Here is a 72,089-nt window from a genome sequence, read left to right on the forward strand (position 1 = left end):
ATGCACTTGCACTTGATTGTATCCAAAGAAGCCATCCAAAAAACTATAGGCCTCTTTGCCAGTCACTCTCTCAAGCATGTGCTCGGTGTATGGCACTGGGTAATTATCTCTCTTTGTAGCTACGTTTACCTTATTGTAATTGACACACACACTCTAATCTTTTCATTCTTCTTTAATACGATGACTATGGGGGAAATTTAGTCTAGTGTGTTCAATTTTGTAGATGAATCCTACTCTCATTAGCTTGTCAAATTTTTCCTTGAAGGTGTGGGTGTGCTTTGGATTCATGGGATATGGTCGATGCTTGATCGGTGTTGCGTCATGTCTCATGGATGAAAGGTAAGAAGGATCGAAGCTTGCTTGGAAGAGCTGTGGCAGGAGAGCAAGAGCAAGAAAGAGAGAGAGCGAGAGAGAGAGAGAGAGAGAGAGAGAGAGAGAGAGTAAATGGGAACTCCAATAGTCACAATGTGTGACCAGGCCTTCCTTTATTCAAATTGTTACTAAAAGAATAAAGAATAAAGTGACAGTGACAAGTGCCAGCCACTTGCAGTGTGCAGTGGTAGGTACTGTCAGTGTAGTAATACACAGGCGCCTAAGCAAAGGCGCCTTTACCCCCAACAACCTCCCACTTAAAGGCGAATCTGCCCTAGTGAGGAGTGAAAAGAAAAAGAAAAAGATAGTACAATGTATACATGTACAACAGGATATGAGAAAAAACGTCATCTCATCCAATGTCCTTCAATATGCTGAGGAAGGCAAAGCGCTCAGTAGTGAGGTTTTTTGTGAGTAGATCTGTAGGATTTTCATTAGTGGAGATCTTGACAAGGTCAACAGACTTGTCCTCCACCACCCCACGCATGAAGTGATACCTCACCTCAATGTGTTCGATCGCATGCAAGACTAGATTCTTGGCTACTTGAATAGCACTCATAGAATCCGAATGCAGCGTAGGTATAAAATCAATCCCAAGGTCATGAACCAAATAGCCCAACATATGCCCTCTTGCAAGCCTTAGTGGCTGCAACATACTTAGCCTCAGTGGTAGAGAGAGCCATACACTTCTGAACCCTAGACATCCAAGAGACAGCACCTCTAGAAAATGTGAATACATAGCCAGAAGTGGACTTCCTACTATCTGCATGTCCTGCATAATGGGAGTCTGTGTACCCCATAGCTCTTGTATCCTGACTGCCATAGCAAATACACATATCTACTCTGCCCTTTAGGTATCTTGTGATACCCTTCACAGCATCCCCAATGTTTCTTGCTAGGTGTAGCCATATAGCATGCCACAACACCAACTGCAAAAGCAATATCTGGACGAGTGGCTATCATGGTGTACATCAAACTGCCCACAGTTGATGCATAAGGGATCTTGGCCATCTTGGCCTTCTGCTCATTTGTTTGTGGACAAGTCTGTGAATAATCGGCTTGTGAAACCTTCACATAAGATGTTAATGGATAGCCAATAGGATTCATGTCCTATATGCAGAAATGCTCAAGGACTTTATGAATATACTCCCTCTATGAGAGGTAGAGTAATCCCTGATGCATGTCACACTTAATGTGCATACCAAGAATGTGAGAGGCATGTCCCAAATCCTTCATCTCAAAGCTCTTCTTCAACTAAGATTTAAGAGCATCTAGCTCATCATGAGCTCTCCCTGCTATGAGCATATCATCCACATAAAGTACCAAAATAAGCAATAAGCCAGCACTGGATGTCTTCATGTAAAGACACAAATCCAAAGCATTCCTTTGTAGCCTTGTGACTGCATAAAGGCATCAAACTTATGACACCACTCCTAGGTGTCTGCTTCCAGCCATAAAGACTTTTCTTCAACTTACACACTAGGTGCTGCCTGCTAGGTTTTGCAAAGCCCTTAGGCTACTCCATGTAAATCTCATCATGCAAATCCCCATGCAAGAATGTAGTCTTGGCATCCATCTAATACATGTCCAAGTCAAGCTACGCAACTAAGGCTAAAACCAAGCGTAGGGTGGTCATCTTGACCATAGGAGAAAAGACTTCATCAAAGTCAACTCCATGCTCCTACTTAAAACCCTTAGCAACAAGTCTTGCCTTATAAGCTAGCTTGGGGTGCCCATGGATACTTTTCAGCTTATACACCCATTTGCATGGCAAATCCTTCTTGCCGTTAGGCAATGCGGCCAAATCCCAAGTCATATTCTTATGCAAGGAGTCCATCTCAGACTGCATAGCCCTCTCCCAAGAGTGACTGTCACCCCTATGCATAGCCTCATCATAGGTGAGAGGCTCTCCTACATCTGTAACTAATACATAATGCATCAAGGGCTCAAATCGATCAAGTGGTTGTCTAGCTCTAGTAGACCATCTCACTGCAGGCTCTACTGCATGTCTAGCATCCTATCCAACACCCTAGCCATGTGGACCAATTGGTGCTACAGGCTGTCCAACTTGCTGTGCAAGAGCATGTGGCTCCTCCTAGAATATAACCCTGTGTATCTCTACCACCTTCTCAGGCTGCCTATGCATCTTGTCTTCATGGAAGACTACATCATGGCTACAGATGACTTTCCACGCCTACGAATCCTAAAGGTAGTAACCCATCTCACATGCATATCCATAGCTAAGGAAAATGCATTTGACACTCTTAGGATCCAACTTAGTCCGCTTGTCCTTGGGCACATGGCAGAATGCCTCACATTCAAAGACACGTAGATGCGCATAAGATGAAGGTTTCCTAGTCCATACCTCCTTTGCAACCTGGAAATCCAAACCATTGAAAGGTGATCTATTGATGGCATGCATAGTTTTACTAATTGCCTCAACCCAAAAGCTTTGTGGTAGGCCTACATGGCTAAGCATACTGCGTATACGCTCCTGGATGGTTCTACTCATCCGCTCAGCCAAACCATTCTAGGGTGGGGTGTAGGGGGCGGTCAACTGACGCTTAATATCCCTCTCATCACATAGCTGCTCAAAGGCATATGACATATATTCTCCCCCATTGTTAGTCCTAAGGCATTTCAGTCTATGCCCAGTTGGCTCTCAACCAATGCAAGCCATCTCTGAAACACAACCACGATATTTGACTTAAGCTTAATGGGGTAAGCCCAGACTTTATGTGAAAAATCATCAATGAATGTCACAAATACTTTGCACCACTGATAGACTGATAGAGCATGGGCCCACAGACGTCCAAACGTACCAATGCCAAGGACTCACTCATGCATGTCCTATCGGACTTCTTATACATATTCCTAGTCTGTTGTCTACCAAAAAGACAATGCTCACATGAATTAAAACATGCATAGTCAAAGGGCGGTAAGTACTGCAAGAAGCCAGAAAGAATTTTCATTCCCTTCAAGGACATATGGCCCAAACAGACATGCCAAAGAGATACATGTGGGATGGAATTGACTGACAAAACATGGTCAACAGAGGATCCATTAACTACAAGAGGATAGAGGTTGCCAGCCTTGGCACCTCTAGCAAGCATATGTTTTCCACGAGTGATTTTCCAGGAAAAAACCCCAAATGAAACATGAAATCCAGCATCATCAAGCTTCCCTGCAGACATAAGACTGCGTGTAAGTGCAGGTACATGACGTACATCCTATAACAAAAAAGTACTGCTAGTAGAGAACTGCAGTTGTACATTCCTAAGGCCAACAATAGCAAGTGACCTATCATCACCCAAGCGAACTGAACAAGAGAGTGCAGTAGGAATGAAACCATTCACATCATGGTGTACCATGAAATGAAGCACTAGAATCCAAAAGCCAGCACGAGAACTAATTGCGAGTATGTACTCCCCGTCGGAGTCAGTTTGCATGACATTTATCTCCTCGATTTTTACATTGGATTTCGCAGGCATAATGTTGCGATCAAATGACTTTTCATGTACTTTGTCTTTCCTGTTCTCTTTGCACTTCTCATTGCCCAACTTGACAATGTGGACGTATGTGACCCTTCTTGCCGCAATGATGACATGTCACATTAGTATTTCTTCCACGAGACTTCCTGTGCGACTTACCACACGACTTAGACCTAGACTTTTGTGAGTCTCTGCCATGGCCATTCCCATGGTCATTCTTTCCATTACCATCTCTACCTCTAACAGTCAAAGCATGCGACACACAAGAGACATCCAAGTTCTTACGGTTGATCTCTTCCTGCAAAAGAGTACTCTCTACATCATGCAAGTTCAAAATAGTAGCAAGAGCACATAAGGCAATGCAGAATACATCCCATGACTCACTCAGAGTCCCAAGTAAAAACAATGGAGTAACCTCATCATTAAAGGTAATACCCTACGAAGTCAAGTTCTCAAGAATAGCATGGAACTGGCTCAAATGAGTAGACATTGTAATATTCTCCTTCATGCACACGTCCATAAGCTACTTCAGCCAATACATTTGACTTGCTGGACTTTTCTTGTCATATAGGTTCTTAATTTTATCCCAAAGGTGCCAAGCACTCTGTGCTTCCTCAACCACATTGTAAGATGAGGGTGGACTTGCATAACTCATCAAGCTCATCCCATTCGTCATCAGTCATAGTTTCAGGCTACTCACCATGCATCCTTAGTGACTTTATCTGCGATTTTTGCACCAATACCTGCCAAACTTGCTTCCAGTAGGCATAATTTGTACCATCAAGCTTAGTGATGTTGAAGATAGCACTATCAGTAGAAAAAGATGCCATACTACAGTCCAAAACGGTGCAGACAATTCAAAACTGCTTGCTATTTTCTGCTATAAACAGCCAAAATACCACCAAAACCAAGGCAAAATGACCATGAGCTGATAGCTAATGATGTTACCCACCAAGTATCATCAAAAGTACATAAAATCGGGATGATTCACCATGAAATTTCCACATCAATCCATGCATAACTGCTTGATGTAATGAATTACAGCCAGGTACAATGAGAGCAAAATATAGGCAAAATGAATGCACCAAGTCAACCACTGACTATCAAAGCATAACCAGTATCAAGAGGGCATAAATCAACATGTGACAATCATACGGACATCGAGCAAACACCCAAGCATGTCAAATGAATCCGTCAGTAAGCCAACACACCTATTGTGTAATAGGGCAAAGTGTACACAAAATTGGTAGGACCTGACACAAATAGGTGTATGCTCAGGAAGCGAAAGCCCAAATCAACCCAAACCAGCCCAAATACATCTATGAGGACGATTGTATATCAACCATGCAAGATCTAGGTGAAGATCCTAGTCTCAAGTATCCGAATGCTCAAGTAGCATAAATCGCCTAAAGCGTATCAAGATGCTCCCACATGTACAAAAGCTGTAAATATCAATCAAAGAAGCTCAACAAGGGCATATGATAGTACTAGTGCCAGAAGATCCAAGATCAAGCATCAATAAGACCTCATGAGTATATAGGCTGTGTAGCATCCGTACATAGTATCCATAGACATCAAGTACATCCAAACTGTAACTTTGGCAAGCTAAGAAATAGCCAAAGTAAGCTCTAGGCAATTAAATGTCAAGCCAAAGCAAGGCTCAGTAGCATCCAACTCCAAACAATGTAACGGGCATGTAGTAGTAGCATAGGCCAAGCATGTCAAAATCGGTTAGACATAAGCAAAGTACATGCCATAAGTACATCAGAGATGAAGATCCCAATTCTATGTGAAGGGAGCTCAAGCTCAACCAATGATTCGAGAGCAAATCCAAGCTCTATGTCAATCCCAAAGACTCACTACATCAATGTATACATCCGAGATATAGCCCGAATGCAATAGGCATATCCAAACATAAGCAAAAGAGCTTTAGCCCTAAATATTCCAGCAGCAAATAAATATCCAAAATTGAGGAAAAAATAGCTCAATTCAAACTCAAGTCCAGAGACAAGCCATAGGCATACTTTCCCATATGTATAGGCACCGACCGGGCAAGGCATCGAATGACTAAGTAGCATGAGCATAAAGTTAATGATAGAGGGTTGCCCTATTTTGGGCTGCCAGTGGACTTTGTAAAAAATTCAATGACTGAGCAAATTCAGCCCCAAAGGCATCTCACATCATAGGTATACATTTCCCTAGCATTCGGGGCGCATTCGGGAACCGAGCAACCAATGTCAATGCCAACCAAGCATAAGCATAAAGTGCTAATGTAACACTATTTATGGCTACCTATGGACTATGAAAAATAGTCCTGGACTGAGGTAAATCATTCCACAAATCAATGCCAATGATAAACACCAATGTTGAGCATCAAGGGGGTGTTCCCAAGTGCAAATGAAGTGTTTTCAAGTTGCCAATGAGTGCCATGGGAGTGCTAAAGTTTGCAGGTCTTCAAGCTAGCCCAAACTGATCTGGGGCCTATGGAAGGGCTGGGCAAGGTTAAGGCAAGGTTGGGGGAGTAGTCAAGGACCCCCAGCAGCTCCCTCTTGAAGGGCAAAGTCACCGGTAGAGAGTAGGCATCACAAGAAGCAGGAGAATGTGGCTGCCTTGCTTCACAAAACATGTGGACCGAAGTAAAATAACAAAAGAGAACTCCAATACCTTTGAAGGAATGCCTTGAGGGTGCCCAAATGGGCCGAGTAGGTCCTCGGGAAGTCGAGGAGTGATGCGAGCTTGGGAGAGTCGGCTATGGCTGTCGGGAGAAGGAGACCCAATGAGTGTAAGTAATCAATAGGAAGCTAAAGATGCCACAAACCAAGCTCGAGTAGTCATGAATCCATGCTTTGATACTAGTTAACAGGTGAGAAGGATCAAAGCTTGCTTGGAAGAGCTATGGCGGGAGAGCAAGAGCAAGAAAGAGAGAGAGAGAGACCAAATGGAAACTCTAGCAATCACAATGTGTGACCGGGCCTTCCTTTATTCAAACTGTCACCAAAAGAATAAAGAATAAAGTGATGGTGATGGGTGCCTGCCACCTGCAGTGTGCAGTGGTGGCAGGTACTGTCAATGTAGTAATACACTGGTGGCTAGGCAAAGGCACCTTTACCCACAACAATGGGTATGTTATGAGTCACTACAATCGGGCCCTTTGAGCTCTTCTAGGGACCAAGCAAAGATGTCAATATACTCTCACAAGAGAGCAGCCAAATGATAGGGTCATATCTCCTTTTTTGAATTTCGTAAATCGCTTTGGTAGGTCTTGTAGTTTTCGTTGCTCTTTTGTCTGCGTTTCCCGAGGCAACTTTCGTTGTTCCTCCCTTAACCATCGGCGTCTTAGGTGGACGGGTAGGTTCCCCTTGGTGCGTATAGTCTTGAAAGGTCGATGTATCTCAAGATCTATCTGAGCTGACTTCTAACTTTCAGAATCAAACTCTTCGTCTTCGCTAGAAGAGGCAATCTCTCCTGGTGGTCGCAGCTCAAAAGGTGAGTTGATCCTTAGCAGTGGTGCATCACTCAATTGTGCTAGACCTGTCTGCTCCTAATCAATTGCGCCTATGTGCTCCAACCAGGTTTGATCGCAGTCCCTACGCACGACTCCTCTCTCCATCCTAAAGGTATTCTACTTGCGTGGTCTGGAGTCAACTCATATTTGTTCCATTACACGTCCCCCAATAGTGTTGTATTCTATAGTATCGATTTCCCTTTTGCTCTCATCACTGAAGAAACAACAGTCTTCATATTCATCATCAAAGCTGTCTCTATCCGATTGCTTCTCATTTCCCAAGTCCTGATACGTCTCTCTTGGTAGGTCGAGGATTAAAGCCCAATTGTACCTCAAGTTTAAATCATGCACCTTGGCCCATCGCCAATGATGCTTGTCCAAGAGATCTTGAAGTGGCTCCTGGTAGGTTAGGGACTAAAGCCCAATTGTACCTCAAGTATAAATCATGCACCTTGGACCATCGCCATTCAGGCTCATCCAAGAGATCTTGGAGTGGCTTGAGGTTAGTTGTTAGATTGCCAGCCAACTTGTCGGTCAAGTACCCTAGGATCTCTAGAAGCTCGCATCTATTGATTGGGACTTGGAATGTGACAGGATTAGGTCTTCTGCGTAGGCCTCCAACCATCATGTAGGCTGGTACTAAGGGTGTGTCCTTGGTCTTGCTAATCGTTTTGATGGCTTGTGCGTACTCCTCATTGTCCAAGAACGGTAGTTTGATGGTAGCAAGAACATGCATCTAGTTTCCCTCATCCTCAAGACACTGGATATACTTGGTTAAGGCCCCATAGGATTTCCTAATCTCACCATCGAGGTTGCTAGCTGCTTGTCTCTCTCTCAAGTCAGCAGTTCTTGGGCAATGGCCTTGACTAGTTTACTAGCCCATAGCCTTTAGACTTTGTCTAGGCGACACTGCTTGTGGTGCCATCGCATCCCTTGATTTTGGTCGTGGGGGAGAGACTAGCACGCTTGTGCTTGAGAGATCATCGATCTTGTCTTCTAGTATGGGCTCAGGATCTTTTAGGTGCTCTTGGGCCTCCTTCACCCATACCTTCACTTTCTCGATGGCTTTGAGCTGGCACTTTAGGTTGGGTACTCCCCGACCTTAGCACTTCCCTTTTCAACAATCCATGGAGTCAATGTTTCTACCTCTGCATCAATGGCTTTCTTTCCAACAGGCAATGTTGTTGCACTTTTGATTTTGAGAGTGACCTTAGCATTTGGCCTTTTCTTCCGTCTATGACTCTTCTTTTCAACTAAGGTTGCGTCAAGCTTGCTAGGCCCTGGCAATGATATGATGGCTTGCTTTGTTTGCACGCGGGTCATGATATGCAATGTTATAGGCATGGCCTTCCCATTGAGTGTCTCGACACCAAACAACCCCAATGGAACCAATGGCTCATTTGTCGAACTAGAGGATGGTCTCCGTCTAGGGAAATCGACAAAGAGATGAGTGATTCCACACTCAGCACATCTTAGGTCAGTCTTATCTCTATTCGCTTGCTCCCTCTCGGGGCAGCGTGAAGAAACGTGTCCTCGATGATTGCAAGTCCAACACAGGATTGACTCTTGGGTCTGCCCTCCTAGGCCTTTGTCTCCCCCTCTACCTAATGCCATCACCGGTACTAATCAACAGTCCATAAGGACTGTGTTGTCTTCTTCATCATACAATACATAAGGGTTTACATAAGGCTCATTGTCATTCAGCTCCTCCACGTAGTGGACTAGAGTGCCACTCAATGGATGGGTTACGTAGGGTCCAGGTGGTCTAGGGATACCTCTAGGATTTATCTCCATCTTAGGGATGGTCTGCCTAGCATCATTATGGGGCTCCCCTTCCAAAGAGGTTCGGTGGCTTGTTCACAAGGTAGGGTTGATTGTAAGGCTGAGGGAATGGGAGTCTTCGGGGTAGTCGACAATGCATGGCATCATGGCCGAACCTACCGCAATTAGTGCAAGGTCATGACCTAGGGTCATGACAATCGGATGGAGGGTGGTTTCCGCCACAATGCGCGCATTGGATGTGTGGACGTATTGGCCATCTCATCATCTCCTGCAATTTGTCTATTTTCATCTTCATCTCTACTAGCTCTTGTCCTGAATCAGTACCCTTCCCTTTATCCTGAGCACTTGGGCCTTGTCTTTCACTCAGCGTTGAGGTCCTCTCAGAATTCCTAGTGCTAGACTCTTCTCAATTCGAAACTTTGGAGCTTCTCTCCTTAAGCTAGTCATCCACTCTAATGGCTTCTTCAAAGACCCTTGCCAGTGCATATCACTGCAAGCTTGAGTTACGGCCAAGGCTTTGTAGAGCTCTTTAGTTCGTATTCCATTAATGAATACCATAGACACCGCTTTTTCAGTTGGTCTCTCGCCCATAGGGATTCTCTTGAAGAGGCTCCTCACATGGGTCACATAATCTCGAATGTCCTCTTTCTCTCTCTGCTTAATGTTCATAAGTCACACTAGCAGGTTATCGGAGTACCCAGGTTTGGAAAATCTCTTGATGAAGAGATTTTTCAAGCCATTGAAATTGGCACACTCCGTAGCATCCAAACTCGTGTACTAGGTTTGTGGCCCTTGTCACCTAAGCACAATTTGAAAGCTTGGAAGCGTTGAGTAGGATTAATGAGGCCATTGGTCTCGCAAACATGCTCGAACTGCTCCACAAAGTTGTATAGGTCATTGTTTGCTTGGTATTTGTCCAGCTACTTTGCTACCACATGAATTTTCAATTGGCTCTTAGAGCCTTGGTTGACTCCTAGCCCCGCTAGTAGCAATGTTGCTAATGCAACAACGCTCTACTCTGCTGACGTGTTATCTAGCAACCGCTTCGTCAGAAGCTCGCTTAGTGTGAGGTCTCCTTTTAGCACTCTCTCGCTCTCTGATTGATTTCTACCTGCTAGGGCTAGCACTCTCTAGATCTCTCAAATTTCCATGCTCTGGCATAAGCTCCTAGTTTGCTGATCTTGGTTATGCTCGGTTAGGCCTTGCAAAGTGCTATGTGCTAGCTTACTCTCCTCCTCAAGGTCTGCTATGATGTCCTCTACAGGTTCATCACGGTGTTCTAGTTAGGTTTGAGCATCATATTTGTTCACTAACTATTGGATAGCCTCAGGAAAATCTCCTAGGTCAAGTTCTTCGTTGCTTCTACAGCCTGAGCTTCTCCCTTCCATGTTCAAGACTTGATGTTCTACCAAGTTGTCGATCAGGTTGATGAGGCTAGGTAGATCCACTTCCACGATAGTGTTGGTGGTCCTTGTTGCGTCTAGCTTTTTAGCTGTGTTCTTCGCTTGGTCCTACTTTTAGGGATTCAATCACCCGTCTATATCTTGGGATCTTCTCTTACTAGGGGGTTCCTTCAAGGTTTTATGTTTGAGTGAGTTCCTTATTAATTACAACGAGTCCTCAAGCTCTGTGCATGTGTATGCGAGTGTATTCTTTTTCGTGCACCATGTGCAATCAGGCTTTTAGCTCGTCTCAAGTGTGTTTCGAGTATTGGAAATCAGAGTGAGTGAGAAAGCAAAGTGTCTACATAGCTCTAGCGCTCTTGTTTATAAGTTGGCCGAATAGGGTTGTATATTCAGTTTCTAGCTGTCCTCACCGACTTATAGGGTTTTTTGCTACGCTATGCCGTTCAACTTGCTTAGGGTCAATTTGGGATATTACAACCAGTCCACAACACCAGACACATTAAGCTTGTGGAAACGTGCTAATATGCGATTCCTGGCTATTCAGCCACGATTTCTAGGTCTGTAACTACATGTGAGGCATTTGTTGGGTTCTTCCAGCGCGGGTCACACTCTTTGTTGGTCAAGGTTTGTCAAATTTCTAGGTTTTCTCTCTCAAGCTGCGTCTAATTTACCAGTGTCCGATTTTGAAAATTAGATGTCTGATTTACCAATGTTTGATTTTAGGAATCAGACAGGGTTAGGTCGTCTGATTGTTACAATCGGACAAGGTGTGTTCGATCGGACATCGTGGGTTGGTCCAATTTGGCTATTGTCTTGACTCCCGAAATCGGACAGGGGCGCTTGTTGGTTCGATTCGAATAGGTGTCCGATCGGACAAGTCACTGGGTCCGATTCCATGGTCTAATTGTTGTGATTGGATGGCGATCAGACGAGGTGGTGTGTCCGTCTGATTCTCGAAATCAGAAAGAAGTGGATTGTTCGATTGGACAAGTCAGATTTTCATGCGTCCGATTCTGTGTGTCCAATCTTCTGGATCGGACAAGGTCTTTGGTCCGAGCATCCGATTCCACGAAATCAGACATTGGGAAGAGTGTTCGATTTTGCCGACCGAAACACCTATCGACTACAATTTGCTCAAAATCTTTGCTCTAAAGCCACCACTACCTACAAGACCTTCTAGAATTCAAGCAAGGGTGTAGATCAAGGGTATCTTGTCTCTGAATCTAGCCAAAAACTTCGACACGCTCCGATCAATTCAACATGGATTCATGACCTACAAGTTCTCTCTCTCTCTCTCTCTCTCTCTCTCTCTCTCTCTCTCTCTCTCTCTCTCTCTCTCTCTCTCTCTCTCTCTCTCTCTCTCTCTCTCTCTCTCTCTCTCTCTCTCTCTCTCTCTCTCTCTCTCTCTCTCTCACTCAAAGCCAGGACTGCAAATGAGGCTTTTCCTAGTCACCCAGGACCTTAAACCCTTGCCGAGCACCACCTTAGACTTCTCGATCACTCTCCTTGCGACTCTGACACATCTGAGCACTCATTTTTTCCATTTTTTCCTTGTTTGTGCCTTGTTTGAGTCTATTTTACAGCAGCAAATCCTAAGCTTTCCACTCTGATTTCTCCATCCTATCCTACTCTAAATGCAACAAAAATCAAAAGCAAAGTATTGAAATGATTTCTCCTACTCAACCAATCATCGAATACCAAAAATACTTGTAGTACGGATTAAAAACCCAAAACCTCCGATCTATCTCAAGCTCCGGTTTGGGGATGAAACCCTTACTTCAACGCTCGATTTAAGCGTGCAAGCACTCAAGCTTAAATCTGTGTCCTGGCAAAGAAATCAAAATGTAGAGGTGAACCGCCAAGACCCACAGACCACTTATTCCTTCAAGCGTTTCAAGCGAGCACTAATGGCTACCTCTCACATAGCCGACGCGATATTCCTCTCTATGAGTGTAGTGAGCTTACCTTGATGCTCGATTGAGTTGCTTCCTCTTTCAAGCACTCCGATAGCTCCACGATTTGTGGTGCAAGCTCAAGCATCCTCAAGCCTCTTCCTCCACGCTCCATCCTCCATCCTCACACACTCGCTCCCTTACTCACCACACTCCCTCCCTCAAGCACTCACAAGCAAGCAAGCAAGAGAAGAGAAGAAGAAGAAGAGTCCACTTTGCCACACACCAAAGAATGAACTCTCATTCACTTTTTGAACTTTATACACAAAACCCTAAAATCCCTTTTGGGCGGTTATCCCCTTATCCCTTTTTTTACATGACCGACCATTGTAGCAAGGTCCTTTTTCCCATTCCCTTCTACTTGGTCTATTTTATGCATGTCTACCCTTTTACAATTTGCATAGGAGGGAGCTTGGAACTCCTTTTCAAAAATTGTGGGGCGCCTTCCACTTAAAAATGTGTTTTTGCCTTTAGCTTGATTTGAGAGGCCATCCTTGCGCCTTCACTTGTTCTCCATCATTCTACTTCTTCCATTGTCTCCTTATTTTACTTCTTTTTCTTCCGTCTTGAGCTAGGGTTAACAAGTACCAAGCAACATCCCTCATCAATAAATATTGCCACTTCTCCAAGCACAACATCCTAACATCTCAAGCATTCCATGTCTTTAGTGCAACCTAAAGGAGGCTATCTATGATGATGAGTGCCATGGGACTAGCACTTACCTAGGAGAGGAGTTAATATAAACTAGAAATAGCAAATAAGGATGAAAGTCAAGTGGAAGTATAATGTGCTAGATTTTGGAAGGGATTATTTCTTTTGGGCTGCATTGCATTCATTTAAACACTCTTATTCACAATCTACAACTATTTTGGTCATTTTAATGTTATATAATACGAGAGCTATGATTGCTCCAATGCAAAGTGTAAAATATCCTAAAATAAATAGGGAGACTCTTAGCCATGTGAGGTTGTGGGCATTAAGCTTCTATTCACTTTGAGTAGGATCAATCTAATCAATACGAAGTGTTTGCATATGTTAAAAAGGGAACTTTCAAGAGCCTAAAAAGTGGATAAGGTGTGACTTATGGATAGAACCTTGTATTCCAAATTTATGCAAAAAATAAATAAAGGAGTTCATTCTTGTGTGTGCAACTTTGAGAGTTACCTTCTTCTTACTTCCATTGTAGCGTCTTGTGCACCACATTGAGTGTGTGAGAGATTGAGAGTACGACAATGAGAGTGCAAGTGAGGGACTTGGAGAGTGAAGCTTCTCTCGTGACTTGTGCTCTTCTCTTCCTCTCCTTTGTCTTCCATAGCTTGGAGGGTGAGAGTTGAGGTTGGGATATCTCCATCTTTCCTACGTTTCCTCTCTTCGTTGGTTTGCTTGAGGATTGAATCGATTACAATAGAGTAGTAAGGAAATTTGAAGGAGTACCACTTTAATCATGAGGCCATCGATGAGCTTTCAAATGAAATTGGATTGCAATCAAACGAGCTTGCAAAGGCAATTGGACTACAATGCATGAAGGCAATTCTACTATGAAGTATCGATTATATGCTTTTTTTCTTACTTGGGATAGTGAGGAGAGAGTAGATGGTTGTAAGATCGGATTGTGAACTGACCACGTGGAGTTGGTTGAGTCAAAGAGCATTGAAGCTCATGAAACAATAGGAGTTCCATCCAATGTTCCACTAGTTGCATGTGTAGTTCAACAAACATGGCTAACCATGAAATAAGAAAAAACTTCATTTGTAAACACTAATCTATATTCACAACATATACTAATCTACATATAGATACTAATCAAACCTTTGCACCTTACATACAATTTGATCATAATAAGTAACTCTATAACTCTAATGCTAGGGAGGGTGAAGAAAGAAACTAGAGTAAATTCTAAAATATAAAAGTAGATAAGAGAAGAAAATGTTCTATGAGGGCAAAGAAATAAAGGCATCAACCAAACTCAAGAACAAGGCTCTCTCCAAAAACAAATAAGTCTCAAGGTTCATAAATGGTAAGGCTTGCTCCTAATTATCTTCTCATTTCCTCATGCGAAGGATGTCTCCTCTCCATGGTCGTCATTGAAACTAGAATAAGCCATTTACTTGAATTAGCTCTTGGAATAGGTAAAAATAGCTCTAGGATCAAGGGAAAAAATAAGCACCCTTGAGGTAAAGTTATCTTAATTGTGTAAAAGTTTATGCAAGCTCCATACATTCCATACTTCTCGAGCACGAGTAAAGGATGAGTTCCATATGCCTTGCAAAGCACCACTTACCTTGTCAAATAGGTAAGGAAAGCTTTCAATGTTTAGACTCTATGTGAAATTACTCACAACTCGAGATAATGACTTCCGTTGCCTCAAAACACAAGGCAAAGCAAAACCAAGGCCTCTAAGTCTAGCCAACTAGTTCTCAAGTATGGTAACTAGGTACAATGTATCAATGGTGCAAGTGCTAAACTTTATAGTCTCAAGAAGCCCTAGAATGTGTCAAGACCATTCCCTTGAGATAATGTTACATGTTGGTTCAATATCATAGTCTACCTTGAGTCTGGCGATGAGTCTAGATCATGAAGAATTATGATAGGGCTCCAGCTATGTGCCAAAAGAGAGGGATATGGAATTTGTAGATAAAAGTAAAAAAACTTTACTTGCCGCTACTGTTGTTCATGCTAACAACATTGTGCTTATTTTTCTCATTTAGGAGGTGGATGTTATTGGTTGTGGAGGAGCAAAATAGAGCAAAATATATCAAGATGAAGATCAAGGGAAATCGGTTGCTAGAAGGAGATGTAATGATCACTACTTTCTTCAAATCTTTGCAATCAAAGTAAATAAGGGAGATGATCAAGGCTAGAGAAGATCCTAATAGAGTAATGCACACACGTGATGTATCTATTGCCAAGGTTTTGGTTAATCATCTATTTGCGATAGTTGGAAATGCAACAACAATAGATCCTAGATATAAGGAGATCACGGAAGCATTCTTGTCCCTGATGAAGCAATTTGGCAAGAGAGTACAACACTCCTTGCCCAACCTTTTTTTAGATGAAGAGCTATTATTTATTATGCGAAAAATGAAGGGGAGGACCCTTGGACTTAAAGGCTTTCAAATGGAAGCCTTCAAGTCTTTGTGGGAAGTATATAGCAAATACATTTGCTCATTTACTAATGCATGTATGAGGCAAGGAACCTCTTCCCAAATCTTCAAAGAGACTCGAGCTTGGCCAATGGAGGCCCCTCATGATGTTGTAATCTATAAGTTTTTGGCCAAGGCTTTGGCTATGAGGATCAATTTCATATTGCCCAAGGTACTTCACAAATCCCAATATGGGTTCTTACACCTGACAATTTCAATGGAGTATGCATTGCAAAGAGAGGGCAATCTGTTCTACTTAATCTGGATATGGAAAAGGCTTATGATAAGCTTAGATGGGACTTCTTGCTAGAAGTAATGGCAATAATGGGTTTTGAGACACAATTAGCATGGTTAAAGTCCTATTCCTTGATGGCAATGCTAAAGTTGGGATAGCAGGCTCAATCTCTCATCTTTTCCAAATAATTAGATGATTAGTGCATGAAGGTTGGTTGTTGGCCCTCCTGATTAACTCATAGCCTTGGGCTTAACGATTTTCATAACTTGAACACTCACAACAATTGAAAGGGCAAATGTCAATGCACTACTGCAGGTCCATGATGAGTTTGCAAAGGCATCATGCTCACTAATAAGAAAATGCAAAACTAAAATTTTGCACAAAGGATTGAACGATCCTTCCTATTAGATTCGATAACTTGGATTAAAGGTGTTGTATATATAGGTGAACTGTTTACATATATTGGGGACCCACTAGCTCTAGGCATAAGTGCAAACAAAAAGCACAATGGTTTCTAGAATAAATAGAGATCAAGATCGAGAGTTACTCAACTTTGCCAATTAGCTTGATGGGTAGGCTGGTCATCATTGATAAAATTCTTAATTTCACCACATATATGTGTGCGTTTTGCACCTCTCAACAAAACTCAATGGGCTAGAATGGAGAGGGTGCTAAGAGATTTTTTGTGGAAGCATGGGGACACAAATGGATGGCACTTGATTACTTGGGGAATTATAAATACACCTAGAAAGAGTGGAGGGTTGGGGTTGGAGGCTCTATATCTGAAAGCCCACTAAAAATTCCTATAATGAGGATGGATTCTAATGAACCATGGACAAGTGTTGGTAAAACATCCTTTTGTTAAGCTACCCCCTAAAGGTAGAAGTGGCAGGATCTAGCTTGGGTTGATAACAAATGTGGTTACAACATTGAAGATCTAACTAAGAGGAAATGCAAGTATGCAATGATTGGTGGATGCATGGCAAACCATCATCAAAGATTTATGGTTGATAGAAAATCCTAGCATGAAAGGAGATTAGGCCGTTTCAAGTAATATGGAGATATGCAGACACATTCAAGGATGGATTCTCAAAGGTCAACTTAAAGCTTTCAAAGGCCATGGCCTATGAAGGCATCACCATATAGATTGACATTTGGGATTTAACAAGAAGAGAGCTTTTGACCATCAAGCAAAAAGATTGGCTACCCTCCTAGTTTGTTAGATAAGACATTATATGGAAAACCATAGTGAGCCACAAATGAAACAAACATGCAAGTTGAAGAATAAAGATTATCATTATCCTCCAACTAATGACCTATATGTGAAGGTCCAACTTGCTTGGAAGAATGAGTTCCCATTGACTCAATCACATGTTGAGAAGAAGAGGATTAAGAGCACTTGGTATGCTATACCCAACACAAGACTTAACTTCATGCTTTGGAAGATTGTTATGAGGAAGTTACCCACCAAGATAAAATGGCCAAGATCTTTGAGGTGTCTCCTTCTTGACCCCTATATTGGTGTCAGAGTGAGTCAATTCCTTATTTATTTTGGCATTAATGGGATGCTAAAATGTCGTGGAACAAAATACAACATTGGCTCTATAAGACCAAGCTTTACTCAATTGTCAAGATGAAGGCAACATTGTTTGGTATTAAAGCTGATGCTGATGAAGAGAGTCGCAAACTTTGGAACATAGCTAGGTTAGATTTGTGCAAACATATATGGTGGAATAAGAATAGAGTGGTCCTATGGAAGAAAGAGAAACTTCCTCATAGCCATGGCCTCTAGGTGTGAGCCAGAGATTTTGATACTGCTTAATGTACAAAGTAAGAAGTCCTAGACTTGTAAGGCAACTTCTAAACTTTTGTCTCGAGTCTAGAAGGATTTGTGGCATTGTGTGTGCAACTATAGTTGCGGTGATAAATGCAGTAAATATTCTTGATTTTGCAATCATTTAATAAAAAGAGACACGGAGAATATGGCAAAGGAACGTTTTGATTGGTATGTTCATTTTGATCGAACTATGAACATGGAAAAGAATTACAGCTCCAATGAAATGAACATAGAATGGAAGCGCGGAGCACCTAGTTCTACATTATTGGTTTGGGAGGGGCCTCACAAGTGGTGGTATGGTACTTTGCCCAACATAGTTAGAAGGTTTTAAATAATTGAGCCATAGTTTGGCCAACATTAGGCTGTAGAAGGTTCTAAGTTGTAACGGATGGCCTTTGCAAGCCGTGAATCTGTTGGGGCAAGTGCCGTCAGATGCGGGAACAAGGTCTTTTGGATAGAGATAGATCATAGATTGTTGCCTTCTGCAACACGTCCTGGAATCTAGTTGGCTTCAGGGTTTGGAGTCTTCCCCGCTCTCATGGTAAAACAAACGATTTTGTTGTGAAAGTGGGGAGGCAACTCAAGAGAGGAGAGAGTGTATTTTGTGTGTGATCATTCTGTTTGGCTTTCACTTTCGGAGCGCCTTCTTACTCCTTCTCTTCACCGCCTGCAGCACAGAATGCCTCCCCCTCCCCTGCTGCCCCATTCCAAACCCTCTCATTTCCCTAGGGTTCGGCAGTCATTTTGATTTGATCGTTTTTATCAGGGATCAATTTTTAATTCTCTCAAACAGGATCCTAATTGGAAGAAGAAGAAGAGGAACAAGAAGAAGTAGGTTGCTCTGCATCCTATGGATGGCTTCCATGCTCAGAGGAAAGAATTTTGTGGAGAATCTGATGAGGGAGAACTCCTTCAAGGGCCTCTTTTCACCCAGGAGGGACGACAATGGGGCTGATGAGCCAGACGATGGAGCAGAGGGTAGCCCATCTGGCAGAAGAAAATGGGCAAAGGAGCTCTCATCACTTGCCAATGTTGTTGCGAGTCGTTGCGCAAAGTAAGTTGTCCATCTGCAAGTTTTGCATTCATGACTGTGCTGACTTTTATTTACAGTAGCAAAGCAAATGGGGGAAGAGGTAATTGTGCATTTGTTAGTAATTTCTAAGCTTGACCTAACTCTGCATCCGTAGTGTCCAATTCAGTTGAAACAAAGGAAAAAAATTGACTGTAGCAACACTGTCAGTGCAGATGCATGTAGTTTTCAATGAATTGCCACAGTATTGATCCTGGAGTGGCGGCTTTTCATTTGTTTGAGAATGTATTTTTTAGAGCCATTTTATTTCGAGTGATCAAGCAATAGATAGCCTAAGCATGCATGATTTTGCTTGTTTTATGCTGTTCGGTGTCTTTGTGTCTTACAGTCCTTGAGTCCTTTTGTATATCAAGTTGATTTTATAAATCATGACGTGTTCATGAATGCAAAATGGCCAAGCAGAACGCATGCCTTTCCTTGTAAATGTTGGGTGGGTTGTGATCGATCCTACCTGTTACATGCTGGCAAGTCATGAAGGCGCACATATAGAAGGTGACTTTGATTGGGCATGTGGCACACCTTATGATTTGATAAATTTTCATTCTGATCTGGCTTCACCTGTGTGGGGGTTGTCAGAAACCTGACTAAATGTCAGGGTTGAACATACCAACATGATCCTTTCTATGCAGTTGCCCATGAGTCAGGTCGATGTCCTCGGTTGCCACTTCACATCAATACAAACCAGGGTTAGCAGTCTGTGGTCAGCTCTTAACAAGGATGTGAAATTAGTGGCAATTGTGGCCACTGTTCCTGTGATAGTGGAGTGTATATTAGGCTGACTGTGTTATCATATAGTTTATAACTGTTGTTTTTGGTCTGTTCAGTTGAAAAAGTGGTTGTTTTAATATTTAGTTATCAAAGCTTTGCCAGGGACTTGTTTCTTTCTTTAGAAGAGTTACAAGAGCAGTTTGAACATGAAGCGTCTGAATCTGCAAAGGCCCCATCAAAATATGCACGAAATTTACTGGAGTACTGCTGCTTCAGAGCCCTGGCAGTGTCAACCCAGGTGACAGATTACCTGTCTGATAAGGATTTTCGTCGCAGCACTTTTGACATGATGCTTGCATGGGACACTCCTGGTGCAGCAGACAAGCCAATTATAAAGGTGCAAGTTTTTATACTAATAGTGAAAGATACAAATTTGTTCATCATGTAGTTACTGGCATAGCAAGAAACGTATACGCTTGCATTCTCGTTTGCTCATTTCAACTCTCTCAAGTGCTTACAATCTCGTGCCAAAGATCTGAAAATAATTATCGAGAGTGGTATCTGTCTCTGCTGGGAGTGAGGGCCATGCTCTATACTTTGCTTGGTTCTTGAAGTGTTGCTAGAGTAGCTGAATTACATGGGCTAGAATGTAGGTCTAGTCAACCCAGTGCTTTTTGTATGGAGTAGCTGGATGGAGTTGTCAAAATGAAAAATTGCTGTGATCATTATTATTGACAGTTTGATAAAAGCAATTGGAGAGGGAGAGAACTGGAGTAGACATTACCTGTGCCTGTTCTGTACCAATATAGTCTTTTGAAGCACAGATAATTTGAGGGGATTCCAACCTAGTGGATGCAAAATGGACGATGGATGTGGCAGACGTGACTGGTGATTAATTCATTTAGTCAACCTCTCTGGTAGCTTGGTTTTAACTATAGATTCTAACGTCGGGCTTGAAGTTTAATTGTGTTGTCTTGTAATGCAGTTCAGGCCCATGTTCTCTTTTCAGGTTTAATCTCTGTTAATTGCTTGAGCATTCATTTGATATTTCTTTTCATTATGTGGTAACTGAAGCAACTATTTATATGATGCTAGATTGATTCAGAAAGGGCTATTGGCAAGGAGGCATTTGTACGATTGGGGCCTGCCATTTCTGGTATTGCTGATATTATAACTGTACATAGTCAGTTTGATGCATTGACCTCTTCAACTGGAGGAAGGCTACCATTTTCAATTTATGATAAGTATCTGGGTGAATTGGACAAGTAAGACTAATCATTACATTCTTTCTAGCTGTCGATACTGTGTTATTCCCTCAAGCTTGCCTTGTTATATTATTCATGTTGTCTGAGTTTGCATTGGCATGAAACCACCGCTTCAAAATTGTGTGTCTGGATATTTTCCTCCTGTTTCTGCTTTAGCATTTGTTCAACTGCATTGTGTTTATTTGCTTTATACCGTTGTTCCTTTTGCTTGGTACAGGACAATCAAAGCAATGAAGAACCAGTCATCGTCACCTCACTTGACCAAACTACAGGTTGTTAAGGGTGAAGGTGTTATTGAACTTGAGGGAACTGTAACCACACAGCCAGTTCTCCAGCATGCTGGAGTTTCAACGTGGCCTGGTAAATACTTTGGCCCTTAGAGTTTGTCAATTTTAAGCAGGTGCTAGTACTTCTGACACAAACTAGGCATGAATATTTTCAGGAAGATTGACCCTTACAGACCGTGCTCTGTATTTTGAGCCCATTGGAGTTGTATCTTATGACAAACCCAAGAAGTTTGACATGGCAGCCAATCTACGCCCATCAGTCAAACCAGAATTGACTGGCCCTTGGGGTGCACGGCTGTTTGATAAGGCAATCCTCTGCAAGTCAACTGCTCTGTGAGTGGCTTGCCATATGTGTTTGATCTATACTTCACATTTCAAAGCTTATGGAGCACAGTTTCCTGTTATTTTACCTTTTCCTTGTCTGACAGTGGGCTGTATTGCAGTCCCGAACCACTTATAATTGAGTTCCCAGAATTCACAGGTCATGCACGCCGTGACTACTGGTTGGCTATCATTCGAGAGCTTATTTGTTGCCATCAGTTCATCAAAAAGTATCAGATTGAAGGTGCTGGTATGTCGGATGCATTATCCAGAGCGGTTTTTGGAATTGCCCGCTTGCGAGCTACACGTGAAGTTAACCATGGCCTCCCTCCCAAAGCAGAGTCACTTCTCACCTACCTGACAGGCGAGGAGCTACCAGGTGGAGACCTTATAATGGAAGCTTTGGCGCGTTCTCTCCCTTCAAGGGCACGGGAGTCCGCACTGGACAATGGTGTGAATGGGAGTAGTGAAAAGAGCCGCACAAGAACATCTACTTTTAATAGTTTGGGTTCTACATCAAAAAGAACCTTGAATATTGAGGAAGCTGCAGTTGCAGTTGGGGAGTTCTTGATTGGAGACTTGAATCCTGTGGAAAAAGCAGTCATGCAGTCTCGAGACAGCTCGAAGAGGGTGGAGCTTGCACAGTCAACAATTGATGAAGTGAAAGTTGATGGCATAGAAACGAACATGGCAGTGATGAAGGTTTCGAGCTCACATTTTCTAGGCACTATTTGAACCTAGCCTTCTTATTAAAGTGTCCCTAGTTTGGCAATGGACTAAATGATACATTTTGCAGGAGCTCTTGTTACCACTCAGTGCTGTTATGGAGTGGATCAAAACATTACAGTCCTGGAATGAACCATTCAAGACAACAACTTTTCTCATCATGTTCTCATACATTGTGTTGAAGTAAGTAATTCAAACTTTGGTGCAGATAGATCTCTGTGTCTCGTTATTTTTGGTAATAGCATCTCGGTGGATGAGAAGCTGATGCGCTAACATAGTTGGCCACAAAGTGTTGTTTATTCTGAGTGGTTAGACTTTGTTTGTTTTGTTTTTTTTTTTTGGTTCTTTTTTTCCCAGCATGCTCACAGTCTATTCATTTGCAGGGATCTTCTGGTCTATGTTATTCCAGCATGCCTTCTATGCTTGGCTGGGTTTATGCTTTGGTTCAGGCAGGGTCAAGATGTTAGCTCTGGTGAGCTGAAAGTCACGTCTCCTGCAAGTCAGAGCACTGTTGAGCAGTTGCTTGCACTTCAACAAGGAATAACTGAGCTGAAAGAGCTTCTGCAGGCTGGCAACATATTTTTCTTGAAAATTCGTGCTATCTTGTTTTCAACACTGCCTCAGGTATGACAAGCTGAAGTCATTCTCCCCTCCCATGAGAGTCGGGGGCTATTGGACAGCCCTCCTGTCCTTGATCATCCATTGTATCGCACATACTTGGTTTTTTTAATTAACTTTCCTTTATGGCATCATATTGATATACAGTCATACAAAAGACACACACACCTTAAAAAAAGTGAAGATCATAAAATAAGGCTGGGGGATGGAGGAGTGTGATGTACTCTGATGGATCCCAAGTGCAGCAAACCATTAATGCTTGATACTTGATGATGAGGACAAGAGGCCAGGCAGCTATGATGGCAGTGGGAGAACCAAACCACAGTAGTTCCTGATGAAGAAAGGGCCATTGAGGCTGAGTAGATGCTGGGCAGCAGCCAAAATACAACCACCTCTGATGTTCGGTCCAGCACAGCATCACAGCCACAGATGATGATGTTAAGTTGTGGAGATGGCAGCTGAAGCCAAAACGCAGCAGTCTGGGCACAGGCCATGGCTGTCACAATGATGGCAACGATACTACAAGAGGTTGGTGATGGAGAGATGGACCTGAACCAGCAGGGCCAGTGGCACATGGACCCAAACGCAAGAGTGGAGAGGGTATGTGGCAGCAGAGTGATGTCCAGCTCATAGAAATATGCTTATCCTAGCAATTGTTTACCACATCAAACATAAATTGCATCCAACACTTGTTGACCATTACCATATAATTTAACGAGGAATTCTTTTTGGGGTTGCATCTGGGAAATTTAGCCAACAACATGACATCATATTTTTGGCTAATTTTGAGGTATAGTTTAACATGCCTTCTTAGGCCCAAAATGGGTTCCTAAGGGAGATGAGACCCCAAAAGATCTCAACTCAAAGAGACCAAGGCATTAGACCATGGATGCCATAAAGTGTTACCCAAGGGTCTACTAGGATTGGAAGGGTGGCAGATATCTTCTTTTGAGTTTCATGAGAGGTCCAACCAAATGAAACCAAGATATCAAACCAAGGGTGCCATGGAATGCCCAATGGCTTGCCATGATTGCAAAGGCGATTATGGCTTTTATTCTGTTTTGGGCTTTTTAAAAAATATGTGACTTGGCTCTTTAGATCATACAAAAGTGAAACCATAGTGCATGACCATTATGAAGGGTGTCGGTGATGAGGATATGTTGCAATCAATGGGGTAGCTGCTTGAGATCTAGGGCAAGCAAGAACCCCATGATTTTGCACTTGATGAGGTCAAAGAGCAATATGCTATACAATGTATGGTTTTTGCTTGAAACAATATTCAAAAATGTGGGTTTTTCAAATTGTAAAGCACAATGCTATGCAAAGGGAATGTAATAAGGAACATGCTTATGCATCATGGTTTTACTTGGATATTGCCCTCGTGTAGGGAAATTATTCACTTGCCAAAGGCTCTTTTACAATGTAAGAATGCATGACTATGAATAGAAAGGGTCTTAATGTTGGAAATAATGAAGATGAGGCAAAACTTGAATACACCATGAAAGGAAGGCAACACTTGCTCAAATCATGAATGAAGTTGATGAGGAAGAAGTAGTTGGAGTCAGCCAATGCCCAGAACTAGATGCCGAAGGAGGAACATCCTATTTGGAAGAGTTGCGAGGAGAAACAACTGCCATGGTAGTATGTAAGGGATGTGAAACTCAGCTTCAAGAGGAGAAGTCTCCATACAAGTCAATGAAGTAGGGCTCAATCAGGAGAGAACATAAGAGGCACCAAAGGTAGGCCTAAAAATCATTGTGAAACTGGTTTTCAATAAAAGTCTAAAGGGTAGTTAACATAAACTATCTTGGACATATGAAATAATCGATAAAGAAGTAAAAAGATTTTGAACATGAGAGCTAGAATGCTCTTACATGGTAGGCCCCAAAGTTCGGTGTTCTTTATGGTGTTTCATTATCATTACTCAAAGCTTATAGAAATCTTAAGTGTCTTCTTGTAACAAACCAACACTCTCTCAATGCTAATGATTCCCATGTGCCTTGCTCTTGAATTAGTCAGAGTTGTCTGAAACCAGCCTTCCTCCTTGCATAGGGTGGTATAAACTTGATTTAACACTAATTACAAGTAATTAATTCACATAAATTGAAACACACACTTTATCACTTTAATATTGGACAATGGATAGCCTGTTGGCCCCAAAACTAGTGCCTCTTGTGGTATTTCTCTAGCTTTTATTGCAAATGGATGGAGTGTAATTGAGATTCTTTGATCTCCTCTACTAATGTAAGTGCCTTTTGCTGTTAAAATTGACCTGCAAGCCTTCAAACTAATTTGCCACTTGGTTTGCTTGGGATTAGCCTTCGCCTTGCTTCTTGTGAGACAAATTCAGTCTCAAATCTGATAATGGTTGGCTGGCCTCTTGAATCTCCCCGAAATTCTCAAATTTCAGTTGTTGGAATTCCAGTCTTAGGTCCTCAATTGTGAGCACACATCCTGAGGTGGCTGTCAAATCTTAATTTTTACTGTAAATTAGGATTTATAGCAGAGATTTTTCAATATCATTACCTTTGATGACACAAATGACTGGTTGAGATATGGTTGTAGGATGAGAGAGAATGTTGTAGAGAGAGAAATTTTAGAGTTTCATTGTGACAAAGGCTGAAAAACTGGTGTTGCCTTGCTCAAATAGCCATGAAAGCTATCATCTATAGCTTGTGACCATAGAAAGGCTGCTGCCTACTCTTGTATGTTGTCATTTGCACTTGGAGGGCTCCTAAGCTGTCACTTGTTATAGGACTGGTCCTTGGTGGCTACAGATTACATTAGCAACATCTCCTTGCTCTCTAACAGCCTCCTTCTCTCTCACAATGGTTGGAATAGCCTTTTTACCAAGTGGCAGCCTTGTTATTCATTTTTCAGCATTATCTAGCTTATAAAAATACTTTTAGAATATTAATTTTAAAAATTAATCTAATAATTATTCTAATGCTCATAAAATTAATTTCACCAGCCAATAAATCAATTGGCTAGGAAATTTGTCTTTTAATTATCCTTGAGCAGTTAATGACTTGTAGATTGACATTAATCAAATAATTAATGCCTAGTGTCTAATGTTACCACTGACAAAATGCCACCATTGACATTAGTGGCCTATAAATTAGTTTGAGCCTAAATTTGATACCAACTACCACCTAGTGTTAGCAATCTAGATAGCTCATGTGTCAGTCGTACATGGCTAGGTTACTTAGGCGTTTTATTATGGTTATCATGATACTTATTTGGGGCATTTTATGTTGGCCAATCAGCATTAAATGCTAGCTGACTTGCCCCTATTTTGGCATTATTTTCTTCTTTATATATCCGGCTCCCTCCTCATTGAGACACATTATCATTACCTACAGGTTTTGTGGAGAGAGGGAGCTGGTGCCAATGCCTTGGAGCCAAAGACACAATATTGTGTACATCATTCTTGTGTTTGGTATATGGATTCTATTGTTGAGAAATAACAAATGATGTATGCTCCAAGAAGAGGTGTCCCGAATTCCATATGCACAGCGAGGAGAGTGGAGAAATTGAAAAGCTATAAAAGCATGTACTTGGTTCATCTTTCAATACAATATTATGATGCTTTGTATTTTCACTTGTATCTTGTCAGTGTCAGTTCATTACACAAGATTGTCTTTATGAGTCCAAGCTAATCTATCTTGGAACCTAATTCACTTGTGTAACGGCTGGTCTCTCTTTGTCTATGACAACATGAACATAGTCTTCATCTTCCAACCTCCATAGCTTCCATGCTCTAGATCCGTGATCTTCAACATGGTATCAGAGCCCAATCAGGCATGGCTTAGCTCATCTCCATTTCTTCTCAACTCAGGTTGAGTGCTAGATCTCATCTCCAACTTCATTTACATCCCTACCTTCAATAAAGCTTCCATAGTAGCCATAGTCAATAGTACCCTGCCAGCTTGAAGCTTCAAAATCTATCTCCATAGGCCAAATTTCTCTAGACTTCCTTCTGGAGAAGTGTTCTGTGTTTCTAGAGCTCCTCCCTTGCACCTCAATCAGTGACATTGGGCAACTATAGCCTTAGCATTGCTTGTTTTCAAAGTTTTTGCCATATTTGTGTTTGTGGACAGCAGTACCTACCTTACTTGGAGGAGCTAGATCTCCACATACAGGCTATATCCCCCCAAGCTCTCTTCTGAAGAAACATCTCTGAACTCCCTGCGCTCCTGCCTGGTACATCACAATGGGACATTGTTGCTTCTGGGCTTCAACATTGATAAAATTTGCTGCACTGTCCTGAAATGCACATGCTGATCGTTCGTACGTTGGTACTCTTTGCACGCAACACGATGCTTACCAAGACCATAGGGCTTTGAAAGCTTGGGTCATAAGCTTCTTCGTCATTAGAGGATTTGTGATATGAATGCGCCTACAAGCTGCATGAGCTGAAAGAACAGTCGACTGTCTGAAACCCTTGAGGAAGCCATAGCCAAAAACTTGAAAAAGCTTGGCAACCTTGATTTTTTCTCATTGTTCCTCCTCATTGAAGCCTTTGCCACTCAAACCTACTCAGATTCCAGCAAGGGCAATCTTCAAGAAGATTTGGAAGAATCAAATCAACAATCAAGCTCATCATAACTAGTATCTATTGATACTCAAATAGTGCTTCTTGGGACTTAAAGTTCTTTCTTTGGCTTACTCAAGAGTAACTCATTTTTAGTTGCTTCAAAGCTTACTCTTAGCTTGTAATGATTTGAATTTTTTTCCTTGTAAGTCTCAATCTTACTGTAAAAGGACGGACACTGCTCGAGTGTTCTCATGGTAAGACCTCCTTCTAAGATGTTGAAGTGAAACAGATAGCAAAATTTAATGGTGAAGGCTTTCACGCCTGGAAGGAGAAAACCATGTACCATCTCATGAGAAAAGACCTCTGGGATCTCTTTGAGGAAGATGATGCAGATGACAATGCTAAAGAGGAAGATGCTGTAGAAGACCAGCCTAAAACAAAGGCATGAAGGCGTGGGAAAAACTTGACAAGATCTTTGGTACACAAGCAAAGAACTCGAAGGTAAAATTACTTATGCAGTTTTATAAATTGGATATAAAAGACAGTTCATCTATGAATGTACACATCAATAAGTTCAAGAGCCTTAAAACTCAGCTAGCAACTCTGATAAAGAACATTGATGAGGATGAGGCAATAGCAATGCTACTTGCCAGTGTTAATCATGAACCATATGAAAACCTTGTTTCAACACTAAGTAATGTTCCCAGTCTCTCACTGCTTAATGGAGAAAGTAAATTTAAAAGCAAAGATGTAAAAGAAACCAGCTCAATGGAAAATCTCTTATACACCAAAGGAGCTGTTAGACCCAAAGGAAGAGGTCGAGGATTCAACACCGACAACAAAAGTTGGATGACATGTCATTATTATGGTAAGACTGGCCATATTGCAAGTGAATATTTCCACAAGAAAAGAGCACATCAGATGCAGAATGAATACCACCAAAGCCAATTCATGAATGAAGAAGAAGAAGAAGATGCTTCCGCTACCATCAACAACTCTGATAGATTGTTCTAAGGAATTTGTTCCCATAGTGGATCTCTATGTTTCCCTTAGTGGATTTGCCTTGTAAAAACCCTTGCCAAAGATGTAAAGTCTCAAGCTTTAACTTAACTAGGCTGTCTATGAGCTAGTCTCTCGGGCCATGTTATCATGTAGGGGGGGGGGGGGGGGGCAAAAGCTAACAAATGTAGGGACTCATCATTTGAGGGGGGGTGTTGAGAAATAACAAATGATGTTTGCTCCAGGAAGAGGTGTCCTGAATCCCATATGCATAGTGAGGAGAGTGGAGAAACTGAAAAAAGCTATAAAAGCATATACTTGGTTTATCTTTCAATACAATATTATGATGCTTTATACTTTCACTCAATATCTTGTCAGTGTCAGTTCATTACACAAGATTGTCTTTATGAGTCCAAGCTAATCTAACTTGGAACCTAATTCACTTGTGTAAGGGCCGGTCTCTCTGTCTATGACAACATGAATATAGTCTTCATCTTCCAAACTCCATAGCTGCCATGCTCTAGATCTATGATCTTCAACATCCATTTCTTGAGCATATCTTTGAGTTCTATTCTTTTGCAACGTTCTTCTGTTTTCTTTTTTTTCTGTCTCGTGTCGAGGAGTTTATTTCAGCACTTGTCTATGCTTCCATTGCTGCACCACTTTTGACATGGTATTAGATTGCAAGATGTAGGTTCTTGTTGTGATTGTTTTGTTGATTACAGGTCTTTCTTCCCCCTGTTGATCATGCTTGCGTTTTTTAGACCAGCAACGTACGTTTTCGGCTTGCGCTTAAATTCCAGCCTACAATCGTTAGTTTGTTGCATTAAATGCTCAACCAGCTTGCGTTTTCGTTGTCTGCCTCTAATTGTGTTGGACGACTGTTTGTATAGTTCGTTTTTTGCTGTTTTGGGTAGTTTTTGATTGGTTTTTCTTCATTTTATAACAGTTGGCCTTCACTTTTGATTAGATTTTTGGTTACACTACATGTGGATTCTTAAGTCTTTACTGGTGGTTTGGCTGTATTCTCTCTCTATATACCTTTTATTCTCTATATTCTCTTCTTCTCCTCGTCAGATGGTTTCTCGGTGCATTTCTACAGATGATAAGTTACATGGACTTGACTAACTGACTTGGAGTGTTGTGACGAAAGCCTAGTTTGTGTAGAAGCGGATTTGGTACATTGTGAGTGGAGCTATTTCTCAATTTCAACGTCTTTTATCTCTTTTCGATGATTTTGATGAGGATAATCATGAGGAAGTTATGCTTACATGGGATTCAGATGATGCACTGCGTATTTTGCATTGCTTCGGTGTATTTCTAAAGAAGTTCTCCCAGCAGTTATGCCCTATAGGACATCTGCAGAAATATGGTCAAAGCTTTAGATGATGTATGAGGCATCTTCCTCCATGTGTGCTGTGACCTTTTATGGACAGCTTGAGTAGATGAAGTTTTAGTCGAAGGATACCATTCAGGCATTTTGTTTGTTACACAGGTACATGATCAACTTTGACACATGCAGTCTGTTCTCGAGGCACATCTAGTGGAAACTATACTCTACAAGCACTCCCTGGAGTTTGATGGAGTGGCAAATGCTTTGAGAGCGCAGACATTATCTACACTTGTGAGCTTTACACATATGTCCTCGATGGTGCTTGCGTATGAGGCATCTTTGCGTATATAGGGGAGACTTTCGTCTCATTATGGAGGTTCCAATGAGGCCTTTACAGCATTTGAGAGGGGTGCTAGGAAGAAGAGGTTGAAGGCCCATTGTTATCATTGTGGAAAGAAGGGCCACTTGCGAAAGGACTACATGGAGTTGGCAGTATCATGGAAGAAGAAGAAGAAGTAGGATGTGGACTTCTCTGACGTGTCAATTTCTTCCTCGGACTCTTACTTTGATCCTTGTGCTCCGGCCAAGGGGAAGTCCAAGGTGCGGTAGGGATCCACTTCTTTAGATCGAGGGATGGGCTTGACTGCCTCTTCCTCTATTGCTTTCTAGTCCAGGTGATGTGATCATCCCTCGTGACTCTCCAATGTTAGAGAGGGTGGTGAGATGGGGCAGCCGAGTCTCATCTAAATAGGTATATAGGTGCATAGGTTTCAGAGAGGGACTTCCTCGATGCATTGATCGAAGTTTGGCAGGTTGAAATCTTGGAGGTGGGATTAACATCGAGGTTTATGATGGGCTGTTATTTGATAGAGAGAGGGATTGGCTCCTAGTTCGAGCTCACATGAGGAGAGACTTTGGCGGTCTTGGCTAAAGGCGGGGAATCCATGGCCACGTATGTTTAGAGGTATTTTTGACAGGTTGGTCTTGTATGCTACCACGCGACATTGTTGATGGACACAAAGATTTGTTGGGACTCTTCTATTTTTGGGAGTTGGTACGATCGACATTGCCATCGAGTCCTCTTTGAGGCACCTTGGTGGTGGGTGGCTTGATCACCCATTGCTTGGGTATCCATGGTTCTACTCTAGTGGTTATATGTTGTATTGGTTGTAATTAGCTTTTGTCATTGTATCATTGCATTGCATTAGATCACCCATGGTCTGAGAGAGGGTGTTAGCAGTCCAGACAGCTCGTGTGAGGGCATGGCTAGGTTATATAAGCATTTTACTATGGTTATTATGATGCTTATTTGGGGCATTTTATGCTGGTCGACCAACATTAAATGCTGGCCAACTTGCCCCTATTTTAGTATTATTTTCTTCTTTATATACTTGGCTCCCTCCTCATTCAAACACATCATCATCACCTGTAGGTTGTGTGGAGAGAGGGAGTTGGTGCCGGTGCCGGTGAGCCAGAGACTCATTGTTGTACGCGTCATTCTCATGTTTGGTATATGGATTCCATTTCTCGAGCACATCTCTGAGTTCTCTTCTTTTGCAGTGTTCTTCTGTTTTTTTTCTTTTTTGTCTTGTGTTGAGCAGTTTATTTTAGCACTTGTTTATGCTTCCATTGCTATACTACTTCTGACACCTAGTATTTATCAGGCATAATCTTGCACCTCACATGTGCAAGTTACATTAGCATATGTGATTTTTTTTTTGTTGGATAAAGCATAAAATAGTGTCTACAGTTTCCAGTATTTCTTGATAGATTTCTTCAAATTCCTCTTTGAACTTAGCATATTTTTCTCCTTGGTCTTGTCCCTGTTTTGAGCTTGCGTGTTCTTCCTAGAATCTTCAGCTTGCTCCATTCCTCCTTGCTTCTTTCCTTCTCTCTTCATTCTTTCCTTTTGAAACTTTACGTATTCCTTTGCGGTTCTATGTTGGGATAAAGGTCTGATATAACCCCTCGTGTATAGTATATGCACATTGTACATGTGAATGCACCCTTACGTGCCCTATGTATAAATACATTTTACTTTTGTTAATCGTACTTGACTCTGCTCTCTTGCTCTCCAACCGTCACACTCTCACGTTTACTCCTCCTCGAACTTCTGCTGCATCCAGTTGAGCTCCAACAATTGGTATTAGAGCTGTAGATTCTATACGTTTCCCGAAACCAAGGGCTGTTGACAGGGTAGACAGCTCGTGAAAAGACTGTCGTGGCCTATGCAGCACAAGTCGTGTTGACCAAACGGCAGGCAAGAGTGGGCGCTATCGACAACAACTGACCATGTGAACAATTCAAGCAACAGGTGGCGTGTCGGGCTGAGGTAGAAGACCACGCGTGTAGGGAGCGACCAAGCGTGTTGGTCTTGGGCTGGCGACGACCTGCAGGCGACGACGGGCTGAAGATGAGTCTAGCGCGTGGCGAGGAGACGCCAGTTGCACGGTTGCGACTCAGGCCGGCGGGTCAACAGACCTCCCCTCCCCGTCATATTTTTTCAAAAAATCAGGTTTTTCTTTAAAAAATCCATTTTATCCCCTTTCCTTTGACGGGGTTTCATGCGTGGAAGCAAAGTTTTTAGATCTATGCAAATCTGGCGTAGTGACCTCAATTAATTTGGGGATTTTGCCAAATTAGTCAGAATTTTGCCCCTTTGAGCAAAATTTCTTGACATTGGATTGCAGAAATTTGGGGCTTTTCATGTATTGGCAAAGTTTTGCTCAACTAGGCCTGATTGGCTGACATTTATGCAATTTTGGACTTGAAATTTTGGGGATTTGCGCAGAATTTGATAAATTTCTACATTTTTTCCCGTGTGGTGGTTGGTTCAAGTACAAACAACAAAGATTTATTCCTGGTTGAGAAAGAACGGCAGTGTATTTTGCTGGTTCAGCTTGTGCTTCTGCAGTTTAGTGCATTTAATCTTGTGTTCGTGATAAAATGGTTGCAACTTCTTCCAGTTTAGACATCAAGAGTTTGATGGAGATCAAACGGTTTGATAGTCATGGCGTTGACCTTTGGAAAGACCGTATGCAAGGCATCTTGTTCCTAAAGGATTGTGAGGATGCTTTGCAGGAAGATAAACCTGCACTAATGTCTGATGTAGATTGGGCGAGAGTAATTAAAAAGACAGTGGCTTATATAAAGATGGGTGTCACTGATGACATCTTGACAGACATTAAGGGTTTAGATACAGGTTATGCAATATGGGAAAAACTGAAAACTATATATGAGATCACCACGCTTGTTAATCAGGTGCATTTAATGCGCAAGTTGGTGAATATGCGACTGGATGAGTCAAAGCATGCAGCTGAGCACTTGAGTGCATTTACAGGGATTCTAAATCAGCTCAAAGATGCAAATTTGGACTTTGATGATAAGTTGAGGGCGATCTTTTTGATCATGACACTACTTGACTCTTGGGAGACCTTGGTGGTTTCGCTCAGCAATAACCCCGGTGAGTTCACATCGATTGAATTCAAGTCCTTTTGTGACTTGCATGGTATTAATAGGGAGCTTACAGCCCCTTGCAGCCCTTCTTCAAATGGGGTGGCCGAAAGATATAATAGGACTTTATGTGAAAGCGCGGTGCATGCTATCCACTTCTAATCTCCCTCATGCATTTTGGGGAGAGGCACTCAAAACCGTGGTTCACATTTGCAACTGCTCTCCAAACAGGTCCTTAAATAATGGTATCCCTGAGGAGGTTTGGTTTGGCAAATTGGCGTCATATGACGCATATTTGGCTGTGATGCTTTTGTGCATGTTAGGGATGAATTGAGGAACAAACTTGACTCAAAATCCACCAAAGGCATTTTCATGGGCTATGGTGATGAGGGTGAATTTGGCTACAGAGTGTGGTTACCTCAGTCCAAGAAAATTATTCGCAGTCGTAATGTTGTGGTTAATGAGGTAAAATTGTCGAAAGGCACTTTAGCGTCTAATGAAGATTTGAAAAAGGTGAAGTTTCAGAGTTTACAGCCACCTATTACTTCAGAAAATGATCCTCATGGTGCTATACCACAAGCTGAAACTGATGATCAGTTGGTTATTTTTGAGCTAGATGATGATGGACAGCAAATAGGAGCACAAGGAGGTCATGGACAACAAGATAGGCTTGCTGGCTATGAAAATGCAGGTGCTGGTAATGAAAATGAAGGTGCTGTATAGCATGAACAACAGCATGCTGAAAATGGCTTACAGCAGCCAATAAATGCTGAAAATAATATACCTCCAGATGTAGACCCAATTCTTGCAAATGTTGATCATTGGGTACGCAGGTCTACATGTGCAAGAAGGCAACCACATAGGTTTGATCCCTCCTTGCATTATGTGATGCTTACAGATGAGGGTGAGCCTCTTACATATAAAGAGGTCAAGTCATGTGAATTCAGCAGTAAGTGGGAGCTTGCTATGTAGGAAGAGATTAAATCTCTATATGCAAATGATACTTCGGATCTTGTGTCATTGCCCAAGGGAAGGAAGCCACTTCCAAACAAATGGGTGTACAAAGGAAAGACAGTTGATGGGAAACCCAAGTACAAGGCAAGGCTAGTTGCCAAAGGGTATGCACAAAAGGAAGGAATTGACTTCCAAGAGGTCTTTTCACCTGTTGTGAAGATGACCACTCTACGTGTGCTTTTTGCTCTTACTATTGTTTTAGATTTAGAGTTGTATTGAATGGATGTAAAAACAACTTTCTTGCATGGTGACATTGATGAGGAAATCTACATGAAACAGCGTGAGGGCTTTGTAGTTCAGCAAATGGTGTGTAAACTAAAACGCAGCTTGTATGGGCTGAAGCAAGCACCACGGTAGTGGTACAAAAAGTTTGACACCTTTATGCTATCTCATGAGTTTACACATAGCCATGGAGATCATTGCTTGTACATGAAAAGAGATATAGATGGCAGCCCCATTATACTTGTTTTGTATGTGGATGATATGTTGCTAGCTGGGAAAAGAAAGACTAGCTTGGATGCTCTCAAAAATCAGATGAAATCAGGCTTCTCCATGAAAGATTTGGGGAATGCAGAGCATATTTTGGGCATGAGGATTCGTAGAGATAGAATGCAGAAACTGCTGTTTTTATCTCAAGAAAAGTACATTGAAAAGATACTGGACAGATTTAACATGGCTGAAGGTAAGCCTTTTGGGGTATCCTTACCTCCTTATCTCAAGCTTAGAAAAGCCAACAGCCCAAAAGATGAGGTGGAAGCAAATGCTATGAAGGGAGTCCCTTATGCAGCAGCTTGTGGCTCTCTTATATATGCTATGGTTGCTACTCGTTCGGACATTGCTAATGCAGTGGGAGTTGTTAGCAGGTTTATGTCAAATACCTGGCAAAATACATTGAGAGGTAGTGGATATTCAAGTAGCGGGTGCGCAAGCCCCCATCAAGGTGTCTTGGAGAGAATGTGATGTTGATGTTGATTGTATTAGCTCCTGAAAATAGAGAAGAATCATAGCAGCTCTCAATATTTGTCAACAATGTCTCGTAGTAGCATACAAGACCATCCTATCAAACATGCCTCTGAACATATGTGACCATGGATTCCCCGCCTTTGGCCATACCTGTAAACGCCCCGAACAGCGTAGTATGCTTAACAATTATGATATTTGCTTGTTTTCGAGATTTAATATAAAAGAGAATGAACACTCAAAGCTGAAAATGAAAATTACTCACAAAATTACAGCCATGAAAATGTAAAAGTAATGGAGACAAGATTGAGGGTTGAAGATGGGCAACAACCCCCCCCCCCCCGAAGGAATGTATTTCTGCTCAACCCAAGTCCCTTAGGGAAGAGCTCAGTTACAATCAACCTGAGAGTGATGAGAAGTAATTCTCACTCTCACAAGATCATGCAAAGATGTACAAACACACATGCATTATCTATTATGCAATGATAAGAACTGATTTCTTTACAGTATGAGAGAAGAAAGAGGGGAAATCAGCCTTTCTCCATCGTTGAACAGTAGTACATGGATAGGGCTTGCTTCTTGTTGCTAAAATGAAAGAAAGAGCTTGAGAAGGAGGTGCTGTAATGAATTTACAGGCTTGCTGTTCTGTAAAACAGTAGTGATAGAAGAGGGAATATGGAGGAATTTGATAATGGAGAAGTGGGGGATGATGATGGGGATGGATGGGGCTAGTTTCTGGCTATCTGTGGGTGCTGTACATGAGTTTACAGCAAAGAAAAATGATGCTGAATGAAGAAAAACGAGCTCTTATTTGATAATGGAGGAATTTGATAATAGAGAAGTGGGGGATGATGATGGGGATGGATGGGGCTAGTTTTTGGCTATCTGTGGGTGCTGTATATGAGTTTACAGCAAAGAAAAATGATGCTGAATGAAGAAAAACGAGCTCTTATTTATAGGAGAGGGAAAAGCTAGTACAAAAGGGGAAAGTGAAGTAGCACAAGACAAGTGTCCAGCCACATGTCATGAGATGTCTCTTCTCTATGGCCTTCCTTTTTGGGCTGAATACTGTCAAGAATAGAAACAACCAAATTTAGTAAGCACAGTCAAAGTACAGAACTTACTATTTTTAGAATGACATCCCTATTTTTTAAGACTAGCATTTTTAGGCTAATTCGAGGCTCCCAAAATTTAGGGACCTCCTAAAATTTAGGGATCTCCTAAAATTTAGGGACCCCCCAATATAGGTGTCATATGAAAGCTTTTTCCGTGTACATTGCAAAAACGGTATTAGAATTTTCATGTGACTTTTCTATGCAAAGAAATGTGCATTTCAAGCTTTCAGCCCACACATGCACATTATACAAGCATTTCATGATCATGCTATCTTGTTGATTGTAATTGTCTGTTTTGGTGGATCTAGCCTACACTTCAAGGCATCAATCTTTTCTGTGTGCGAGTCTAACCCTGATATGCGTGAGTTCTGGTCACAGGCATCCAATCGGGCCATATAGGTGGAAGTGTGAACTATCTTTTCTCTAACCCACCGCGTGGGTCCACCATAACCTGTGACCACTCATTAGTGGCCAGCTCCAATGCACTTTTCTTTATATCTAATTAGTGCAAAGGAAATAAATTTAATAAATCATTATATAGACAAATTAATGAAAAAGGATACAAATTCTGTTTCTATAGAGTTGTGACAGCCCTCTGGCTTTTATTCAGCTGTCCTCAGCTGAAAAGCTTCTTGATATGGCTGAAGAATATTTGGGTAATCCTTCATGAATTTTTCATCTACCCATTGTGCATCTGTTGTGGGTAGATTCTTGAATTTTAGTAAGAATTTTCGTGTCACAAGCCCACTTCTCGTGGTTCGATCCTTGTGAAACAACATCTGTTCAGGTTCCAAGAGTTGCTCTGTTTCTTCAACTTCTGGGGGATCTTCAGTAATGGGTTCCTTTGGTTCTGGTTCTATGTAAGGTTTTAGCAAACTTACATGAAAAGCATTGTGTATTTCCCAATGAGCAGGAAGCTCAAGTCGATAAGAAACTTCATTTATTTTCTCAATCACTTTGAAGGGTCCAAAGTATCTACTAGAGAGCTTTGGAAAAGATGAATTTTGACCGGAACCTTGTTTGAGCTTGCTTTTATCAAACTTTAGCAAGACATATTGACCTTTTTCAAAAGCCAAAGGTTTTCTTCGTTTATCTGCTTGCTTCTTTTGTCACTCTTGGGCAACTTTGATAGTGGCTCGAACTTGATCCATTGCGGTTTTTAAATTTGAAGCAAACTCATCAGCAGCAAAAATCTTATCTTTAGTGCGAATAATTGGAGGAGGAATCACTTTACCATGTACTATTTCATTTGGAGCTTTCCCTGTGGATGAGTGCACTGTATTGTTGTAAGCAAACTCCAATAATGGAAGATATTTCTCCCATTGTGACTTATGTTTACTAACATAAGCTTTCAACATATCCAAAAGAGTGAGATTCATCACCTCTGTTTGGCCGTCAGTTTAAGGATGAAAAGCTGAGGAGAACTTTAAAGTGGTTCTCAAATTCTCAAAAGCATGCCAAAAGTTACTTGTGAATTTGGAGTCTCTATCTGAAATGATCTCAGAAGGCATACCATGTAATCTGAAGATATGTTGAATGAAAAGTCTTGCAGCTTGTGCGGATTTCAATGTTTTATGACATGGAGTAAAATGTGATTGTTTGCTGAATCTATCAATTATGACCCAAATCATATCATGACCTTGAGGTGTTCTTGGAATACCTGAGATGAAATCCATTGTAATAGATTCCCATGGATCTTTGGGCCCTGGAAGAGGTTGCAACAATCCTGGAATCTTCTGCCTATCATACTTGGATTTTTGGCATACCAGACAAGCCTCAATTAAGTTATGTGTATCTCTTCGTAATGTTGGCCAATAAAAGTAGCGCTCAATTGCACTTAGAGTGGCTGCCCTCCCTCTATGCCCTGCATAAGGGGGTTCATGACTTTCTTTAAGCACCTTTTGTTGAACAAGAAGAGTGACACAAAGGCGATTGTTCATGAGAAGGTAACCGTCTTTGATGGAATAATCTGGATGAGAACCTCCTTGCTGTAAATTTGACCAAATTGTTGCAAAATCAGTATCTTCATCATAAGTATTCTTCATCGTTTGAAAATCTTCATGATGAGCCACTGTAATAGTTGCAATGCGAGGCACTCTAGAAAGTGCATCAGCAACTACATTTTGTTTCCCTGGAGTGTACATAATTTGAAAATGAAACATAGACAAGAAATTTTCCCATCTTGCATGTTTCTCCTGCAAATGCTTTAGAGTCTTGAAATACTTCAAGCTTTGATGATCAGTTTTAATAAGGAATTCATTGCCTAAAAGATAATGTTTCTATATCTTTAAAGCATGAACCATTGCTAAGAGCTTCTTTTCATAAATGTCATATCTTTTCTCCACATCATTTAGACGGCGGCTTTCAAAGGCTACGGCATAGCCTTCTTGATTTAGCACTGCACCAATACAATCACCGCAAGCATCTGCTTCCACCACAAATGGTTTTTCCAGATCTAGAATGATAAGAACAGGTCCAGAAGTAAGAGCTGTTTTCAGCCTTGTGAAGGCTGCCTTTTCTTTTTCCTTCCATTGGAAAGAGATATTTTTTCTTTGTAAGGTCATGAAGTGGAGAAGCCATATGTGCAAAATGCTTGATGAAGCGGTGGTAATAAGAGCATAAGCTAATAAACGATCGCACCTCATGTACATCATGAAGATGAGGCCATTCTTGGATTATCCTGATCTTTTCAGGATCCATTTGAATCCCTTCAGAAGAGATGACATGCCCAAGGTAATTTATTTTATGTATGAAAAATTCACTCTTTTTACCATTTACCAAGAGTTGATTTTGTTGAAGTAATTGTAGAACAATTTCCAAGTGTTGATGATGCTCCTCTTCATTCTTGCTAAAGACAAGAATATCATCAAAGAAAGTACCGACATATTGTCGACGCTCTCTAAAGATGCGCTCCATCATTCGATTAAAGGTGGCTGGTACATTGGTTAATCCGAAAGGAAACACCAAGAATTCATAAAGACCGTATGAAGTGCGGAAAGCAATTTTGTATACATCTTGTGGTATTACTCTAATTTGATGATAACCACTCTTTAGATCAATACGGCTGAAAACCTTTGAGCCTCTTAGACGATCCAAAATGTCGTCAATTCTGGGAATAGGAAACCGATTCTTCACAGTGATTTTGTTGAGGGCTCGATAATCAATGCACATCCTGAATGTGCCATCTTTCTTTTGAACAACAAGAACCGGTGAACAAAATGGTGAGCTACTTGGCCTAATTAGCCCACGGTTGAGTAGGTCTTTGACTTGCTTTCTGATTTCTTCTTGTTGAGGACGGTTCACACGGTATGGTGCTATATTAGGAGGAGAACTGCCCGGGATAATATCAATATGATAGTCTTCTGGCCTTTCTGGAGGAAGCTGATAAGGAAGATCTTCCGAAAAACAATCTTTATATTTTTCCAAGAGTCGAAGTCGCTCTTGGTTTTCAGCATTCATATTATCTTTTACATCAGTGACATAAAGCAAACAACATTGAACACAATCCTTAATTGCTCTAGAGACTTGCATATGGCTTACCATAGGTATGGTGTCTCCAGAAACTCCAACTTGGATCTCATACTTCTTGCCTTTGTTGGTGAGTTCTACCTTTTTTTTCTGAGAGAAGATGGTTGAATCTACTCTATGATTCCAGGGCATGCTAAGAATCACATCGCAACCATCAAGGTCTCCGATACAGAAGGTATCAATCACATCGCAACCATCAAGGTCTCCGATACAGAAGGTATCTTCGTCACTGTAGCCTTGAATTTGAAACTTGAGCTTGCCAATGTAGGGTGTCACAGTCTTCACTGTGTCACCTTCATCAGCATTTAAAGCTTGGCGAACTTCTGTCGGAGTGTCCATCTCTTCATTCTTTAATCCAAGCTCTTTAGCTAATTGCAAAGAAATGATATTTTCATTCGCCCCAAGATCTATTAAGAATAGTGCTTGCTTACCTTGCAACTGTCCCCAAGCTTTTAATAATTTGTGCGTCTCTGGAGTGTGAGTTGTGTTTGCAACTACATCACTAATAGCATTGATTTTCACTGGTGACTTAGGCTTGTTGTCAGAAACCTTGCTTTGTCCCTTGTTTGGACATTACTTCGCTATGTGGTGTGTTTGTCCACATTTAAAGCACTTTCCTTCTTCCATGAAGCGTTGCTTTTCTTCTTCGGAAAGTTGCTTTGCTTGTGGGTATAGATTGGAGTGAAATTGAGGAGTATTAGGAGGTGCATAGGGCTTCATCTTCTTTTGATTTGATGGCTGCTTTTGCTGCTGTTTTTGTCCTTCATTTGGGGTTGAATACTCCTCATCATCAGCTACTCTCTTCTTATCATTCTTTTGGAATGATTTGTTGCCATTGTGCTCCATTTCCCATGTCTTAGCATGGTCAATGAGTTCCCTGAGACTAGAACAATGATAATGATTAAGAGCAGTACGAAGTTTAAAATGCAAACCTCCTTGAAACTTCCTAAGCTTTTCCGAATTGCTGATCTTCTTGAAATGTTGGACCTTCAAAAGTAGCTCCCAAAATCTCTTGGTATAGTCACCAAGTGACTCATTTTTTCTTTGCCAAAGCCGATCCCATTCCATTTTTACATCTCTTTTGAAATGAACAGGAAGAAATTGGCTTTGTATCATGTGAACAAAGGACCGCCATGATTTTGGGGCAGCATGATCATATTCCAACCCCATCCACCAAGTATGGGCTAAGTCGGTTAAATGTAAAGCCGCAAACTTAATCTTTTCTTTTTCTTTATACTTGTCACGACCATACAAAATTTGAAATTGACGAATAAACTTCAGAAGAAGATCAGGATTTCGGGAACCATCATACATACTGAACTTGATCTTCTTTTCAAGTTGAGATAGTAACTTAGTCTTCTTCTTCTTCTTATGCCTTCGTCCATGCCCGGATCTTGAGGTTGAAGATAATGAAGTGCTTGATGGGGATGAAGATGGAGACGAGGGTGAAGAATGTCGACACCTTTGACGATGATGAGGTCTTCCACGAGAAGGGTGTGACTCTTCGTCACTAGAAGAGGGTCCATCAGAGTAGGCGCAAAATGACTTTGAAGAAGAGGATGAGCTTCGACGCGATCTCTTTCTTTGTCTTGAAGTAAAATGGGATTGCCTCTTAGAAGTAGTTAGACTTCTTGATGGGCTCCTTTCATTGGTATGGCATTGTCTCCTTGAAGCAGATGGGCTTCTTTCCTTGAATTCTTTGGGATTCTCAACTTTTTCTAGTTTGAGAAGTTGGTCACGAATTTGCTGATTCTCCTCTCTAAGACTTTGAATGGCTTGAAGGATAGCACTCGACTGATCCATTGAGACTCTTAAGAAAAAAAATATGCTCAAGCACTCAATGCAAGGGTTGAAAACAAACAAACTTATAATTGTAAGCACTACCACTGTTGGGGTGAGGACCGAGCCAGAGCTCTGATACCACTGTAAACGCCCCGAACAGCATAGTATGCTTAACAATTATGATATTTACTTGTTTTCGAGATTTAATATAAAAGAGAATGAACACTTAAAGCTGAAAATGAAAATTACTCACAAAATTACAGCCATGAAAATGTAAAAGTAATGGAGACAAGATTGAGGGTTGAAGATGCGCAAACCCCCCCCCCCCCCCCCGAAGAAATGTATTTCTGCTCAACCCAAGTCCCTTAGGGAAGAGCTCAGTTACAATCAACCTGAGAGTGAGGAGAAGTAATTCTCACTCTCACAAGATCATGCAAAGATGTACAAACACACATGCATTATCTATTATGCAATGATAAAAACTGATTTCTTTACAGTATGAGAGAAGAAAGAGGGGAAATCAGCCTTTCTCCATCGTTGAACAGTAGTACATGGATAGGGCTTGCTTCTTGTTGCTAAAATGAAAGAAAGAGCTTGAGAAGGAGGTGCTGTAATGAATTTACAGGCTTGCTGTTCTGTAAAACAGTAGTGATAGAAGAGGGAATATGGAGGAATTTGATAATGGAGAAGTGGGGGATGATGATGGGGATGGATGGGGCCAGTTTCTGGCTATCTGTGGGTGCTATACATGAGTTTACAGCAAAGAAAAATGATGTTGAATGAAGAAAAACGAGCTCTTATTTATAGGAGAGGGAAGAGCTAGTACAAAATGGGAAAGTGGAGTAGCACAAGACAAGTGTCCAGCCACATGTCATGAGATGTCTCTTCTCTATGGCCTTCCTTTTTGGGCTGAATACTGTCAAGAATAGAGACAACCAAATTTAGTAAGCACAGTCAGAGTACAAAACTTACTATTTTTAGAATGACATTCCTATTTTTTAGGACTAGCATTTTTAGGCTAATTCGAGGCTCTTAAAATTTAGGGACCTCCTAAAATTTAGGGACCCCCCCAATATGGGTGTCATATGAAAGCTTTTTCTGTGTACATCACAAAAACGGTATCAGAATCTTCATGTGACTTTCCTATGCAAAGAAATGTGCATTTCAAGCTTTCAGCCCACACATGCACATTATACAAGCATTTCATGATCATGCCATCTTGTTGATTGTAACTGTCTGTTCTGGTGGATCTAGCCCACACTTCAAGGCATCAATCTTTTCTGTGTGCGAGGTCTGTGGGTCTTGGCGGTTGAGCGAGAGCTCCCACATTTATAAAATGCATCCATCATGTGTGATAAAGTGGATGCTTGTGATGTTCATAGCTTTCAAAAGTTCTACTACTCATTGCATTAATATCTCTATAAATCTAATTAATTATCAAGAATACTAGCTTAATGATTTTAACCCTGATATGCGTGAGTTCTGGTCACAGGCACCCAATCGGGCCATATAGGTAGAAGTGTGAACTATCTTTTCTCTAACCCACTGCGTGGGTCCACCATAACCTGTGACCACTCATCAGTGGCCAGCTCCAATGCACTTTTCTTTATATCTAATTAGTGCAAAGGAAATAAATTTAATAAATCATTATATAGACAAATTAATGAAAAAGGATACAAATTCTGTTTCTATAGAGTTCTGACAATACCGCCAAAGTGTCCTCTCGTGTGAGCCCAAGACGATGAGTCAAACCCACTCTTTGTCAAATAACCAGCTCATCATGAACTTGGATATCAATCCCAACTCCAAGATTTGATCCTGCCAGATTTCAGGTAGTTTGCGGTAGAGAAACCCCTCTTTGGAACTTGTGCACTTGCATACATATATAGATCAGGTTCATCTACCCCACCTCATCACCCTCTCACACCCCCTCTCTAGCACTGGAGAGTTGTGAGGGATGATCCCATCACTTGTACTAGTAGCCAAGAAGGGAGGTCCTTGTAGCCATCGCCGAGGCCACATAGATGGAGCCTAAACCTAGACCTAGAGAAGAGGAAGACTTGCCAAGAGAGTCCTCACGTGTCATCACCGTCTGCACGTGCTCTTGTCGTAAAGTTGCTAATGTCATGCAATCCTTGTGGAGGTGTCCCTTCTTGCCACAATAATAGCACTGAGACAACTTCTTTCGTTGGATGACACCCCTCTCTGAAATTGGAACATTTGAAGTACCAAGAGATAGCATCCTCATAGAAACTTGAAGTTGAACACAACAAGTCTCCAACATAACACTTGTAGATGAAGAAATAATGTCGGCATTTAGACCATTAGGAGGAGATGCCAAAGGAGCCATGAGGAGGGAGATACAAAGAAAGATGAAGAAAGGTAAGGGATCTTCAGGGAGAAAAGTATGCCAAAAATACAGACTCACAAGGATTGCATGAGTTCCAAGCAGTAAAGAAAGCACATAGAGAAAAGATCATCAGTAACCAGTGTAGTGATGAAAACATGACAACTGGACGCACATGAACCCTCTTTAAAGCTGAGGTGTGTACCACACAGTGAGAAGACAGACCAAAAATAGCCAGAACCAGCTTGAAAATGCTGTCACCCAGCCCTACATAGGAGCAAGCAGCCAAAATGCAGCTGCTGTTCAGTAAAACGCAGGCAGCAGACACCAAAACACAGATTTGGAATTGTCAGTAACGGGTCTCCAGCATTGAAACAGACCCAAAAACTTGGAAACGAAAATGGCAGTCTACAAAACGTTGAGGAGACAGGCCGAAAATGATTAGAAGATGGTCATTGAGGTTGTAAATCAGTCGCAGCAGTCAGAACAGGTCCAATCAGCAGATGAAAAGTCTAAATTCAAACCTAAAACAGTGTAAAACAGCAGGAACAAGGATCTTGAAATCTGATACCATACCGAAAGTGGATGCAATGATGGAAGTGTGTGGAAAACGGTTGTACACAAGAGACAAAGAAAAGAGAGAGACACTGCAAAAGAAAAGAACACTGCACAAGGAACTCAGAAGCAAAGAGATACTCGGGAAATGGAATCCATATACCAAGATGTGAGATAGTACAGAACCAATGTGAGTCATTGGTTGTGAAGGCAATGGCACTTGCTTCTCTGCCTCCACTAAAACCAATCAGGTGATGAATGATCATAATAATGAATGTGGAGGAGAAGCTTGAATAAATGGGCAAAAATAATGGCATAAATCATGTCAGACCGACCAGCAATAAATGCTAAAATAGGTATCCTAAAATGCCAGGAAAAATGCCTAAATAATTAGGATAATATCTTGGTGTCCTAGTCCACTGACATGCACAGACTCAACCATGACATATCTGCTAATAAGTTCATCAAGCAAAATCATCCACATGGAAATCTAATAGACCAAGTTTCTACAGAGGGTGATGCATAATATGTATTCTATGGGCTGGCCCAGTACTAATTAGTCCATATTGCACTTTTTAGCACCAATCACACACACCTGATGGCCTGACTGGTAAATAAGGCTGAATGTGAGTTTTGAATACTCATTTCTGGTAAGGCAATGATATATTTATGTTTATTAACTACTGTGCCTTTTTTAGGATATGAAAAACCTGTGTTTACCTGGAGTATTGCTATTGATTTTGTCTTATTTTAGAGGTCTCAAGATAGTAGTGCACAACAGTGTTATTGAAGGGCCTGTTTGACCGGTCTATAAATTTGCAGGCAACCGATCAAGTTGTTATTGTCCTTGTTGTCATGGCAATTTTCCTGGCAGTTCTTCCATTCAAGTTACTTGTATTGTTGGTTTTCTGGGAAGCATTCACAAGACAAACACGATTACGTCAGGAGAGCACGGAGCGCATGTTGAGAAGAATAAGGGAGTGGTGGTATAGTGTCCCTGTTGTTCCAGTTCGCCTCCTGAAAGTTGAGGATGAAAAGAAGAAAAGCTGAAGTAAATGATGCTCTCAGGCTCAAGTTGCAAAGTTCCATCAGTTGTAAGATTTACTTGCTTGCAGGAGATTATAAAAGCCCATGGTGATGCTTGGCAAAGAGGTATAACTCTGCAGTATGCTGCACTTTGCAGAGCCAAGTGTGATTCGGGCTGCAGTTGTAAATTCTGTCCCCTTCAAGTTTTCCAAGGTCCACTGTCTATATTGCTATGGACTTGTGCTCGTGTTTCTCGTGAGTACTGTTCTGTTTGAACCTGAGGTTCTCTACATATATAAATCTCTCGAAGATAGGTTATTGAGCGGTTTCACGATTTTAGATGAAGAAGTTTGTTCTTCACTGTTAATAAGAGTTCTGTACTGTTATGGCTTCTATATTCTGCCAAAATGTCAGAATATCCCCTCTTGGATCACAATTGTAAATCTGGAGGTTGATATTATCCTGTGTGTAACACAATTTATTTATTGCAAGAGGTTTCAAAGAACATTAGCCAAAATACCGAGTTTCTGTATTAAATGAGTCCCGTGTGTTCAGTTTCTAGTTAACCATAGTCCTGTGAGGGCAAAGCTCACATGTGCATCTCTGGACCCTTTGATGTATGCTGTTAGTCTTGTTTTACATTCTCTGAGTTCTAGTTTAAAGAAGGTTTGTCTGAATGAGTTAAAAATTGGGAATATTATCCCTACTATAATACTTGTACCAAAAGTTAAAAGTTTATACTTGTACATATCAAAAGCACCTTAATATACGTTGTGGTTGAAATAAGTTTGAAAATGCACATGATCTGAATGTGATTTTTCACATATATATGCGCAGGTAAATACTGAGCCCTTGATAGATTCGATGTGTTTCTATTGCACTCTTGAATACTGAAAGTTACATTGCTCGTCTTATGTTGATGCCATATACTACTCGGGCTTAATGAGAAACAGCCTTGGGTTTAAAGTCGCATTAAGTGCATGCTTGTGTGAGACAGAGACAGGCAATTGAAGCAAAACAGTGCGACTGCTGAACACACAATGAACTGAACAAAACAAGAACAGATGAACTCAAGAGTCTGAAGAATTAGGCCATGGAATCCATTCAGAAGAGCTTGGGAAATGGATATAAATGACTTGGGCTGTAGCAATCTCACTCTCTCCAACAAGAATGCAGGTGTGCTGAATCTGAATAATAGGAGGTGGAACACAATAATTAGGCTGAGAATGGGCAATGGAAGGGGTGGCTGAGCAAGCTCGGAAGTGCACAGAAATAGCAGGCTAGTTATGTACACAGGTTGCCTAATGATGGCAAATACTGCACCCAACGTTGGTCACTTAAATGCCCATAGAACGCTTGATATGTACAATGCCAACACCGTTTCTTAGATCATAGGTGACAATACATAAATATGACACCCTGAAAAAACCATATGAACTTCATCATATACAATGAAGCATCCACTATATAACTACCACAATTCAAAAATAACCATGGATACCCATGCAATGGGTGATCATGCAACCACCAAGGTCCCTATTACAAAAATCGTTGATGTCAATTATACCAATTCTTGGCCATAGGAAGTAGATATAATTGGATCTTGATGCTTTTACAAGCGAGGTCAAGGAAAACATATCATGACCATGGATTCCTTGCCATTGGCCATGGGAAGTAGATATAATTGAATCTTGATGCTTTTACAAACGAGGTCAAGCAAAGCATATCATGACCATGGATGCTTTGCCATTGGCCGAATTGCCAAAGTGCCCTCTCATGTTGGAGCAGAGTAGGGGCAATGGTCACTCTTATCTTTACCTTCCATCATGGATTTGAAAGACTTGCTCTAGGGTTTGAATTTGCGAGGCCCACATTGGTGCTCCAGGGTTTGAATTTGCGAGGCTCCCATTGGTGCATCTAGTAAGCTATGCTCAAGGTCCATTGCACTTGCATATGCATGAGATCGGAACTACCCACCTACATCACTCCTATGAATCAAAATACACCACCTCCACCATCCATCCATCCATCCTTCCATCCAATATTGGAGCATCGTGAGGGATGACAATAGCATAAGGGCTAGAAGATTAATTCGGTGGTCACCATGACTTGGATTGGACCATTGGATTTTTTACTAGAATTTGAGGATGTTGTCCTTGTCCTTTGTCTCCTACTTCTAGACTCGATGATTGGATCCCCTTGTCCTTTGTCTCTTGCTTCCTTAATCTTGCTAGTTTCTTGTAGTCCTTGTATGAGTGTCCCTTCTTTCAATAGAAGTAGCACTATTCCTTCTCAATGTAGATTCATGCTTTAGTACTCTAAAAGTCGTGTGTTGAAATTGACTAAAATGGTAAGTCATTTGAGCTTGTAAGGTATATGTCATGCTATCAAAGTGTAGAGGCAATTTGTAGATAATAGCACCCACTAAGTGAGCTTCGGGTAGGGTTGATTGCATGTTACTAAGTTGATCTTGGATTTGCAATACTATGAGGATGAAGTATTGAATCATATTAGTAGAACTGAAATGATAGTCTACAACTAGTTGTGTGTAACCATGTGGATAGTTGATGGAGCCTTGTAAATAATTGTTAGTAGAGCTTTACTTTGTAATATAGTGAAGGAGCACGGAGAACGCTTTGGCATAATTAAAATTGCAATCTAGAATAGCTTTCTTAAAGTTTTGTTCTATGGAATGGAAAAAACAATTCCCAGAATGAGAGTTTGAATAATACATTGAAATTGCTTTTGCATAAACGAGCCTTTCATCACCACACTCCAAGTTAGATAGTCAAGACATTTAAGCTTGTCATCAGTGTTACAGCAACATGGAGGAGCGATGAGCCATTGATAGACAAAATGAAGAGAAGATAAGCAAGGGTTTTAGAGATAATGCCTAGGGTAGTTATGGTTGATAAGTCCACAAATAATTCAAGCAAATCAACAATTCAAAAAATAAAGCACGAGAAGAACAATAACTAAAGTGAGTTGTGGTGACCTTGAGTGTGGTCACATTAGGCACAACAAACAATACACACAAACTTGCTCTTAGAATGTAAATCACGTTGAAATACCACCAACAATGAAAACATTGATTAGAAGCGGTTCTAAGTCTAGTTAATGGCTGTATGAACAGCTAAAACACATCCATGGTTGGAATCAAAACAAAGGGAGGGTTGATCAAAATGTAGGGTGAGAAGCATAAATCTAAGGAAAATGAAGTTGGCCAACAAATAGATAAAGCGCCTAATAAGAGGAGAAGTTGTCGAGATAGGTTGAGTTGATATAGCAACAAAATGCAATATTTCATGGCCTTTGTAGTAGTTGGGCATGGTATATTAAATCGGGTTGTAGAAATCACAACAAGTACACAAATCACTTGGACCAAGGAACTTGGTCTTTTGATACCATGTAACATAGATATGGGAAACAAAATCAAAACATAGCAATTATTAAACAAAATGAATTGAATACCAAACTTATGGAGTGTGAATATCTTAAGATCCTTAACAATGGATCCATTGTTGCCGGCTTTTCTCAAGTATGATTAAAAGAAAAAACCATGTATTCCACTACTACGGACTTTTGAAAACTTTGAAAAATGGAGTATAATAATTGTTTTAGCCAGGTAGGTCAACCAGGAGTCAAAATCAATATTGTAAATGCATGATTCCATCCTCATAATCCTTAACACGATCCTCGATTTTCCTCGCTTAAAAATCCTTTGTATCCACACAATCACTTCTTGTTTAGTGACCAAATGTGCAATTAATTTAGGCTATCTACGATGCTTCCATTTCAGGTCAAGTTAATTTGAAGGAAATCAATTAAGAACCTTAGAGGAAAGATGCCTTGTTAGTTTATTCAAATCCTTAGAAGTCATATGGAAGGAACCAAGTCATGTAGATTTAAGGTTTAACATAAACTTAACTTTTATGAATAGCTAGTTGTGTTGTTTACTAAATATTTTCCCCCCTCTTATATAGGTTGGTTTTCATTCGACAAACAAAGTGATATCAAGTGACCAAAATAGTAAGAATACTATGCATTTAAAAAACACTTATGTACCATTTCATCAACCAATATGCATGACCCAAACTTGTGGACTTACCGCACCACCATGCATTAGTCCATTATGTTGTGAAATGAGCACATTGATTTACTGGGGTTTGAACAACACCAATACAACATAGAAGCACTACACCATAAGCTTACCAGAAACTGTGCTTTCACCATCACAACCCATACTTCACTCTTCATGCTCTCTATATCTTGAGAAGCCAAAGCATCTTTTAGGTTTTATGTATTGGAAATATCTTGATAAATACAATTATTAAAAGCTTGAGTGTCTTTAAGAAACACAAATATCAAGCAAGAATGTTTATCTAGAAATTTTAGCAAATAACAACCATGGATAAGTATGCTTCTTTAGGGGGATATTTTTCTCTAGAGACCTTAGATAGATGTTGCCATTAAAGGGAACATCTAGATCCAACAAGAAAATAACATCCTTGCAAAATGACACTAGGATGTATGTTTGGAAGTGCGATTGATATACATAACTTAGATTGCCTTTATTTACAAGATTGTGATTAATAAAATATCATCTAAGCAAGTTGACTGGCTAGAGAACATTCCACAATGAAAAAACTAAGTGAACTAGGATACACATGCATATTGGGTTATGTAGCATATTGGTTAGTATGCATGCAATATGACATACAACATTACATAACAACCATCTAGTGCTATCTCAACGACAATATTAATTAGATTGGTGCTTATTCAAAAAAATAACTACATATGGCTATATGCTACCTTGTCATGCACATATTGTCACTTCAAATTCTAAGATTCAGACAAAAAAAGAACACATTTTCCCTCCAATGCTAACACAAAAAGACATTTGAGCTTGCTAGAACAAGAAGACTAGGTATGGCGACCACTTTGAGGTTTAAGTATTACCCATAGATTAGCAATTTAAATACATGATCCCTAAAGGAGGTGCATAAATTATGCTTGCCAAGGCACATTGGTTAACCAAAAATACTTAACATGAACTACCAAACTCTTGCCTTTGATTTGAATAATTATTAAGCATGGATTAATAAACTCTAAAAGTTAGGGGTTGAAGATGTAGATGCTAACCCAAGGTCAACATGTATAGACTCGCAACTCCTTTCCTAGTCATTATTCACATATTCATAAAGTAGGAATCTTTTCCTTACAATGACATGTATATCTAATGATTATTGATTCTCCAATTTCACAATGATTTTCCATACGGATGGAATTTCAAGATTCTCATGCAATTTTTCTAATATGTAATCTTCATGGCTCATGAGTGATTCAATCATTTTTAATGCTATATTAATTCGAACTCATTTGCAACTTGCTCAACTAGCCTTTGATGAAATCTATATTTGATCTATTCAACCTTGTAAATCCAAAACTTGAGTGGGCATCAATGTGCCCAACATAGTTAATGTGTTTGCATCACAAGTGTTGTAAGCAAATAGGGAATCCAATGTAGTCAAATCAAAACATTGCATATTTAGGCACTCATTAGTGCATTAGGATTTTGCACACTTATGTGCAATCTCAAGCTAGCTAAATCATCCTATATGTATGAAATGCCAAGCCAAATCTTCCTATTCATCTTAATTATCCTTTCCATCCTCAAAAAGTTCATGCAATGGGTTTAACTTAGCATCTCCAAAGAGAACTTCCATGTTGTATGCTTTTCTATACATGCCAATCATATTGATATACAGATGGCAATACCAACTTTCCACATGAATGTGAGTCATGTGAGTGTCTTATAGCCTTGATTTTATGAGGTCGATGCTAATTAACTTTTCTTAGACTTTGTCATGTAATATGATATAGAGTGCATGTTATAGGCAAAGAAGTCCATTTGGCCAACCTATCCCAAGGTGGGAAGCTTATTGATGCAAACCTTCCATAGTAAGAAATTGACTCGAGGGATAACATAGATTTTCACATTGGAGTTTTTTTTCTTCCAGCTAGTTATTGGTCTTAGCGCTCAAAGAGAGATATTTTCTTCCGTTAATAGTCTCATTAAACATATGAAGCAATATATCTTGTACAAAATTGAGAATCCCAATTTTGTGATTGGTGAAAATTCAAGAATAAATTGGCCAACCATCCCTTTCTCTAGCTATAGCTATAAGATAACCAATCTCTTATAAATTAGGAAAACATTTAAGACTTTTTGTATGCATATTGCGTGCTTTACTAGGACAAAGCAATATGATCAACCAATTTTTAGATAAAAATCTTGAGCTAAGTCAGATGGATAATGATTTACCTTTCAATGTAGATCCTGCCCATTTGCAACATATTTGAGGGAGTTCATTAGGGCATTGAATATTAGACTAATTGTTTTAAATTGCTCAATGATCAGTTCATTAGGTTTAATAACAAGCATATCCCATCAATTGATCTAGGCTACAATGTCTTGAATATTTAAGAATCACTTATCCAAAACTTCAAAGCACAACCCATGCCTAACTTTCTTCATGGTGTCATTGACACATAGACTTTCTCTCTTGAAATTAAAGTGATTATGTAGACTAGCCTTTCTCACAACAACAAATATCATTATCCAAAATAGCATACTTTTGGCCTATTCTCTGCACTGATAGAAAATGGACAATGAGAATATGTCTTTGACTTAGTGGCCTTGGCCTTGTTTGCAACTTTTTTCCAAGATCCCTCCACAACAACATATCAAGTTTGGTTGAAGGGGTTGAATTCTAGATGCTTATAACCTTTTTTTTCCTAGGATTCGAAGGAAGCAAAAGGTGAAACGGTCTCCTACTTGTCACATATTAATAATAACCACCTTACTTGAACCTCAACAAAATCCCTATGTTGTTTTGCTTTGATCAAAGTTATGCCCTACCCTTTTCACCATTCCATACATGGGCTTGATTCCTTAGGGGCTGTAGAGGGCAACCAATTGTGCTTACACATGCCAATAGTTTCTTTCAACCCATCGTCCTCTTGAATGTTTAAAGCAAAATATTCTTGAGCAAGCCATGGCCTCTTGAAGGTGAGCTCTCTTAGATCCTAGATATCAATCCATCTTTCAATCCCTTTTCTCTACATTCTTACAAACAACTTCACATTGAGCTTAATGGGTTGTACACCATCACTAAAGGCAACCATGCAAGACCTAACAGAGTTGTAGTAGGGCTGCCACCTATTGAACTATTGGTTTCTTTTAGTGCCAATCTATAGCTTATCGATTTCCACGCATATCTTAGAGCCTAGGCCAAGGACGAAGTCACCTTGAATTTGCCAAACAATCTATTATTTTTCCCAACCGAGGGCTTCCAAACTTGCTGGCAACAATCAATCTACTAGAGAGACCAACTTGCTAATTTCCATCTAGCTAATTTCCCTTGTAATTCTTTCCAAGAAGCAATTAAAAAAATCTCTAATTGTGATAGTAATCGCTGATGGGCATCCAAGGTATTAAAAAGTCATGACAGGGCCAATAAGCTTAAAGCCTAGATCTAGCAACCTTCTTGGGGTTCATCAAGGTCAAGATAAATGAGCTAGGCTTTAGAAGGGATAATTCTAGACCTTGATACCTTGGCAAACCAACCATACACCTACAAGAGAGCCTTCGTAGCCCTCCCATATATGATGAGCTCACTATACGATGATTTCCAAAAGCATCAATCACCATAATCCATCTCTCTTTTAGGTTGAGAGCATACTCCATGAACACAGCAAGGTTCATGATTGCAACTCGGAATGAAAACAAACTAAAATCTACTCATGCATTTGGTAGGAGAATAATTAGACTGTTTTAGCTAATCTCTTGGTTAGCAATTTGTAAATTACATTTGGCAGCATTGTAATTTGTACACGACCACTACTGGAATGTTGTGCTTCTTTCTACACCATGAGGGATATCAACTCCACAAAGCCTTGATTAATGAGGTGAGTAATCTCCCCATTGCTTTGCATACGATCGAGTATGTCATACATAACATTCAGTCAGCATGCATTATGTAAAACCCATTTTCATCAATAATTAGTGCAATAATATCCCTTTGTTGGCGCCTTGTCCTCAAAGCTTGGAGGTAGAAGAAGATTGAAGTCTCTCCACATGTAAGGATCCGTTTGGCATAGGTTAAACCTAGGATGCTTCTAATCGTCGTTATTGTGCCCATTTAAGCATATGATGATGGGGGCAACTTGGCTAGTTTCTGTGCATATATTCATTCCCCTTGGAAGAAGAGGAGCTGGCAGCACTCCTTCCAAAGGCCTTAGTAGCAAGGAAGGCGCCAGCCACCAACCTTGATCCATCTCTTCCTCGAGACTTGTTGTACCTCGTGATCATATCACATCTCACTTGCCCTAGAAAGGAGCAGCTAAGCTCGAATAGCAAGGGACTCAATGGTGAGTGCAAACCAACACTCAGAACTCTCTCTGAGAGGGAGGGAGCCGTGGCCATGGCGGCGGCTATGGCCATGGAGGACTAGAGAGACACGCCAACAGAAGAAAAAGAGAGAGGCGTACCTCCCGAGGCTTTTAGTTTGCCTCCTCTTTGAAGGGTGCATTACCCAACTCTCGTATGTCGACTTGGCTGCTGGAGACGGCTCAACCCAATCAACCTCCATCGTCCCTTTGATTGTCCTTTGGGTTTTCCTGTTTTCGCACCCACTTCCTCCACCTACCTACCCAGGCGGCGCATCATGTGATCCACTCACATGTCACAGCAAGCGAGCAGTAAGAGTAGTAGGAAGTTGCAGTTACTGGCAGTTAATGGACTGTCCACCACCTTCACCACTCGCTCCAGTACGTGGGCTCTATTCTAATAAACTTCACCCATCTCGTGCACTGGCAGATGAAACGTGTTGAATGAATGACATGACCTGACTGCCATTCATTCAAATGTGTTGAAAATATCTCATAACTTCCCAATGCCTGTGCCGCCTCGCTCGCTTCCCATTTTTTGTGAGCAAAGGGAAGTAATAGTGCTATCTTAAAAAAATAAAAGAAAAACACAAAAAAAGCAGGCTTTGCATATAATAAATAGTGCCCTCTATATGTAATGATGCATTTTTAGACCCATACAAGAAAGAGATCTATGAAATAGGAGCAATTTGTGAATAACACTAACTATAAGCAAGTGAAATGAAACAGCACAACATGATAAGGAAACAGAAAAAGACCATATTTGGTCATAGAAATTTACCTACAACAAACACATCTCTAGGTCTTCATTCAACCTTCGAAAATTCATCACTCACAAGAATCATTCTTAAGAACAACATGCATCTTTAACACCAAGTGCATAGGTGACGTAGTCATAGATACTATAGCAATATTATACACACATATTCTCTCCTTGTGCATGTGTGTGTGTGGGATATTGTGAGTCTAAACATCCATTAGTGTAATGCCCTAAACTAATCCTTACATCTTTTTGACTAAATACAATATGTCAAATAGTAACTATGTACTTCCCTATCTTCCCATAAATCCTAGAGTCTTCATCATTTATGCTTTTACCTTAAAACTTCCATGCTTCTTAGTATTGGATTTCCTTTTTGCTTGAAATTTAGAGATATAACAATGGCATTGCAAACTGAAATTTTTGCATAATCAAACATGAGGAAACTACAACCAATGCATAAATTTAGTCAAGAATCACTTAAGTGAGAAGATTGACCCATCCCTAATCAATAGGAGTGATTAGAGAGAAAAGAGGATAATTTGGTTGCTTAGATACCACAACAAAAGAAAGAGGAAATGATGATACTTGTGTAATATGAATAAAGGCTTTGCTTTCACTCATGTAGCATGCTTGCCTTGTCAAAGCCTCTTGAAATATATCCATGATAAGTAACCGTATATACTCAAGCTAAGTAGAACCAAACAACTTGATGTCAAAGAAGCCCATAGGCTTTGGTTTTTTAGTAAGACCACTACAATTTGTTAATAGTTGTGTTAGTCAAAAACCAATGGAGCCCTTGAAAATGGTTATCTCAAAAGAGATGTCCATTTCTCACGAATGACGTTATAATGCATTGTGACATAACATAATTTTGACGAGCATTGTTTGTAAATAGGTATCATCTTAGGGAGCTTTTGTTGTACAAGTACATACCATGGGCAAGGAGTGCTAGGTTGACTTTATCATTATATTTGTTTTTATTTAGTAGTTCTTGAGATGCCATATGCATTGTTAACATCACCAACACATCATTTGTCTTATCTAGTTTACCAATGCTTAAACATCATGATTAAATTACCAAAGTTGACTTTACTTCCGATGGGAGCCTCTTGGTATATTCGGAGGTACACAGAGTCTTACTTACACTTGAGCTTGAGACCTCGAAGGATGATCATTAAAAAGTGGAATTTTGCTAGATAGTTGTGAGAAATCTACATCTGAAATATAAAGTTAGTAATCATGCATGCAATTACTTGCATCAACTACCTCCTTTTCCCCAATGTAAGGTACTATGCTTAATCTTTCAAGCAATATTCATCAACATATATTTCCCCTAGCAACATCAATAATCATATGACTGACATATCTATATGGATTTGGACTTTCAAACATTCATATGCATCATGATGCATATGAATATGCGCAATACTTTAAGCCTCTTGCCTTTGGAGGTTGCTTATTATTGGCGAGCATATTCTTGTGGAAGCCCTAGTTGCAATTGGCAAGTCCATAGCCAAAAGCATAACCCAAGCCGTATAAAGCGAGTTAGCTTCACAACATTCCACCCTACCGACCACCATGCTCCAAGAACATGACCCAAGGAATATCCAACTAGCCACCACCCTTTGAAAAAAAAAATAAAATCAAGTTTATGCTTGATACACCCAACTTAATTACACTTAAATCCATGAAAGGCTCTCTCAATTTGAAACATCATCATGATCTTGGGGAATATCCACACAATTAATTCTTAAATCCACAAATGACCCATTGTTATATAATTTTGCATGGCGTCTATTTTTATACAAAAACATGGTACACATGGAGATATAGTAAAGCCTATGAAGAGGTTCTTAAAAGTGACTCAATGCGATACATGCATATTTTGTATGAGCTATGGTTTGAGAACATTGGAGAAGACTCCCATTGTTCAAGATGAAGTCCACATTTTCATGACGACTTGGAGACTCTATAGTTGACATAAGTCAATAACCAACTATTCCTACACTTTTCCTTGAACCAATTCTAGTGAAGGTGGCCTTGACGTTGGGATGGTACACGATGGCTACATCGATGGCTAGGAAGGTGGAAGGTTCCTCCCAAAATACAACCCATTGATCTCCTATATCTATTATTGCTATTCATGCTACTATGAGAGGGGGTCATCGATAGTACCAAAATAGGTTCTTGGAAATGCAACTAGATCTTCCTCACTACTATCGTATAACAAAGGAGCAAGTGCAACCTAAGATGTAGTTATTGTTGTGCATGCATTATAATCATCCTTGTGTCCTTAAATTTCTATCTACTTGTATGTCCATTTCTTTGCAAATCACTTCAAGCTGCGATTTTTTCAAAGTGCTCATAGACCACCCCATATGGCTTTAGTGCAACATTGCAATATCAGAAGCATATCAGCTTAGGAAAAATTAGGAAGGTTGCAAAATAACTACGCCTACAACAACATTGACAAATATGATTAGATTTCTTACCTAGGGTAGCCATCATGCAAGATAGTTGGTAAGCTCATATGAAAGATAATAGCAAAGAGAGAGAGAGAGAGAGAGAGAGAGAGAGAGAGAGAGAGAGAGCATGACCCAAGGAATATCCAACTAGCCATCACCCTTTGTAAGCAAAATTTCACCAAGTTTATGCTTGATATACCCAACTTAATTATACTTAAATCCATGAAAGGCTCTCTTAATCTGAATCATCATCATGAGCTTGGGGAATACCCACATAGTCATCTCTTACATGTACAAAAGACCCATTATTATATTAATTTGCACAACAACTATTTTTATACAAAAACATGGTACACATGGAGATATAGTAAAGCCTATGAAGACAATCCTAAAAGTGACTCAATGTGATACTTGCATATTTTGTACGAGCTATGGTTTGAGAAAATTGGAGAAGATCCCATTGTTCAAGATCAAGTCCACATTTTCATGACTTGGAGAACAAAAGTCAATAAGCAACTATCCCTACACATTTCCTTCAATCAACTCTAGTTAAGGTGACCTTGATGTTGGGATAGTACATGATGAATACATTGATGGGTAGGAAGGTTTCTCCCAAACTACAACCCATTGATCTCCCATATCTATTGTTGCTATTTGTATAGTTGTGAGGGGGGTCACCGTTGATAGTACCATAATAGGTCACATGGAATGCAACTAGATCTCCCTTGCTTCTATTATATAGCAAAGGATAAAGTCTAGCTTGAGATGTAGTTATTGTTGTACATGCATTGTAGTCATCCTCATCTTCTTCTTTTTGTTTCTACTTGTATGTCCATTGCTTTGCAGCTTCAATGGAGCCTTGATGTTGGATTTTTCTTTCTCAGCTATATTGGCATTGCCATTTGCAAACATTCAAGGACTAAATATGCTTCCATCAAATTGAAGGTATCCCTTTATTACTTTTTGAGCCACCAAAAAGTCAATATTTTGTATTGACCTCTTCAAGCTAAATGGAGTTTCAAACAACCATGGCAACACAAAGCTATTGTAGCTTTAGAAAAAAGAGGATTAAGCATATTACAAAGAACAAGTCTAAATCTAGGCTTAGGACAAGCTAGATGATATCCCATTTTTCACAATCATAGGCCTTGTCAAGTTGATCATGGTAACCTTATTGCCTTATATCAAAGCTTACTCTAAAACCTGGGGAGGTTAGTCATAAATATATGTATATCACGTGGGTTCAGCATAATGGATTTTTAAAATACAATTTTTACACATTTTTTACATACAGAAAGGTTCCATATAAAGGGGTTATTTATAGATTGAATAGAAAAGGGTTATGTTTTATTAAGAAAAAATTCATAGATGAGGATATTTATAAATAGGCCTTGAATGCACGTGATATAGAGGGTATACATATAGTGAATTCCTTGAGCTCTCAAAGAGCATATAATAAGGTTTAAAATACTTTCCCAAGAGCTTTATTCCTCTTTATCATGAAGACTATTTATTTCAATTCCTCCTCAACAAATCACTGATTCAAAATTGCATCCTTCTCCATCAAGATAAGAAAATATATAAAAATTTCCTTATAATCCATTACTTTTGAATATAAATAAACTATAGGACACCAATAAAAATAAAATGCAATGGAATTTCCATCATTATAGAAAAGTTGTGTTTATGCCATAGTTGGTAATCCCATGTGGATTAGTAGTCTTCCCTTGCATGGGGAGAGACAAGGAAATTGTGCCTTAGGCTACTAAAAGGCAAATTTGTTTTTCTCTAGTATTGCTTATGGCCATTGAAACCAACCTTGCTCAAGGGAAAGGGCAGTAGTGACCTAATTAAAGACTAATTACAACAAATACTAAATTCACATAAGTTGAAATCAAAACATTACTGATGATGAATTCTTGGATGTTGAACACCCTAATGGCCCCAAAATTGGCACCCCTCTTAGGACTTTCTTTAGCTTATATTGTAATTTCCTGGAGTATAGTAAGATTCCTTCAATTCCTTCATTAATCCACATGTCTCTTGCTATCATAAATGACTAGAAAGCCTTCAATTTGATTTGCACCTTGATTTAATGGATGTTTGGCCTTCACCTTGCTCCTTAAATGACAAATTGAACCACAAATTCGATGTTGGTTGGTTGGCTTCTTGGAATTACTTGAAATTCCAAATTTTAGCATGTAGTTGGTTGAGTTCAAAGTCATAGGCCTTGAAATTTGAGCACACTTTTTGAGGTGGCTCCAAAACCCTAATTTTTGCTCTATGAAGTTAGGATTTACATCAAAACTTTTAAATTTCACCCTCTTAGGACTAAATTTGGTTGAGATTGGTTTAATGAAAATCTGATGATCATAAAAAAATGCAAATGTATAGTTTTAGAGCTACAGTGAGAACTATATCCATACACATATCAATAGTAGTGACCATGACATTGAATTATAACCTCATGGTAGAAATATTGTAATTATCTAGTACCCTGGATGCAAACTCTATACATTTGAGGTCCACTTTATAATTGAGCCATCCATCACCAGGGGATTAGAAGTGCTACTTCCCCCTTGAGCATCGTGCAAAACTCCTACTTAAGCAACACCACTACTTTACTAAACCTAATTGAGTTGGCTATGAGTAAAAATCATTGAGGTAAAGCTGCTACAATTGAGGATGGTATGCCAAGTCATCCTCTTCCATCCATTTGGCATCCATTCTGAATTCACCAAGTTTCTCTTGGAAACTTTACCTTTTATCTTTCTCTCTTTATGTTCCAAAATTTATTTGAGCATCAACATCTCATTTAGATCCTCAACCTCTAGTTGAATTTTTGCATATACATCCATTGACATATCACCATGAAAAGACATCAATAAGCTCACATGAAATGCATAATGTGTCCACTAGTGTGGAGGAAATCTCAACTTATATGCAGCATCATTGATCTTCTCCAACACCTGGAAGAAGGGCCAATAATAACACATACTCATCTTTGGATACAATATCCCTCTACCGTTCATATTTTTGAGCCTTGCCTCTTCAAAATGTAGTAAAACATAATTGCCCTTTGCAAATTGCAAAGCATATCTATAGTGACAATCTACCCTCTTGTGCTTCTCTTGCAATCTCTATAATGCATACATAACCTTCTTGTAGGTTGCATCCATGTTCTCTATAGAACAATTAGCCTTAAACATCTTATCCTTGGTGTGAAAAATAGGGGAATTTTTTTGCCACCCTCCACAACTTCAAATGGAGCCTTACCAATTAAACTATGCAATGTATTATTGTATGTGAACTCTACCAAAGGCAAGCATTGCTCCCACTATCTTATTCTCAGAGACACAATACCTCAAGACATCTAACGTTGTGGAATTTGCCTCTTTGGAATTGACCATTTGTCTATGCATGGAAGGACAAAGAAAAAAACTTAAAGACATGTTGTAAAAGTAATCATACCATATGATCAACCTTTACATTAGTAAAATCTGAGTCAGCAGCATCGTGATCCTTCATGGCATCCAACTCAATGTGGTAAAAAATAATGATAGCTAATATTTGAGGCTTACAAGACAAACAATGCACCATCCACTACATTATTTTTTCCATCTATATGCACAATCTCAAAGTGAAAAATAGATATGTTTCTCAAACATCTTAGTCTACACGTAAGAAAATAGCATAATGCTTGATGCTATAATTGCACTATAAAATCAACCCCTAAAAGATAGCATTTCCATGTGGAAAATTCATTGATTATAGTGAGTAGTTCCTTCCCATAGACTTGCAAGTTTTTCTCTACAACCATGGAGAACACAATTCTCATATGTAACCACTTAGTTGTCCTCAATTAGAACAATTCCAATGCTATTTTCACATGCATTAGAAATGACTTACTTATCTCGAAGCTTAGGAGGAGAAGTTTCTCCTCAAGCATTTGAAGCCACTTGAGTTTCATAGAAAAGAAAGAAATGTAGAAATGGATGTAGAAGTCTAGATAGAGACAATGGAAGACTACTTCCTTATTAGGGGACTAGTCCTACAAACCAAGTCGCGATTGGTAAGCTTAAGTTGTTAGGAAAAACTTGATTTTGGTGAAAATAGTGGTGTAGGGATAATGAATATTTGAACTAGCTCCCACTTTGGAATAACTAAAGGAAGTAGTGACGAGAGATACCTTTTGCTAGTCTATTGCACCATGAAGATGAATGAGTTTTATACCTTCCACTAGCAGGGTTTGAGCTTCTCTAAATTTATTGCACTTCGGAAAAATGCACCATCCATGGACAATTCTCCACATGTGGCCAAGTTTTGTCATGGGTTGAACGTGCCCTTGGATGCAGTACTTGAAGCGATGAGACATATTGACCTTTAGGATGTGTTGCCTTGTGCCAAGTGTCTATAGAGATCTAATCCAAACCAAATGGTGGAAGATATTGAAGGAAAAATTTCCCAAACAAAGAGCCACATGCCTTCATTAAGTGAACTCAAGATCAACAACAATGCGGCCCAAGGAAAAGGGCCAAGGTAAGTGTAGTAGGAAATTTTGTTCCCAGAGTGAGAAATAATGATGTACAATAGTGCTACCACTATAATGAACCTAGACATTTCAAAAGGTAGTGCACATAATTGAATCAAAAGATTTGCCAAGGTCAGTGTCACAACCAACAAAAGGGAACTATGGTCAAATGAAAATGAAAGATTGTGTTAGTTACCTCCAAGGGACAAGAAGAAGAGGGATCCAATGTGGAGGTCAAAATTGAGAAAGGAACTCTACATGCTTCTCTCAACAAGAGAGGATTGAATTTCCAATTTTTGGTGATTCACACCCTTGCCAACTATCAATGTAAAAGTTTCAGAACTCTCATTAATTGTGGAAGCATTGATTCCTTCGTCTCACCTAAACGTGCAAAAAGATTAGGAATAGATTGCACATGTAGTCAAGCTTTTGATCAAATTAAATGATGGAAAAGAAGTCATCTTTGCACAAAAATCTAGAGAAGTGGGATTTGATCTAGGTAGCGAGCCTACCAATATGAGGTTCTCTGTCATGAATTTGGGTGCTTATGAGTGCTTCTTATAATGGATTGGCTAATCCCAATGATGCCCACATCAATTGTGGAAAAGGCCAATTCACATTCCAAAATGTAAAAGGAATCCAAGTAACTACACAAGGCGAAGTTGGAAGACTAAAGATCCAATTAGCAAAAGCTTCTTATATTATCCAAGGTTTAAGAAAAAGGAGACTAGTTTACCTAATCAAGTTGCATAAGGCGGATCAAGGTAAAGAAGTAGAAGAAGAACCTTCTTGAATGAAGGATTATACTAATGTCTTTCCAATAAAATTGAGAGAGCTTCCTCCAAAAAGGGAAGTTGGTCATGAGATCAAAGTTGGGCCAATGGGAAAGCGGCCTTATCAAAATTCAGTTTCAAAGCCTTCAAAATTAAAAGAATAGATCAAATAGGTACTAGATCGAGGATATATTAGATCAAGTAATTCACCACGGGGAGCCCTAGTTCTATTTTAAAAGAAGAAAGACACTACTCTTTGTGTTTGCATAGACTTCCATGGGTTGAATTAGGTAATGATCAGGAACAAATATCCAAATCCTTAGATTGACGAGCTTCTTGAAAGACTTCAATGAGCAAGGATCTTCTAAAAAATTGATTTAAGATTGGGCTATTGCTATATTAGAATCAAAGAAGAAGACATCCCAAAGATTGGCTTCAACACAAGGTATGGACATTATGAATTCATTCTAATGTCTTTTGGGTTAACTAATATCCCAACCACTTTCAATAGGATGGTGCAATATATTTTCAAACCCAACTTTGATGAGTTTGTTTCAATCTTCTTTGATGATATCTTAACTTACTCTAAAGAAGAAAAAGACCATGAGGCATAACTTAGGATTGTGTTAAGACCTTAAGAATGCATAAGCTCTATGATAAAAAGGGCGAGTACACATTCTTCAAAAGGTAGATAGAATACCTTGAATTTATTGTGTCTAAGAAGGCGATTGTAGTGGATCTAGCTAAAGCCAAGGATGTGCAAGAGCCCCTTATTGGGCGAAAATTAAAGCCACATGTCTAGGCTTGATAAGGGGATCCCAATGACTCATTCTTGGCAAGAGTAAATTGCACATATCACATGCTCTCTCTCTCTCTCTCATCACTCTTTCTCTCTCCCCCCATTTTCTCTCTCCTTTGCCTAATAAAAGGACCCACCCCCTCTCCTTATTCACATTGTGAATCATTTCCATGGCTCTCGCTATGTGGCTCTCTCTCTATCTCCCCCTCACTCTCTCCCTTTTCTCTCTCCTTTGTCTATAAAATGATCCCCTCCCTTGCAATTCAACTTCGTGATTTTTGTCCCCTACCCTTGGTATGGTTCTTGAAAGGTGAGAAGGATCGAAGCTTGCACGCGAGCTATGGCGGGAGAGCAAGAGCAAGAAAGAGAGAGACAATAAATGGGAACTCCAACAATCACAATGTGTGACTGGGCCTTCCTTTATTTACTAGTTACTAAAATGAATGTAAAGAATAAACTGACGTGACGGGCGCCCGCCACCTGCAGTGTGCAATGGTGGGTACTGTCAGTGTAGTAATACACGGGGCGGCACGGCGGAGGCGCCTTTACCCAAAGGTGAGAAGGATCGAAGCTTGCACGCGAGCTATGGTAGGAGAGCAAGAGCAAGAAAGAGAGAGACAAGAAATGGGAACTCCAACAGTCACAATGTGTGACCGGGCCTTCCTTTATTTACTAGTCACTAAAATGAATGTAAAGAATAAAGTGACGTGACAGGCGCCCGCCACCTGCAGTGTGCAGTGGTGGCGGGTACTGTCAGTGTAGTAATACATAGGGCGGCACGGCGGAGGCACCTTTACCCCAACAACCTCCCACTTAAAGGTGAATCTGCCCCAGTGATAGAGAAAAGAAAAGAAAGAAAATAGTACAACTGTACATAGGTACAAGGGATGAGGAAAGGCAACATCTCATCCAATGCCCATCAATCTCCTGAGGAAGGCAAAGTGCTCAGTAGTGAGGCTTTTCATGAGCAGATCTGCAGGATTCTCGTCAGTGGAGATCTTGACAAGGTCAATAGACTTGTCCTCCACGACACCACATATGAAGTGATACCTCACCTCAATGTGTTTCGTCTTCGCATGGAAGACCGGATTCTTAGCCAACTGAATGACACTCATAGAATCCGAATGCAGTGTAGGTATAGCATCAATCCCAAGGTCAGCAACTAGACGGCCTAGCCATATGGCCTCCTTGTAAGCCTCAGTGGCTGCAACATACTCGGCCTCAGTAGTAGACAAAGCCATACACTTCTGAACCCTGGACATCCAAGAGACAGCACCTCCAGCATAGGTGAATACATAGCCAGAAGTGGACTTCCTACTATCTGCATGTCCTGTATAATTGGAGTCAGTGTACCCCACGACCCCTGTATCCTGGCTGCCATAGCAAATACACATATCTGTTGTGCCCTTCAGGTACCTCATGATACCCTTCATGGCATCCCAATGTTTCCTGCCAGGTGTAGCCATATAGCGTGCCACAACACCAACTGCCCACGGCTGAAGCATAAGGGATCTGGGCCATCTGCTCATCTGTCTGCGGACAATCGGCTTGTGATACTTTCACATAAGAAGGCAATGGACAGCCAATAGACTTTACGTCCTGCATGCGGAAGCGCTCAAGGACTTTATGAATATACTCCTTCTGTGACAAGTAGAGGAGTCTCTGATGCCTGTCACGTCTAATGCGCATATCAAATATGTGAGAGGCCTTTCCCAAATCCTTCATCTCAAAGCTCTTCTTCAGCTGAGATTTAAGAGCATCTAGCTCATCATGAGCTTTCCCTGCTATCAGCATATCATCCACATAGAGTACCAAAATAAGCAATGAACCATCACCGGCTTTCTTCGTGTAAAGACACGTATCCATAGCACTCCTGCTGTAGCCGTTTATAATGTATTAATGTTAATAATATATTAATTTAACTAGTTCATTAATAATGTAATTCTTAATTATTGGTAATTGTGGGAGAGGGGGGTCAAACCCCCCTCTTTCCCTAAAAGGGGGCGTCGATGCCCCCTTACAAAGGGAAACAATTTGGATCCCCCTTCCCCCTTCCCCCCCCCACCCACACACACACACACACACACACACACTCTCTCTCTCTCTCTCTCTCTCTCTCTCTCTCTCTCTCTCTCTAATTAAATAGAATGTTTACTTTTTTACTTTTTAGTTAATTAATATTAATTTGTTAATCGATTAATAAGTTTAGTAATTAGTATTTAATTTAGTTTATTAATACTAGTATAGATTTATTAATATTTGAATAATCAAAATCAATTAGTTTTTTTATTAACATTAACTTATTACGTACTTAATTTGTTAATATCACTTACTTTATATTGATAGTATTTTTAAAAGTTAAATAATTAGTTATTTTAATTATTATTTAAATTAGTTTATTAATAACATTGACTTTATATTCATGAGTATTAATTATAGAGGATATAATTAACAATTAACAATAATTATTATAAATTAATACTAGTATAAACTAATTAATATGTAGATAGTCAATATCAATTAGTTTATTTATTGATATTAGCTTTCTAATTAACTTATTAATTAAAAAAATGTATAAATCAGCTAATATTTAGTTAATCAACATTAACTAGTTAATTAAACAATATTAATTGGATAATTAATTAATTAGTTAATTAATATTAATTAACTTGTCATTTAGTTAATGTATATCAATTAGTTTATTAAGTAATTTATTATTATTTATAAATATTAATAGTTCATGAATATCAATTAGTTTATTATAATTAATTTTTTCCTTGATCACTTAATTTATATTGATAGTATTTTATTTAGTTAATCAAGTAGTTATATTAATTAGTTTATTGATAGCACTTACTTTATACAAATTAGTATTAAATATTAATGATATTAATAATATTTAATAATAACTATTATATATTAATACTAATATTAAATAATAAATATCAATTAGTTTATTGATTAATATTAACTTATTAATTAATATTAAAATTAATAATTACTTATTATTACTTAGTTAATTAAAATATCCATTAAAAAATATAAAATGGATTATTAATTAATTAGTTAATTGATATTAATTAGCTTGTTAATTAGTTAATTTTTAAAAATTAGTTATTAAATATTTTATTATTATCTATATATATTAATATTTCATGAATATCAATTAGTTTATTATAATTAGTTTATTCCTTAATATCACATACTTTATATTGATAGTATTTTATTTAGTTAATTAATTAGTTACATTAATTAATATTTTAATTAGTTTATTAATAGCATTTACTTTATATTAAGTAATATAAATATTAATAATAATTAGTATATAATAATATATTAACCCATTAGTATATTAAATACCATGTTAGTATAGTAATCAATTAGTATGGAGTGATATCTTAGTATATTAATAGTAATTAATTAATATATCAGTATTAATCATTTTATATAAATGAATATGTTAGTATAGTAATATATATCAATCAATCTAATAATTTATATGATAGCATATTAATATGTTAGTTATATGGGGCTTTTTTAAAGTAGATGAAGAGAGAGTGCGAGTACATGTGGGTTAGGATCATTTTGCCGTCGAGAAAGGGGTCACCAACCCTCACATCTATGTTAGTTATTTGGGTTTAGGGTCTAGGGTATATGAGAGAGAGTGTGTGTGGGCCAGGATGGTTGAAGAGAGAGAGTGCATGTGGGTTGGGATAATTCTGTCACCAAAGAGGGGATCGCCAACACCCCCCACATATTTGGTGATAAAAATATGTCAATCACCCCCCTTATGGCACTCTCTTCATACGACACATGTCTCTTAGTCTCCATTTCCCCATCTTTATCTTTGTCTCTGTCTCTCTCTATGTTTGACATGCATTTAATGCTCCACTATCTCAAAGTGGTTATATAAGGCCACCACACCCCTTATGACACAATGCTCTCCTTCCCTCCCCCCCAAGTTGTGGAAAATTTACTTAATCCTGCAAGTACATACATCTTTGTTCCTCACTCACTCACTCACTCACTCTCCCCATCTCCCCTCCCCTCCCTCCTCACTCTATCCGTCTCCCCCACCCTCCCTCTCTCTTTAGCTCTCTCTTTTTGCCTTACACACCCCCCTCTCTCTCCCTCTTATATCTGGCACCCATATCCCCCCCCCCCCACACACACACATACACATCCGGCACCTATATCCACACACACACATGCTCTCTATCTTTCTCTCTCTCACACATATCCGACACCCATATTCACACACACACATGCTCTCTATCTTTATCTCTATCGCTATATATATATATATATATCTCTCTCTCTCTCTCTCATGCACACACTCTTTATATATCCTCTCTCTCTCTCTCTCTCTCTCTCTCTCTCTCATATGACATACTTCCCTACACTAAGTCTTTCACCATCAACAATATCTAACATGCGTATCTGTACATGTGTAGATAGCTTTGGAAATGGATTCATCGCCAAGTGCTACGCCAAATACCGAGGTCCACATATATGTATCCTCCCTCTCTGTCATAACCTATTATGCATTACACAAGCAGTCGGTTCTTAATGTTAAAGAAGGAAGACATTTGCAATGGCAATGGCTACCATGTTCTTGCTATCACCTATGCAAATGGCCGAATACAAAGCATGTCTATTCATTGCAACAATGACCATGAGGCTAGCCACACATATATTCTAGACGCCTTGGTTTCACAAGGAAATGGGTCTATGATGTAGCCTTTCCCCATAGTAGACCTCACCTAGAGCCCTTACAACATTGAGAAAACGCGAATAATTGTGGAAGCCTCACCACCCCCCTGGACATTGTGAAAAATAAGACCATCCCAATCACGGTTGATGTGGAAGAGGAGGGGATATGGCTATCCTCTTACACTGCAAGTGTGGTTGAGTACATAATGTCTTCGGGGGGCCAACACCGAGTGTTATGTTATTAGCTTTAGAATATGAACATTATAGAGAGAGTAGAGGAGATCCTAGTTTTGTATGATGGTAATGTGGCATATGAGCTTCCATCGAGCAGAAAATATGCATCATAGTGCCCAATGGAGTGTATGAAGCAAAAGTACGATGGCCATTGTTGGATAAAGCCCACGTCAACACCGATGGCATTCCTTGGTACTACTTGTTGAATCAAATGCATCGGAGCAATAGCATGTCCAAATAGAAATTGTGCTAGCTGCTCAATTTTTGGCTCACCAAATCAAGTGGCATGGATAGGTATAAGACTCTTTATTTGCAAATGAAAGGGAACTGGAACCTAGGAGGAAGAAGCTTGGCAGTGAGAGCTATGGCGGATGGAGAGCAAGAGTAAGAGAGAGTGTAAAACTCAAAGTGGGAACTCCAACAACCACAATGTGTAGCCTGGCCTTCCTTTATTCAAATGTCAAGAATCGCACACACTGTATACACAAGAGGAAGCTCACTCAAGAACACAAGAAGAGAGATGGAGGTCAAAACGTTTTCTTGTTGGTTTTTTCTTCTTATTCCACCCACTATACAATGTACACAAAGTATAAATAAGATACAACATAAAGGAAAGTGGCCTACTAAGTCAAACAGTGTATAACCAACTACACTTATCGACTGGCCCTATGTATTTGCTAGCTGTAGGTAGGTGTAACAAACTAAATATAATAAGTGATAAGTTAGTGGCCATGTGAGTATCATAATGACCACCAACATGCTAAGTGTAGACACGCGGACCCATCTAGCCAGGCGGTCCATCATCAATGTTCGCATGTGTTGAGCTTGCCTTTATGAAAAGGTCAGCTATCTGATCCTGTGTGCCGACATATACCAAGTCAATCTCTCATGCAAGTATCTTCTCTCTCACAAAGTGGTAGTGCACCTCAAAGTGTTTTGTCCTAATATGGAACATTGATTTCCTAGCTAGCTGTATGCTGCTCATGTTGTCATAATGAATGACAACTGGACCATCTCCCTGCACGTCCAAATCACCCAATAACTTTTGCAGCCATACCACCTCACATGCTGCCATAGCAGCACCTCTATACTCAGCCTCTATACTCGATAAAGCAACTGTAGGTTGCCTTTTGCTGCTCCATGTAACTGCTGCACTACCAAGGGAAAACGTAAATCCACTTGTAGATCTTCTATCGAACATGCTACCAGCCCAATCTGCATCTGTGTATCCAAAGACCTGTACATCCTTACCTGTCTCATAAAAAAGTCCATAATGTATAGTGGACTTCACGTACCTCAATATACATCTAGTTGCATCCAAATGAGGCTTTCTAGGCATCTGCATAAACTGACTGACAAGACCAACAACATAGCTCAAGTCTAGCCTTTTGATAGTCATGTAAATCAAACTCCCTACTATCCTCCTGAACATAGTAGGGTCTTCTATCTCATCCCCAACATTAGCACTCAGCTTCACATTTTGCTCCAATGGTACTGAAAGAGACTTACATGTTGTCATACCATACTTGGATAACATATCCAAGCCATAGTGCCTTTGGGACAACCATATACCATAATCACATCTGATCACCTCAATACCAAGAAAGTATCTCAGGTCACCCAAATCTTTCATCTCAAACTTCTTCTTTAAGAAGTCCTTAACTTCAGCAATCCCATTGTCACTGTCACTTGTAATAATCAAGTCATCCACATAGATGACTATGATGACCAAACCTGTATCTCCCTTTCTTACATAAAGTGAGTGATCAGCATGATAGAGCAAGCAATGCTCTAATACATGGAGTACATAGCATCAAACATGCCAAATCCCAATAGGATACATCCGGAGCATAAATCAGCTATCTCAGACCCATAAAGCATAAGCCTAAAAGCATTCAAAGAGCATGTAACTAACAACCAAATGTAATGCCCAGTAGGTCCAAAATGCTGAAATACATATGAAGATGAAGCTCCAAGTAACTGTCAAGCATGGCCAAACCAAGTGGCATCCATATCTGACCAAAGCATAAATGCAAGAAGCCTAAATATCAAGCAGTGACAATAGGTATAGATCGGTCCAAAGCATGCCAATTGAAGCCAAATGCCAGTGAAGAACAACCAAGTCGGATCCTAATCCAAGCTCAAAAGCATTTTGGAACCAAAAAGAAGCATCTGACAATCTCCAAATACATCGGTATGATCATTCAATCCTTCAGTAAGCACCCCGGATCCAAGAACTAATGCATACACCAAGTAAATGAGCTTCAGCCCATTGTATTACAACAACAAATTTACTGTTAAATGAAGCTCAATCGGTGCCCAAATCTGCTTCAAATCAATCCCAAATCATAGACATAGCATCCCATAACATCCGCGCATCACCGAGCATCAATAGGCATCAAACGGGCAATGCCAAGAAACATCAAACAGTAAATGTCAAGTGATGCCCTTTTTTGACAATCATGGGACTGTGTATACAGCAATGGCTAAAGGGGGAAGCACTCGAATCGATCATAAGGAGCCAAGAACTAATGCCGGGGAGTTGAACAATGACCGGGAAGGTTGCCAAGAGTGCCAAGGAGCCGGGAAAGAAGCGGGAGATGTCCGGAACAGATTAGCCCAGTCCCCTAAAAATGCACCGCATTTTGTGTTGGCTGTTCCAAGGGACTGGGGGATCTTTAAAAGTGCTTGAGAGCACTTGGAAATGTCGAGGGGGCTCTGATGCAGCCCTGGAAGGTGCCAATGGAAGTCCGGAAGCTCTAGGAGGAGGCGGGAGATCAAAACATACCTGCAAATGAAGGTGCCATGCCTGCCATTGAAGCTTGGGTTGAAGCTCTTCAAGCTGAAGAGAATGCCAGGAAAGCTCCAATGCCTTTCCTTTGATACCAGTTGAAAGGGAAGTGGAACCTAGGAGGAAGAAGCTTGGCGGTGAGAGCTATGGCAGATGGAGAGCAAGAGCAAGAGAGAGAGTGAAACTCAAAGTGGGAACTCTAAAAACCACAGTGTGTAGCCGGGCCTTTCTTTATTCAAACTATCACTAAAAGAATAAAGAATAAGTGACTATGATGGGCACCTGCCACCTACAGTGTGCAATGGCAGGTACTATCAGTGTAGTAATACATGGGCGGCTAGACAGAGGTGCCTTTACCCCCAACAACAAAGTCATTACAATGATTACAAGATAGCATGACCTAGTTTTGGTACCTTATTACGAGTAAATCATACTAATTAAGTCCTATTACATGCCATGCAGAAAAACTTAATACCAACATGCCTGCTGTCGAAATGTTAGCTAATGGTATGGAAAGCCTTAGATGCTTCTATTGTAAGCATCGCTCCATCTTGCTCTCCAAGTGTGACTATGTAGTGTATTATGTGATGTCAATAAGCACAATGTCAAGATTGTTCATCCATCAAGGCACAGACAACCATGAGATGCAAAGAGGTATGTGTAGAGCTAATATCAAAGAGGTGCGAAAGACCATAGAGGAAATGGTAAGAGACTTTAGTGCAGTTGGACCTCGACAGTTGCAAATGATTATGGCTAGAAGACGAGTGATGAGTGCCCTAGTTTGTGAGCAAGGTGTTTCCATGTTTGACATTGAACTCTCAACAATACTTGAGGAACTCCAACCACTCATTCAAAGGAACATGTATCATATTATTCCATTCATAGATACAATGCATCCCAAAAATTATCATAAAAAAGCCATGCATATGAAGCTCAATATTCTATGCATGTAGGTTCAAACACATGGTCTGTGTAGCATGTGCTAAAAGAGCAATCAGGGGATGGAAATTTGTCTTTAAAGTTAAAGCAATGTTGTGCATATAGATTTTTCCACGGTAGCCTATTTCTTGGACAGGCTAGTGACAATGATAGCAAGTGCTTTATATTCAAAATGTCAACGATTGGGCCGGCCTCAGGGGTTGACTTAGTGAGCTATATGTGAAGGAATAGCATTGGGGA

General features: G+C 40.1%; 1 protein-coding gene across 1 annotated transcript; it reads left to right on the top strand.

Annotated features, from left to right (window-relative positions):
- The first annotated feature begins 18,081 nt into the window (after window positions 1-18,081).
- LOC148033065 (uncharacterized) lies at window positions 18,082-45,904 on the top strand. Its single transcript, XM_087683795.1, has 9 exons — window positions 18,082-18,777; window positions 19,684-19,918; window positions 20,617-20,786; window positions 21,004-21,146; window positions 21,229-21,406; window positions 21,517-22,096; window positions 22,191-22,303; window positions 22,504-22,744; window positions 45,184-45,904. Exons 1-9 carry the CDS (start codon window positions 18,578-18,580, stop codon window positions 45,409-45,411), a joined length of 2,088 nt encoding a protein of 695 aa, XP_087539921.1. The 5' UTR covers window positions 18,082-18,577; the 3' UTR covers window positions 45,412-45,904.
- Window positions 45,905-72,089: the final 26,185 nt, after the last annotated feature.

This window comes from Lygodium microphyllum, chromosome 8 (assembly GCF_053477565.2).
Source record: "Lygodium microphyllum isolate KBCC chromosome 8, Lygodium_microphyllum_v1.1.10, whole genome shotgun sequence".
NCBI classification, from domain to species: domain Eukaryota; kingdom Viridiplantae; phylum Streptophyta; class Polypodiopsida; order Schizaeales; family Lygodiaceae; genus Lygodium; species Lygodium microphyllum.

Coding starts and splice junctions, on each gene's coding strand:
- LOC148033065 (XM_087683795.1), top strand. CDS start 18,578: ATGGCTTCCATGCTCAGAGGAAAGAATTTTGTGGAGAATCTGATGAGG. Junction 21,147..21,228: donor TGGAGTTTCAACGTGGCCTG/GTAAATACTTTG, acceptor GAATATTTTCAG/GAAGATTGACCCTTACAGAC. Junction 22,745..45,183: donor TGTTTTCAACACTGCCTCAG/GTATGACAAGCT, acceptor ATAAATTTGCAG/GCAACCGATCAAGTTGTTAT.